The 72,089-nt window shown below is 33.2% G+C and overlaps 3 protein-coding genes across 3 annotated transcripts; 1 reads left to right on the plus strand and 2 right to left on the minus strand.

The window, feature by feature from the left end:
- Positions 1–213: 213 nt before the first annotated feature.
- LOC128220564 (uncharacterized) lies at positions 214–7,511 on the minus strand. The gene is made up of 4 exons (XM_052929005.1): positions 7,322–7,511; positions 1,973–2,211; positions 1,189–1,823; positions 214–634 (listed from the first exon to the last, which is right to left on the minus strand). The coding sequence occupies exons 1-4, from the start codon at positions 7,439–7,441 to the stop codon at positions 432–434; spliced, it is 1,197 nt and encodes a 398-aa protein (XP_052784965.1). The 5' UTR covers positions 7,442–7,511; the 3' UTR covers positions 214–431.
- A 14,462-nt stretch (positions 7,512–21,973) lies between these two features.
- On the minus strand, positions 21,974–25,878 carry LOC128220175 (uncharacterized). Its single transcript, XM_052928451.1, has 2 exons — positions 25,772–25,878; positions 21,974–23,240 (listed from the first exon to the last, which is right to left on the minus strand). The coding sequence occupies exons 1-2, from the start codon at positions 25,812–25,814 to the stop codon at positions 22,249–22,251; spliced, it is 1,035 nt and encodes a 344-aa protein (XP_052784411.1). The 5' UTR covers positions 25,815–25,878; the 3' UTR covers positions 21,974–22,248.
- Positions 25,879–34,347: 8,469 nt separating this feature from the next.
- LOC128220671 (leucine-rich repeat-containing G-protein coupled receptor 4-like) lies at positions 34,348–41,517 on the plus strand. The gene is made up of 2 exons (XM_052929161.1): positions 34,348–34,441; positions 39,582–41,517. Exon 2 carries the CDS (start codon positions 39,599–39,601, stop codon positions 41,210–41,212), a length of 1,614 nt encoding a protein of 537 aa, XP_052785121.1. The 5' UTR covers positions 34,348–34,441; positions 39,582–39,598; the 3' UTR covers positions 41,213–41,517.
- The last annotated feature ends 30,572 nt before the right edge of the window (positions 41,518–72,089 follow it).

Raw genomic sequence — 72,089 nt, forward strand, 5'->3', positions numbered from 1 at the left:
GGGAACATATTATAATAACGGGATTAAATGAATTACCTGCAGTAATCTAAATAAGTATCTGCATAAATGGGATTGATAAGCACATTATAAAAATGGCGTAGTGCGGGTAGATTTGTTGACTTAAAAGTGAAAGTAGATATTAGTTGATTGGTTAATATAAAACACTGACGTATTAGTTTCAGGTTAATATACACTATTACTCGATATCTAACAAACTACACTACACTATATGTACAAGTTACCAAATCTGATAATTTACGGGGCGGAGTAATAATTGAGAATGAGGGTATTTTAATAAAATGCGATAAAATATATTTCAACACTTTTATTAAATATAAAAGTTACACCTTATGACACAATACATTGGAAATTACAGCAATATAATGTGTATAGAGTGCATATTAAGTCCTAGCCAATTACTATTATTGTACTCAGAGATTGAGTTTAAACATAGTAATTGTTATTGTAACCCACCAAGCCAGGTTTCCGGACAGATGCTTTGGAGCCGCAGCAATCGGGGGACTTTTGACTTCTTCAGATGATCTGCAAGTCGTGTCCGACGAATACATGAGTACTGTATAAAGATGGTTGTTCTGGATGTCAATGATGACAATGGGAGGATTGGCAGGCGAGTCTGTATAACAACGAATAGATTGAATGCAATTATTACATATTTTGAATTTGCAATGTAGTCATATATTTGCAATCTCAGAAAGACTCAATGAATACACATAATACAAAGGTTGATATATGTTCCTTCAACACGACGGTTGTAACTGATATATTTGCGCTCTGACAGTGCTCTATTAGGGCTACATAAATGCGCGTATATAGTTAGGACTATTTTTTTCCAAAGTCCAACCACTATGAGCTTAAGACAGACCGTTAATTTGATGGAACCAGTATTTTTGGTTTATCAAACCATATTGAGCGCGTGAAGCCGGAGACCAAAATTTAATCAAAGCGCAACGAAACTGCATTCGGTAGTATCCTTCAGCGCAAAATCAGCCATTTCCGTAAAAACATAGTTACGTGAAATATGTGACCACAAGAGGCCGAACTTAGAACCACAGTAACTCTCAAAACATTTCAGTATTTTGAAACTTGTTTATCTTCATAAAATCAGTATGTTCATTAACGAAAGTTTTCAATGACTGACTGGGTTTTGCATGAATAATATTCATTTACCTGGGCTTATTGTTATGGAAGGATCATCAAGATCGGCATTTGACACCACAGTAATGCATTTAATGGAAGCATTGCTCCTCATCTTGTCAACGAAGAATACATATTTTCTCGTGCCTTGATTTTGCACATGCAAGAGGTTTTCGTCTGATCCTTCGGTGTAGAGTCTTTCATCGGCTCTTCGGAGGAAAAAGACATCGCTGTGAAACCATCTGTAACGTTCACTATTGCTGGTGAACAGTGTTTCCATATCATGTGAATCAGTCAAGTCCTCCAGTGCGAGTGTCTTGAACTGGCTTAAGCAACTTTCTTCTTGCTGACGGAAGCTACTGTGAACACGGACAAGTTGCGTGTCCCAGTATTCTGTCTCAAGCTCAAGCGAGACGTTGTATTTCAGTTTTTTGTATGTCATTTCTGCTAAGATTCCATTTTTAAGGAGTTCCCAAAAGAATTGCTCGAACGTATCAAGGGCAGTCATGTTACATCGTGTCTCAGTGCTTATCGCTCCCAAGATAGGATTGGTTGCTCCGGCCAGACTTTGATGAAGACGTTCGGGTAACGAACGAAGGTTGCTGATCATTTCCGGCGATTGTAGGAGGAATTCATCCAGATATTGGACCTTCTCGTTATCATTTGACCTGTAATATAGGTATGAAAACATGCTCATGAAATTAGTATTGGTCGTGTCTGAAACATACGTATATTTCCTTCAAATTTGAGGAAATCATCTCCTTGATGTAATTGAAATTTAAGAAAGGAAACAAGGAAATAAATTATGTTGATTTACCTGAAGTAAAATTCAAGGTCGGTCAGGACCGACCAAATGTCATATTTCACTTCATCAACCTCCGCGAGCTGATCACGAAGATGGAGCTTTGAGTAGAGGTTTTCTATGGCTACCCGCACCCTTTCATCCACTGCATCAACAAGTGCATCTTTGTCAAATTCTGGCCCGCTATCATCTCCGTTTATAAGACTGTAGAGTTTGTTGGCAAAACCCGCCGCACTTATGATCTTACCTCCAACCTAAAATGAACAAAATCACCATGGTAAAAATGGCTTAGTAAGAAAAGAGCAAAGAACCAAAATAAACCTTAAACAAGCGAAAAGTAAATTAGAATGTTGACATGGTAAGCAACAGTCCATTGAAAAAGATATTCAAAATCCATGTAGAGCAATGGTAATAAAACATCAGGAGTATACTGCCAATATGAAGTGGAATATATACATGCTTATAGGGTTAATGCACCTTTTTTAGGTCGTTAGCTTCTGCAAAGGACCGCAAAATGGTTTACAGCTAGAAGGTTGTTCATTGCATACGACGTAATGGAGCAATGTCCATATAAGTCGTTTGTTTTGAATAGAATCGGCAGAAATAACACAAGTTCGGAGGAGTTAAACGTTTTAGAAATAATTTAATGCTTTTAAAGCAAACAAATAGTCAAAACAACTGCAGAGAGTACTACCTAGTAAACACACATCAGCTTGCCAAGAACAGACACAGAAAATATGTAAGTTAAATGCGTTTTGTTTTCTTTTTCAATTGTTGATATTTATATATATATGATGAACTTTGTTTTTGTGCAAAAGTTGGCATCGTTGACCAGGTTGCTCAGCGGCCATTGTTATGATGCGGGCCCTGATAGTGCAAATGTAAAACAAAAAGCCGGTCGTTAACGGCACGTGGGTTTACTGAATACTGCACGTTTTCTACCGATTACGCCCGGTTTTTGCGTTTTAACGCACCGCGATAACGGACGTAAAAACACAAATTCTATGCAAAAATACCTCATTATGAATAAAAGCACATCATCATTTTGACCTACATCGAGTACGCATCCACAGGGTACACACATACTCTTGAAAGATTCAACTGACGTTGCCTTGAATCGGTCTATAACACCAAGAGTAGGTATAGATTACTGACACAACTGTGTTTAGTTGGATATTTGATGATTTCAGAATCCCCCTGCGAAAAGCAGTTCCTGTTTTCAAGAACAGTTCTTGACAGTTCTTGAACAGATGGGAACAGTTCTTGAACTGTGCTTGAACAGATCTTAATAGAAATTCAAGAACTTAAGTTCTTTAACAGTTCTTGAACTATTTTATGAACAATTTAAGAACAAGTCAAGAACATAATAAGTTCTTGAATTGTTCTTAAAATGTCCATGAACACATTAAGAACATATCAAGAACTTAAGTGTTCTTGAATTGTTCTTAAAATGTTCCGTGAACACATTAAGAACATGTCAAGAACTTGATATGTTCTTGAATTGTTCTTATAATGTTCTGTGAACACATTAGGAAAATTTCAAGAATTTGAAAGGTTCCTTTATTGTTTATTAAACAAACAATAAAGGAATGGATTAAGAACATTTCAAGAACTTGTTAGTGAATACTCACAGTACAAGAATTGATAGTGCCTTGAAAAGTTCTTAAATATTTATTGTTTTATATATGGAACATTTTAAGAACAGTTCACCCAGCCACAAAAGCAGTCTCGTGCTTCATAGGAGTCCCTTGACTTTTAAAATGCTTCCCGTCCTCATGTCTGTCGAGTGTGTCTGTCCGTGCGTGTGTTTGTGTTCAAGAACAATTCTGGAACAGTTCTTGAAATAATATTTCATTAGTTCAGGAACAGTTCTTGAACAATAAAAGACCAACAAGTTCTTGACATAATTATTTCAAGAACAGTTCTTGAACTACCATGGTCGATAACAGTTCAAGAATTGTTCTTGAACTAATGGAATATTATTTTAAGAAATGTTCCAGAATTGTTCTTAAACATGTCAAAAACTGTTCCAGAACAATTCTTGAACGTTAAATGGCCCATAAGTTCTTGACATTATGATTTCAAGAACTGTTCTTAAACAGCATAATTCAAGAACTGTTCTTGACAAACGTTAGTTTAAGAACTGACTGTGTTTAAGAACAGTTCTTGAAATAATCATGTTAAGAACTTATGGGCCATATAACGTTCAAGAACTGTTCTTGATATGTTCTTGAACTAATTAAGAACGTTCTTGAACTTAAATTCTAGAACAGTTCAAGAATTATTCTTGAACTGTTCTGGAAGTTTTCGCAGTGGTATAGTACGAGCGTGTAACATTTCACCACTGCTCACTCACAATCACATTTAATTGTATCAACAATAAGATAAAACATGTTAAAGTTCTACTGGAGTATGTGCAATGCATAAAATGAACCTAAGATAAAATATGCAGTGTTTTTAACATATCCAACCATGGGTTTGTTTTCATTTGATAATAGTATGATTTTCTTAAATAATAACTAGTTTTAAGTATAAAGGCAAATGTTGGAGTTAAACACTTTTCAATTGTAAACAATTAAAAATCGTAGGCCATCTCAGGAGCCACTTAAGAGGCGCGTTAATTCGAAATTAGTCTTCAACAATAAGCAATCACAAAAATGGTTATTTAAGTTGCATTTTATTTTAATCGTATTTTAAAAAAAAAAAACTAATTCAAAATTTAATCTGTGCCATTCGTGAAACAATTTTGTGAACAATAGTGAAATGAAATACGGTTTGCCACAGACTAGGTCGGTTGTATAGCATCCAATGTTTGGCAAATTCAGTCCATAAACACGTTTTTTAAACTAGATGAGTCAATAAGTTATTGACAATTACCCGGTTATTTATTTAATTAATAACAATAAATAACAAAATCACCAGAATTGCGAATGTTAAAGTATCTAATTATAAATGACTTGGAACAGAAAGAAAACCCATAACAAACACAACATAAATAGCATTATCAAAATAAACTCGGTCAACATAAAAATGTTTCTCCATGTCAATAAAATACGTTTATAGATTATTAGTGATAGTTATCCTCATGATCCCGGTAACCGGCTTTTACTATATGTTTATAACACTAAATGAATTAAGATCAGTTAACAAATTTGGATTAAAAAATGACGGGTGCGCACATATGTATGTAAGACTTATTTGCCGTGAATGTGCTGCTGCTTAAAAGTTGCTATTCACAGCCGATTAATAGCATTGACTTTGTAAAAATGTAATCATTAATAGATTTTGGTCAGATGAAGTGAGTGTGTTTATTATTATACAACAGCTTTCATTTCAGTATAATAAAAGTGATGTAGCAATAAAAGTTCAATTGTTCTACAAAAAAAAAATGTGCATAAATAGATCCACTCTAACATGTTTACGAAAAGGTCAGAGAGAAAATGTGAATTCTAAACTACCAAATGTTCTGTCTAGCATAAAAATATAAAAAATCAATTCAGTCCATGTGGGATTAAATGGGCACGATATTAAGTTTTAATATGCACATAAGATTAGAAGATGCACAGCTATGCATTGATTTTTAGATAACAGTTTTATTGTCTACTCCATAATGAACATTGATTGTAATACTCTTAAAATACTTCTTAAACAAGTGATGTCATTTAATCTTGAAAGTAATGTATTTTAAACCATAAATAATTTAAGTTTATTTTGTTCATTTGTCGGCTGAATGGGTTGTTGGATGGTTAGATATCTGCAAATTGTAGTAATTCAGTATGTTAATTAGTTGGTTTGGCATATTAATTTCACCAAACAAAATTAATACGAAAACACAAACAAAACTTAAGTGTGTAGGACTGTTGCATGGGTAATGTTACGGGCCCATACATTGTATACGATGTAATTTACATCTAACTTAATATCTTTGCTAAGTTTCATTATTTAAGGGACAATTTCAAATAGTAAACTGCAGTTTTTAAGAAATATGCCCGTTTTCCTATACCAAATAAGGCACATCGTTTTTAATGTTATTACTAAGTTATTGGCAGCTTGCAATTTTCGATATAATTTTATATATACATTTTTAAATCTTGCTTTTGATGTCGGCGATTTGAAAAGCGTAAGTAATGCGATTAGTACAAAAACGGAATTATTTTTATATATGCATACACTTAATCCTTCGGGAAAGCAGGTTGTAGAAAAATGTAGAAAATGCGCGAACACTTATTTTTAAATAGAGGTTAGCATGTCGCACAGAAATATTGTGTTTCCCTATATAACAATATTCTGACAATATATGTCATGTTTTTTTAAAGAAATAAACCGCATTAACCACATTTCCTCATCATGCTGTACCATCACGTACCCACATGCAGGTGCTCGTAAAATTCAAAAATTAAATGTTTCATTGTTCACTACTGAGTAAAATTCTTGAATATTGGCGTCCAACATCAAAAATCGTGTTTTTAGGTCGACCTCTTATCAGAGTTATGCGGTTACATTTGTAACAATGAGTTACAGCAAAGCTTTTAAAAAGTTTGTAAAAGTGTGGTTTTTTTCTATCTAAATAAATATCGGGTTACGCGGTTACATTGGTTACAACTGGTTACATCGGTTACTATTATAACTAATGTAACCGCATTACTCTGATCAGATGTCGACCTAAAAACTCGATTTTTGGGGTTGAACTTTGATTTTGTTTTCATTGTATAATATGCGCTGTTTATTTCCCTGTAACGCATGTAACTATTACGTGAGAAGGGTTACACAGTTCGAAGCTCTCATTTTATGGGCCTATTTCTGGCGCTAATTGTCAACTACTGTCTCATAAGGTTGAAATACCGTGTTTTCTGCACCTTTCTTTCAAATTAAACACTCTATCCTTCATAAGAACTATTGCTCTTTTGGAATAAGAGTACATCTTTGAGGTTAATAAGAAGAAATATCAATCATGTGTGAACGGTCTGGATTTCGGGCAGTCGAACAATCAAACCTCGGGCAAGATGCGTTGCCGGTTACTCGACCAGCCTAGTTACCGGGTTATAAACTTGCCTTCGGTTAGGATTTTCGATCCGGACCGGAAACGCATGATAGTCATACATTGACAGTACTGGATCAGCACAATAATTTCAACGTTAAAACGATATACCTCTTTCAAATATTATTCAGACATATTAAAAATCTTAAAAAAAAATGTATAACCTTACTGATATAAACATTGCGAAACAAACATATTAGATGTTCAAAATTGTGCTACCTTGGTTACTTTCTAATTGATATAATTAAACAGACACAATTTCACTGTAAACTCTTTTATTAAATAATTTCAATCAAGTGTTTTACTCATGAAAGCAGTATTCCTACCTGGAAAACAATGCCTGCTATGGCACCGATTCCCCTTTCCTGCCGTTGTTGGTCTTCCATGCTTACTGTCTGAATGACAATAACAGTAAGACACATAACAAACAATTGATTACAATGCATTTTATTTGTTTTGTTTTATGTATTAAATGTTGTTCTGCAATTTTTAATAAAGATCTGCCTGTTCCAAACGTTGGTCCCGCTATGAAATATATAACAAACAATATAACCCACTTTAATCCAATCAATAGACTTTCGTTATCTCTATGTGACGTGCATCATTACAGTATTTCTAAATTTGTATTCAAGTAATATTTGGGGTTACAGTACTGACATGGCTTGGGTTCCGTCAGATGACACAAGTAAACTAGGACAACTTGTCTATTAAAACAATACAAGGCTAGTTTCATGGGAGATATCATCAGACCCAATTAACACCAATAATTAAATTCTTTACTAAGGCTCATTTTCATCATTGGAGAATGGTGTTAAAGTTATCTTCTATATAAGCATTTTAGGTTTTAAACTTCATATTGAAAAGCAAAAAAAAAAAAAGCAAAAACATTTTTTTTTTAGTTTATCGTTTTTTTTCAAACTGACTATAAAAACGGTAGGGTCGGTGCCTATTCCGTAGGTAGGGTCGGGTAACCTGGACCAAATGTATTTTTTTAGGCATAATTAATTTTATATATCAATGCAAAGTTTTAGTCCTAATGTAATTTCAAACTTATTTTTAACTAACATTTGGAAAACACTTAATTCAAAAGTTGACTGTATGTCGTTTAATTTATGATTTAAATGGGTTTCCAATAAAACATAATACATATTAACTGCCTCATAGATGTTGGGCATATAAAAAGGCAGCATATATTGCGCCGTAATCTTCGAGCTCAATCATATATTTTTGGAGGTGCCCAATATGAACATATGACTACTGTAAATCCCTGTTAAAATGATCAAATGCAACAAATTTCGCATTTTCTCCATATCTGTTAATGCTTCCGATAGTATTACTTTCTATTTCAAACGTAAACCTTGTGAGGGGTAACAACACTTTGTCAAAACAAATGTGCATTCTAAAATGAGTATTTTTCGCTTGCTAGTGCACAACTTGCATTCTGTTATAAATGTTTGCTATTTATAGTCATTGGTATGTAGGACAAGTCTTCTACGTACGTTTAAGAACAAACAATTCAAGGCGGCACATGCCTACGGTCGCCCTAGCAAGACAGGCTTACACCTGTGTTTTGCGTAACAGATGGTACCTGTGTACAGTGTATACGAATCTTGGTCTCCTTTTGAAAACATTTGGACGAACGTCGCAATGACCTGATCTATTTGTTTTCAAATAAAGAAGCCATGTAATAATTCACATTGCCTTATATTGGACTAAGTGTAGCATGATAGACAATCGAGTTCTTTTGGGGTTTTCCTAAACACTCAGCAATGACGTAAGAAATCGGTTAGATAAAAAACCTTTTGAACATTTTAGTACCTGTCTATCATTCATTTTTATATCGCACTCCACCCTATAGTTTATGGCATTAACCGAAATATATCCGACCCACTGCTTCCCTGTTTGCCCCATAAAGCAAATTAATTATATAGTGCCATATCTCAAGTATGCTCTTATTGAAGTTACCAATTCATTAAAAACTTTAATTTTATTCTTACTGTTACATTTGCTTCAACCAATGGCTCAATATTTCAATGTCAATAAAAAAGAAAATTCTGGAAATCATACATGCTGCAGCATACTTTTAACATTTGAGGCTTAAGAGTTTAATTGCTAAATCTAGATTGTTCGCGTGAAATGAATAGTGACTAACATTATATCACTTCTTACGCCAGTTGGAACAACTCGGCCATAACCGTCAAGCTTCGGGATATACATCGCAAATAGTAGTAAATATACACGGAAATATGATGAGGCCGCTCGCGATAAACACACTTTTCATTCCGCGTCAAGAAGGCCCATTGTTCTGTAATAAACCACATGGAAAAAGATTGTGTAAGGGCTTGTTTCAGGGAAGATATTACTTGTAACATCAAAATATATTTGCAATTAAATATTTACTTGTTCTTCCATGTAAGGGTGATAGGCCGAACACTGGTCATTTTGTCAGAGAAAGAACAGTTCGGAGCACGCAATGCCGAGGCTGTTGTTCGCTGACATAACTGACAGTTTGAAGCATTTCACTTACTTAAAACATGTAGACAACGAGGTCCAAATCAATAATTTCATGGCGTTATTGTAATCATTTTGGACACTGTCATACCAGTTGAAAATAAACTTATCATCTTAATCTAAATAATTTTGCGCTAATTTACATGTACATATAAAAATGCTTTGGTTATTATTTAAAATAAGCACTTTTAGAATACAACCTATATTTACAGCCAATGAATTTACAAATAGGCAATTATTAAGTACTATGCTTTATCATCAAAACTTCAACTTTCCCAAGTAAAAATCCGCCCACTGCCACCCATCCGATGCACTCTCCCGTCGTCAGAATTTGCGTGGATAATGCGTCAGCCAATGAGGTTGTATTCTACGTCAGTTAGATGACCTGAATTGAAATATTATGACTAAGAATGGGTGGAGTGAGCGTAACGAAGATTTTAATTAATGTCATCCTACTATTACTTAAATTTCAACATCTGCGGATATATAAAAAGTTCAAACTGTGATTTCATTGTGTTTTTTCACTTTATACGGAAACTTTTTAAGTTTAAGATTTTTTTCTACTTTTTAAGGAACATACAACTAATAGTGTTTTTTTGCCCTAACGGCGGAGCACACCTCTGTCAGATCTTCATGGGCTCTGAGTTGTTACAACCTAAGAATTGGAATTTTATTGAAATAAACATTTTATAATTATTTATAAAACCTCAATAAAAGGGTTTTAAGTGTGTTTTTTCCATTAAATGAGTGTGTAGTTTTTACACAATACAAGAAAAACAAGTTTGTCAACACACATCTTGATTCAACAATACTTCTATTTCTTCCGACTGTCCATTATTAGAACAATAACTGTCCATTATTTGAACAATGTCTGTCCATTCGTATTATATTGGACAGTTAGTAGTAATAAAGTACAGAACGCAATCCAATAACCATTATAGAGTGGATGACGTCAGAAACATGTTTTAAACCTGAAGCACACTGTTTCCAATCAAAGCAAACGTGCGCACACAGACAATGTACATGCCAGTAGCCAAATTGATCATAGTCCATGACATACAAACACACATCGGAATTGTTGCGTCTATTGACAAAATATCAGCTTTTTTCTCAATCCTAACAGGATCACCATACAAAATATAAGTTTTAAGTTACAGTTTGCTTATTTTTTCAGCATTCCTTGCCATTAAAACAACAAAAAACATAGCTTAAATTGTGCAGTTGTGGATTTGAGATGGTGGGCTAGGATGAACTAGCCGTCCTCTTTCAGTATAGGGTTCGGTCTGCACATTTAACATTTTTGTTGTACCCACTCATGTGGAGTTCCAGCCGTCCAGTTAGTTCAATGGGTAGACTACCCATCAAAGTGCAAACCAAAAGCAAAAAAGCTAAACTTAACTAGTATTCCAATAGTACTTGTTCACGCTTAACATTAAGCACACTTTTTATCATACGCTGTGGATAAACCCACACATTGAAAATGTCCGTACGCAAAATATTTGTCTTAACCAATCGGCTTTATGTCAACGAATTACTTGTTTGTCTTTATAAACAAACACAAAAAGCAATTGATATATACTAAATAAAAGGGTCTTCAATAAGTGCGAAAGTGGGCATGGGAGGTAATTAATTAAAACGTTTCAAAGTTCATGTTTTACTTATTTCAGAAACGATACTTTTGGGAGTAAAACATACATTTTTGTGACATGTTTTGGAGTAGTTAGGAGGTGAACAAATTTACAAAATAAAATTTTATCAGATTTTGGATCAAAAAGCATTCACATTTTTTTCGGAAAAGTCTGTCAACATTATAACTTTGTTTTTGTGTCAAAATGCGCCAGACTACCTACTCAACAATGTCTTGAGAGTTCTTTACAACGCGTTGAATCTTAATTCTTGATATATGCCATCACTTACGATACATGCATCTTTCGCCGTTTCCACGCATTTTCGAATTATACATTTACAAGGGATGTCTGCCACGTAACTCCCAGGAGGTTAAAACATGCGTCGGTATATTTATCTGCACTTATGAACAGATACGATTTAAACTGGAAAACCATTATGCGCTATTTCAAATTTTAAATGGGGAAACATAGATTACACAGCAACGTGATTGTAGCGTTTATTATTTAAACCATGTAAAGTAATGTTTTTTAACCGGCCTCCTACTTGCTCGCATTGACAATTATAGGTTGTTTTTTTAGGAAATACTCCATTTGCCGATTATTGGACCATCTGGTGTCTAGTCCCTTTTTGCGCTTGGTCCATGGCATTTACCCCACGATAATAAATTAGGACCAAATGCATAAACAAGTAAAATAGAGAAATATATTAAAGATAGCAAACATGGGAAACACTTTAATCAGCCTAAAACAACTAACTTTCTCGATTTATAAGTACAATTAGTATTCTTGTTGGATATATATTAAGGAAAAAGTATTAACTTGAAAAACAAATGGTTTGTATATCTTTAATTTTCAAACGGTGCATCCTTTTCCAACACTATCTTCAACGTCATGGTCAAAAACCATACACACAATATTTCATTTTCTCACCACACCATCAATAGATGATGAAGGCGGCAAGCCCAGGGGACTCCTGAACGTGTGTGCTTCAGATGATGGTTTGACGACTCCCTCCCCTGGCGCCTGTAAATATTCTTCATCCCTATCAAAAATGACAGATACTATTATCGCTCTATTGTCTCCAAGCAAGATGATTTCTAGACATTGATATACAACATTTGTGTTGTATCTGCAGCTGGATTCTCAGTGGTATATACCATTTAGAACTTCTTGTTATTCATTTTCAACAAAGACTGTTATTGAGATAAACAAACATCAAACATTTAATATATTTAGCTGAACACAGACCAACTTGCAAAGCTATCTTTGTATATTTATATTACGATTTTGCATCGTGTGTTTATGCATACTATTATTGTATACGCTGTAAGAATAATAGGTGTTTTTTTGAGGTTGGCGACCACATTAAATACTGGTATGATTTGAAAGGAATCAATAGCGGATTTCTGTTAAATAAATGACCTAAATTATATTATACACAATGTTATTTCATTTTATATATTTGCTCTTTATTTCGATGTAAATCGGACTTCAGATGGCATATATTGCCATAATTGAAAACAAAAACAAAACAATTATTATTGTCTCTCTAAGCACAAAAATCATTTCAATGATACTAAATTGATATGGGGTTTCGAAGAATAAAAAATAATCGTATTTGTTGGTCACCTAAAAAGATCACTTTGCGTAGTTCTGCTTTAGGTAGATTTACACCACAAAGGCAAATAACACAAATTCGGAATTGGCTACTAAAGTTTACAGCATTTCTCTTGAACCTGAATGGTTTGTGATTTACAAATATTGCTGATAATTCACCGCATTGCTTGTGCTTAAACGCGAGAAAGCGTAAATTAATCGAATATATGAGTACGTTCAACCAATGTTATTTTCTGATAAGGAACGCAACTTTGTTATGTTGTTGAATGTTTAGTTCACGAGTGAAGCAGTAATCCCATATATGGTGTTAAATGTAGTGAAACAGTAGAAATCAGTTTAATTTCGCGTGCAAATCGGTCAAAAACAAAAAGCCCCAAACAATGTATTAATATTTGATATGGAATATGTTTCTGCTGTCGATTTTTGTTTTACCCAGGCTCATGTTAGACAATTAATCATGTCCTTGTAGACTATATATTTTCCATTGTAATAGAATTGTTCATACACTTCACAGACTGAAATGCCTTGGTTCGAAAATAAGTTTGATTATAATTATGAAGTTTGTGATGAATTTGTAAGTAAACGATAATTAAACGGGTTAAAAAGGTGCTCGGGGAACTTTTGATTTTTGTACAAAAACATTCTAATGGTTCGGCTTTCACTTTCAACCACATAAAACAACATATAATACCGCCATCATTTGTGCTTTGGGTATGCTACAATCAATCATTTGCCTTCCTGGAAAATCTATTGAATTGGTCTAAGTTACATAGCAACTGCTGGTTTCAATATACACTAAATGGATCTTTCGTTGATGGCAAACTTTAGGTTATTGAATTACATTAATATAGTTTTGATGGATGATGATAATTCCTACAAGATATTGATTCCCGAAAGATAATTAACGTTTTGGAAATGAATTTATTATTGCGTTTTGTAAAAGTAAATACTTCCAGATAGTTGCTTCATAACTTACCAATCTCAAGAATGCAATGGTAATAACTTGGAAAAAAGCCCCGTAGATATATTCGTCAGACTCTGCAGAATAATATGTCATGCAAACACTGAAAACTTAACACTTCCAGTTGCGTTTTGTTTTGGCAAATCGGTACCTTGCATTTGGCCATTTACAAATGGTATAACATGAAGTGTTATGGCCATGGTACAAACGTATAAACACAAAATTAATAGAGATGTAATACACAAAATATATTTCAAAAACATTGACGAGCATCATACATTTTAAAACATTTAAACAGATGATATAGTATAGCTAAACCGTGTTTATAAACAATTACAAAAAAATAAGAACAAAAAATAGGAATCAGCTAAAGTGAAACACACAACGGACTCTTCGGGAATTAATGTTTCCCAAGGCAACTACACGGGCAGTGCTAACATTAAGAATACCCCGATCAGTTTATCTTGGGGTAACCGCATAGGGATAGTCAGCGAAAAATGGAGTTCACTGGGACTAATATTTACAACCATCAACACAAAATAAATTGTAAAAGAACTCGAAAATATCTGCAAACAAAATCAAAAGACATGAAAATAAAAGTTTTTAACATACTATAAATAAAGGTTGGTCTGATGACTTTAAAACATTCTGCATTGAGGACGTCTGGATATAGCAATAAGAATTTCTACGAATACGGTAATGTAAATTTTACGAAATAATCCAAATTGTAAAGTGCCATGGGCATTTTAATCACTTCAATACACGTTTATTTATGCAAAAACGCAACATGCGTTTCGTGCATAAATCCCGAAATTGTGACACAGAATCGATAAGATAACATTAAGTACTTTATCAGGAGTGCAAGTCCCTCGACATTACCCTGCCGCTTCACATTAAATTTATTTACTATGTAGACTGTCGGTCTGATTGCGCAAGGTTCGGGTGATTTGTTGGCTCCCTTGCGCGTTCTTCTGGAAATAAGTGGTGTCAAATTTTGTGTCGGTCGACAGCTAAATTCCAATTCCTTCTTTATTTAGAACAGCTATGCTGAAATAATGTTCACAACTGGATTCCAGAGGTTTGCATGGTTTATTTTAAATACCTGTATGTTGCTTTTCATGGAAATATATGCCGAAAACATACTACCAAGATTGATTCAGGTGTCACTTTGGCCCAGTGTTTAATTTTCTTCATCAATTCAAAATACCTGTCAGTCTGGAGACATCTCTCTCCTATTAATCTTAATTTGCTGCAGCAATTATTTTCACTATAATACATTATTCGCGTTAAAATAATGGTTAACTTGAAAGATTTTTAACCATCCAAGTAAAGAGTTGTTGTTTTCAAAGGCATTTTAAACACTTCAATTTACGTTTATTTAAGCAAAGGCTTAGTGCATTTGTCACTAAAATCTCGAAAGAGTGACACTCAATCAATAATTTATAATTCCAGTACTTAACCAAGCCGTCTGTAAGTCACTTCATATTACCCTGTCGTTTTACATTGATGCTATTTACAATGTCGACTGTCGATATGATTGGGCTAAGTCTTGGAGGTTTGTTGACTCATATGCGCTTTGTCCTAAGTTATTTTGTAGAAAACACGGTGACGACCAATAAGGAAATTCCCTTGATTGCTGCTAAAATGGAAACAACCCTTGATACTAGACTGCATCAATTTTTACAATGAGATTTCAGCTATTTGCTTGGGGTTTATTTTGTACCTAAATACTCTGGTTACATTCAAATGCACACTATGGCAAAGTTTTAATTATTCCTCTACATTTGACATAATCAACGTCCAATATCTGCCAGTCTGAAGTGAATTATCTCTCCCCCATCCACCAAAAAAAATATCATATCTAAATCAAAAAGCCCCAAACAATGTATTAATATTTGATATGGAATATGTTTCTACTATCGTGTGTGCTTCGTTGAGTGTATGGTTGCTTTTGATTTTACCCAGGCTCATGTTAGACGATAAATTTTGTCGTTGTAGACTATGTATTTTCCATTGTAATAGAATTGATGATACACTTCACAGACTGAATTGCCTTGGTTCGTAAATAAATATGATTATAGTTATGTAGTGTAAGATGCATTTGTAAATAAACGAAAACCTGACGGGTTTAAGAGGTGCTCGGGGAACTTTTGATTTTCGTACAAAAACATTCTAATGGTTCGGCTTTCACTTTCAACCAAATGAAACAACATATAATACCGCCATCAAATGTGCTTTGGCTATGTTACAACAAGCAACCATTCGGTAGTTAACTTCCTGGAAATCCTATTAAATTGGTCTGAGTTACATAGCAACTGCTGGTTTCAATAAACACTCTATGGATCCTTTGTTGCTGGCAAACTTTACGTAATTGAATTACACCAATATAGTTTTGATGGATGATGATAATTCCTACAAGATATTGTTTCTGAAAAAAAAAAGTTTCGGGAATTACTTTATTATTGCGTTTTGTAAAAGTAAATACTTCCAGATAATTGCTTCATAACTTACCAATCTCACGAATACAATAGTTATGACTTGAAAAATACCCGTAGACATATTTGTTTACAAAGAATCTGTTTAAATACATAATTATATGACATACAAACACTGAAAACTGAATACTTCAATTTTATTTTTGTTTTGGCAAATCGGTATCTTGCGTTTGGTCATTTACAAATGGTAAAATATGCAAAAAGATGCACATGAAACAAACGTATAAACACAATATTAAAAAAAAATATACACAAAATATATTTCAAAAACATTTAACGAGCATCGTACTGTTTAATATAATAATAATTTAAACAGATGATATTGTATAGCTAAATATTTTGTACATAAACAATTACAAAAAGGAAGCAGGTAAAAAAAGACACATAACGTATAAACAACACGGGCAATGCTAACATTAAGAATACCCCGATTAGTTCATCTTGGGGTTACCGCATTGGAATAGTCAGGGAACCTGGAGTTCACTGGGACAAATATTAATAACTATCAACCCAAAATTAATAAATCGAAAATATCTGCAAACAAAATCAGAACAGCTAAGTAGCCAAAAGTTTAACATAAACCCCGTTTAATGGCACAGGGTAAAAGCCAAAGACATTGAACAAAAAAACAAAAAATCACAAACAAGAGACATGGAACGACAACACAAAACGCCACATATAGCACAGTGCATATATACTATATAAAAAACTAGGTATGTCTACCAAGGATTGAGACATTAATATCAAAGTTTTTAACAACCTATAAATATAGTGCTTTGAAGACGGCTGGATATAGCAACAAAAATTCTACGAACACGGTGACATAAATTGTACAAATTAATTCAAATTGTAAATTGCAAGGGTATTTTTATCACTTCAATACACGTTTTATTTATGCAAAACGTAATATGCATGTTGAGCTTAATTGCCGAAAACACAGAATCGATAAGTTACCATTTACCTAGTACTTGATCAAGAGCTGCATTTCACATCTAAGTTATTCACTATGTGAACTGTCGATATGATTGTGCAAGGTCTGTTTGATTTGTTGGCTCCTTTGTGCTTTCTTCGTGAAATATTTGGTGTTAAATAAAGTGTCCGCCGACATCAAAATTCCTTCATTATTTAGAAACCAAATAACATAGAAATTGTTTCTCATGTGTTTTTTTAAGAACTTGTCAGCAGTTTGGTAATTATCATAACCCGGAAGCAATTCCGTTGTTCGCCGGCACCATGAATTACCCGGAATATTATTTACAGTGAACCGATATGCCATTTTTGCCAGGGGAGGTTTTTCCTATCTTGGAAAATAGTGTTTGCTTTGTCCATCCACTTACTAGTCTTATTTGCATGTCGTTTGTTAATGATTTGTGTTTCACATACAATACTGTAGAAAAATATTTTGTTTTGAAATACATTTTCGTTTTCAATAAAAAAAAACAACGAACTTAATTTAAGAGTTGAATATGACTTTTTAATTGGACTGTAAAAATAACTGACCAATCGACAGAATGAAATATGTGAGGCATATCTAAGGAAAAGGATAATAATCATAATGGTTACTGCTGGAGGTTCGTTTGATAAGGGTTAATCAATGTTGGGTGAAACATGTCTTGTCAAGGTTTATATTTGAATTATTTACCTACTTCATCCGTGTGGTTATAGTGAAACTACGAAATCAAATTGAAATTCACGTACAGGCCAAACAAATATTCTGTAATAACTTTTAATGACAATGCTACGAGTGCTAGTGTTTAAGTATGATCCTTTCTTAATCAATTCAGTGAAAGTGAAAGAGGCGTGTGCAAAACTTAGAGGAGTATTCGATAGTACCAGCAGTATGAAATGGCAGGGTGTAATTCACACTTTTGTGAAGATTTACTCCTTATCGAGATTTTGCTCTTTTTGCGTGATGTTGTCTTTGAGAGGGGCAACTCATTTTGTTTGATTTTTTGATCTCATTGCGAAATATAAGGAAAATAAACACTACGAATCATACCCCCGGTATTTGCAAAGTTTATTTGGTTCCTTGCCAGGTTTTTGAAGAAAAGCGCGGAAAACCAGAAAGTTGATAGTTGGGATTCCATTCACTCACTAATTTTGAATATATGATGACTTAAGAAATATTAATATGTAAAATGTATGTTAAAACAAATATAACATGCATTTCTTGTTTGGTTCTCAAAGGTTATAAATGTATTTCCACTTCAAATAATATCGCAATACTGTTGTCATTCAAGTAAGATGCAGTCATTTTAGTTTTATTAATTTAATAAGCAATCAATATCAATATAAACTATGCCAAAATTATTTAGTATTAGCAGCCATCAATGTGTAATATTGATGTCTAACAAAATGATAAGAGAGCTAGTTTATTTATGGATCCAAGAATGAGAACTGGGGACGTTTATCCACCCGTTGTGAACTTTCATAACAGGAGAGTCAACTGTTAAAAATATTGTAGTTAATCACGCTCTTATACCCTCTCCTTCATCTGGAGTATGTTCACGGTTTGCAAACACAATTAAAACATACAACTAATTTACATAGCCGTAGTATTAATGATTACGTTAAGTAACCCTTCAGTGGCGTAGCCTTGTAGGCCTGGGCCTATAACTTTTCTGAAAAATGACAAAATTTAAATAACCCGAAAATGCATTAAAAACTAATAACAACTCAAAAGTTGTTTATTTCGTTGTAATAACAAACGCAAGTCTGGTGTTTACCTAAACTATGTGTTGTGTGTATTGTTCGATTTTATTGTAATCATTGCATATATATTCAAGTTTGTGTAATGTGCATATCAAATGGATGTAATTTTGCCTTTTGTTTTTCTCCTGGAATGGTCCCAAATTGCATTATTTTGCTTTTAATTTAGAAAGAAATCTTTGGGTGGGGTATCACCGAACTTACCCAGAACCATCGGGCCTACAAGTTGTTTTAGGCCTAGCTACGCCCCTGTCCTTGATTCGTATATTCCAATGGCAAATGTATTATGCGGTACAGATTATGTTGTAATGGGTGAGAAAACTGCTTGTTATGAATTAATCATCTCCAATCCATTTAAAGTATAATTTACGGTCATATCAGTTTACACTGAAACATTTTACCATTGCGTAAGACCGTTGAATAGACTGCGTCCCATTATGATATCTGCTTCTATTTAGCTTTGAGATTGCATAAAAATGTTAAATTATATGCACCAAAGTTACCATACCCAATTATATCGTTGCATAAACTCGCAAATTATGTATATAGTGAACGCTTCTGTGTCTACCCGAAGGCTTTTATACATAAATGTACAAGTTGAATACATGAACTTTGCATTGCTTGTTGGAAATGAAGCCTGTATACCTTAACCCTACTAGATGTTCAAGAACACTATGTGTTTTGAGTACTTGTTATTTTATTACAAATGCTTCAGTAGAGATGCAGAAGTGCATTATTTATTAATGAATATGGATGTAGCCACTATCAACCCCAATCGTATACGAAATTCTTTAAAAAGACGGTCATTTGAAATTGAATAAAGGTTCGTACTTTAATTAGTTAAATACATACTGTTTTTTTTAAATGCTAATAATGATTGAATTAAGTATTTAAATCTAACTTGACAGAAGTTTTATTTCTTAAATTATCTAAATGTTTTATTACAACGTAAACAACGTCTGATTTTAAAGAAAACAAATCGAACATAAAATCCGGGAATATTCGTAATTTGAACAATTATATCAAATAACGAGGATAGACATGTCACCAGTGGACTCGTGTTTTGACTTCCTATCAGACGAGCTTCGTTGCTGAAGGCCTAAGGGTGAGAAAACGAAACAATACATGTATGTCTGGTACAAGCTTCACCTTTAATATAGCTCATTATAGGTAGTTCATTTAAGTCCGGTGTGTCTAGATACAGGAGAAATGCACTCGGTTGACCCCATCCTATATTTTTGTAAATCCGCGATCATGGAGATAACTATTTTATTTGTAGAGCAGCTAGAGCTTGTCAATTTTAAAACGTTGTGCAATAGTTTGGAATCCCATTGCTTGATATAACACATATCTAAAAAAAACCGGGATCTGTTATACTTCCTGTTAAGGTAAGTATATAAATTGACTTAAAACTTGAATGTTTATACTAGTGAATTGACTAAATAATACTTAAATATTATATCAAACAGTTGTTTAGTAAAGAGGATGCCTCTTCACTACAAAAACCCTGATGAACCAGAATATAAAGATGATAGCTTGATCTCGCTGTGTACTAAGCGTTTTAATGTTATAATGTGGAATTTGTGATCCTCACAAAAAACAATGAAGCTTAAGGAGGGAATCAGGAGGACTTCGGAGTGATTAAGGAGAAGGTTCGACGAGGGGGGGGGGGGGGGGTGCTCTCGGGATGATTGAGGAGGTTAGATGAGGACTTCATTTTTGATTTGCTCCAAAACGTCCTCCATTCATTGAATACAGTTGCAACCTATAATTGATTGTTGAGAAAGTTTTTATGAAAAATATGCAGTTTCCAAACAAATGTTTGGCCAAAACATGTTCAATCATAGACTTCCAATATATATGCTATTTGATAATCAACAGCTGGTTTGATACAAGAAAGGAGAAAACAATATTTATCTATCAAGTTATTGTAAAAGTATAGTGTGTTCATGGTCATCTTGGCCGCCTAATTAAATTTGATAAGGTTCAAAAGATTTCAGAGAAATTGCCAATTTCGATACACTTTGGCGGCTTTCTTGGAAGCCATTTCGAAGTTATTCTTGAAATGATGTTTGAATGGTAAAAAGAATACATGTTTATGCAAATCAAAACCATTTAGCTAATTACTGAGAAACACAATAAGCAAATTGGGACTTCATACGAAATCAAATTGTTTGTTCAATTGGTTGCCATCTTGGAAGCTTTTTTAATATAAATCATCTGTAAAAATCTTAATTGATATAAAATTACAATCAGTTCTCTAATTTGATTTACGAACATACGTGAAATTTCAAGCACGTATTTGAGTTGTGTACGTTTGAACTTGAGGCCATCATGGACGCCATCTTGATTAGACAATATCCCCAAATGTGGCGGGACGCCACTAAACGGGTTATTTTATTAAATAACTAACTATGAGACATTTAACACTAATATTTGCTTATTGTATTTGTATTTACTTATTCATAAACACATTTCGAAGATTTAATGCATACGAAGAAATATAAACAATCGTTGTGGTAAATAAAGCCACAGTTTTATATATAATTAACTCTCAAAATATATTTAGAATCTCCCACGAGTCCTCATATAATACTGTATTGTATTAAACGAGCTAGCGTTTGATGAAAAATGCTGTGTATCATATGATAACGAGTGTCGTGTTCATTTTATCACAGGATTGTTTCCGGTAAAAAGATCAAAAGGCAACTTCCTGCTACGCTGATGATAAGCAGAATACCACCGACTGACAAGCAAAGCCATTTTTCACACAATTTTGCAGAAATAAAGTATTAGGATAAATGGAAAACAAAATATATAACAGATATTTTCGATTCCGTTTATAAACAAAATAAATACTGAGATGAATTCCACTATGAATCACATCACAAGCACTATACCGTACTTTTAACGACATGTGCTTTCTTTTAAATGCTGACGTGTTACTTTATCATATGTTAATGACATCATTAAATACAGAAATTGTTGAATGTTTTAAAAATGTGTTTCATGAAATCAATAGTTTTGGTCTGATGATTTATATAAAAAACACTTGACTGTATTTTTATATATATTTTTATCATCGAATAGAAACTAGAAATTAATGTACAATTTGTTGGAATATTTTCAAATAAGCAATCATTGTTTCCATTTAAATGTTTACACACATGCGGAATGATATTGTTATAAAACATATGAGTAAAACAAACAAGTGATGGTTATATTAACCGGAAACAGAGAATAACATGTGATAAATAGTTGATTAATTCATAAAGATAAGAGTCGTTGTTTCATACTGGCCCAACTGCTAGCATTTGTGTATTTAAACACCATTAAACACCATTTTCTTTGTCCGAAAAAAAGACAGTTATAAACTGGTAGTGAGCTGATTTATAAAGAACTTCAATCATTTTATCCTTATCTATTCGTAGTGTCGAAAGAAACATTAGGAAAAATCTGTTTTCGTCCGTTTTGCTTTTACTTTCGTGTATTTTGTTGAAAATGCGGTTGTACTCTTCAAGGGAAATTATGCGGCCTTCATACAGATGGTCGGACAATTCTCTTGCATCAAGCACTGGGTTGTGCACTAGGCTGGTATAATTGTCTTGAATAACAGCTTGCAATGTGTTTTGTTCTTCATTGTTTTTATTGATTGGATTCTTGTCAGACAAAGTTGCGCCGGTTTGAGGACCATTCTTTTTTGGACTAAAGGAGATGGAACAGTTTTGTTCTTGTATTAACAAATTGGGTTTTTCTTTTGCCGAAGCTAGTTTTCCACTATTTGTTTGTTGATTTGGAATTGCTGGTAAGCCGTCTTTTCTTTTGATATCAATAGATGCGGTAATTAAAGTCAACTCGTTACATAAACATTTTTCACCGCGTTTATTGTTTTTTGAGCTCTGTTCCGTTAATTGCAGGACAGAACAATTGACACATGAGTCGCCGATAGGCTCTCTACTTTTAGTAGCACCTTCCTCTCTGTCTGTCGTGCCTGATTCAGAATATGATACACACACATATCCTTCGCTGCGACTGTTCTGGAGCTTCTGATGTCCGGTTGCAGTGTTAGTAGACTTTGAACTTTTGTGTTCATTTGGGTGTAAATCCTTTTTAATACCTTTGCTTTCGGTGTACAGCCCTGACACCTGAAGATATGAATCGCTACCAGTTCGTGCATGCATGGAATTGTGTTTGATGGTATGTTGATTTGTTTTCTTTTGTTCATTTGAAAAGCGAACATTGTCATCATCATCATCATGAACGCCTTTTACCTTATCCGTTGTTTGGTGTTTACTTCCGGTTTGAGACAAAACTTGGCACTTTCCTGTTAAAGAAAAGGTATCAGAAAAGTTATTTGCACAGTTAAATCGTCGTTTGGTGTATTTCGTTCATCAATATGTGTTGGCAAGTGTGAGGTTAAGCACTCGTAAACAATAAACTTGAACCCCACTAATAAATTATAAACTTTAACCCCACTCCTAAACTATAAAATATAACCAACTCGTAAACAACAAACTTTAACCCCCCTCATAAACTATAAAATATAACCCAACTCGTAAACTATAAACTTTAAGCCCACTTATAAACTATAAACTTTAACCCCACTCATAAACTATAAAAGTTCACCCCACTCATAAACCGTAAACTTTAACCCCACTCAAAAACTATAAGCATTTAACTAACTCATAAACTATAAACTTTAACCCCATACATAAACTATAAACATTCAACCCACTTATAAATTATAACCATGAACCCCACTCAGTGTATTAATTAATTTAATTTTAAATTATTTTTTTATTGTTCTTCTATTTCCATGGGATCAACAATGCTTTTCTAAGCAGAAGATAATGAAGATAACATATGGAAATAAGAAATTGTCCTTGGAATTATGGCCAATTTAGCCATTTTGAAAAAATATCATCCTGATTTCCAGAACTAAAATATAGTACATTGTGTGCAGATTTTCGTCCTTGTATATAGAACATAATGTGGTTAATGGTAGAAATAATATGTATGTATTTGGTCCTAAATATGTTAACCCGATAAGAAAAAGGGTTAATCAGTTTACCATAATTATATATGTTCTTGATTATTGTTCAAGGCAATTCAAATCACCACACATTCGAAGTTTAGCTTGATTCTAATATGTTGTCTATAATGATGCATATTCAGAAGAACGGATTGTTTGCATTTCCTAAACGCATATTTTTATGAGACGAATTATCTGATAGCTGCACTCTCACAGATTGACCATTTAGACATTTTTTACCAGGTTTCTAAAAAAAACAGGTTATGAGAATGGGGATACCGTTGGGCGGGCGGATGTGCAGGCGGGCGGACGGGCATCAAACATTTGGACTCCGCCCAATAGTAAGTTGATGTGTAGATAGCTTATGTGAAGAGCTAGCTTTAAAGATTGCATTTAAAAGGGATGGGACCAAGATAAAGGTCACTTAAAAAGAGAAAAATTGTTTCCGCACATTAACCTAAGTAAGAATTGATGCATAGTGAAACACGTTGTTGTGTAGATAGCTTGGGATTGCTTTATAGGGTGGGTGGGGTTGAGGTCAAAGTCACTGTAACTTAAAATATGTATATATTTTCCTTGAACAGCTTCAGTTAGAATCAATGGATAGTGATGAAAGTTGGCGGGTAGGTATCTTAATATGTAAAGAGCTAGCCTAGGATTGTTTAGAAGGGATGATATCAAGGTCAAGATCACTGTTTTCACCCAATTACTTTAAGCGGTTCCTTTTTCCGAACTCATATAAGAAATTAATTGGTTATGATTGGCCCATATTTAAACTTGGTTTTGTCGCATTGCGACGTTTCTAGTTTATGTTTTTGTCTCAGAATCAGTTGAATATGGTACCTTTGCCTTCAATTCAGTCATATAAGATAACTCACAATATAGCATATCTCAATTGTTTGGAAAACAGCTGGGGGGTTTTCTTAAAGCGTTAACAATACTTTTAGCCATAAAATGTAAATATTTGAACGTTGATGTAAAAAACTGCGATCTGATCTTTTGTCATCAGTATTGAATAACTGGTTACAAAACATTCACACATACATTGGCTCAAGCGAAGACAAAAATTAAAACAAGTTGTCAAAACGGTCATTATTTGAGAGTGCAGCTTTAATCAGATCTGACGGAAAGACGATACAGTTTAAAGTATAGTATAATAAACACATTTATTTGGAGGGTTATCTGATATCATTCTAATTTTAACACTTGTATTGAAATTCTTAAAACTGGTTGCCTTTTGTATTACTCATCGTTTCGCCGTAAAGATTTGTTCAAGCTGATTTTGGCTTCCTCGTTTTGGCCTCAAGTTTATCATGATATTTGATCATATCAGTTTCTGATTTATGAAAATTTAATAAAACTGTTTTCCTAAGTTTGTGTTTATATGAGTTTATAATATCTATATACATGATATTTTTACACATGACTTTCAAAGAAACAAATGCATTAATACATATAAAACGAAAGATTCAGAATAATTTTAACCTTTTATGCAACTGCATAACCATCAGTTGAAATTACGAAATCAATTTAAACAATGTTAAACAATTACTAACAGCAGGTCAAACATTGATCGACCTTCACAGCCTTAATATACGGTTTTAACATTCACTGACTTAAGGTATAAGCATCTAAAGTGTACATCTATTCCATGCATATATCAATTTTGGACTTTTTTACATCATGTACCCTATCAAGTATGTTAATAGTACATAAAACTTTATATTTATCAATACATACAAACACGTCTTTATTTTATTATATTTGGAAAAAGAAATAAGTCAGTTTGTAAGTGAAGCGTTTAATTCCTACTAAAAGCTTACCTGTGAAAGTAGCCATGATTGTAGTTTCACCCGTACTATACATTACGGAATGATTGTAGTTTCACTCGTACTATACATTACGTAATGGAAATGCCCAGACGACAAGGAAGTTTAAATGAATATGATATTTGCGACCAAAATAGATTATTTCTTTAAGTTTGTTATCCAACTTAACGCGTATTTATAAATTATTTGCGGACCATGTAAGGAAAATAATATATCTCAATTTGTATAATATTATGAAAGTCATTCGTTACATTTAAGTTCATTTTGCACATTCATTTAACTTCATAGCAGTTGCAAACGATTTAAATACCAGAAATCCATATTCAACCTATCTGCCAGCAATATTAAGAGAATCATTGAAAGTGAATAATTCCATCAAAGTCAGTAGGGTTGAAGTCAATCTTTATCTTGAAGCATAGTTTTGAAACCCTTTAAACATGGTATTTACCTGTTAATATGTCTCGAGTAACAATATGCATATATCACTCAAAACAAAGGTTGAAGACACACGTTTAACTGTCTACAAGGGGAAATGGCATCCAATCCACTAGACCCTTCCCCAATTTTCCTGATCTTTGTTAGCCAACAAAACAAAATGAAAGCCGATGCAACTTGTAAATGGAAAAAGAAGGTTTTTGCGGACTTCATTATAGCAACTCAGCCCAGTCGTAGCTCGCCTCAAAGTGTTCTATAAAACCATTCTTTCTTATTTCATCAATAGATACCTCATTCGGACCACAAAGGGAGTCATACTTTATTTTTTATTTATTTGTTGCTAAACCAGCCAGCTCCTTTTAAAGGGTGCACTATGTTAAAGGGACACAATATATGTTAATGCAAAATCTTGTTCTTCTCATATTTCGTATGCATTATTATGTTACACTTATTTGATTTTATAGACCAAACAAAACAAAAACAATTTATATTTTACGCATAAAAATGTAAGCCTGTATAAATGTGTATTTTTGTTCACTCAATTTCCAATCATTTCATTTTGTTGGGTTCCGGCACGTTTTGCTCACATACGCTAACAGTGCATTGAACTCACTTAAGCGTATGCGTCACGGCGGGGACAAGTAAGTGTACAGGCTCCAATGGCAATCTTCAACTTTTGTAAAACTACACCACCAACCACGCGTTTTCTGCACATTTCGCACACGGCCGCGGTTTTTCCTTACCGCGGACGTTATCTTTTTGATCTAATTTTCACTATACGCAGCGATTGAAGCATAATGCCCCGTCCACCGCGTTCATTCGCGCCAAGCCACCGCGATACGCGGCGATGCGAATAAACGGTAATTACGTACTGAGGTAGCTGTCAATTTTCTGAAGGCATTTTCTTTGTTCCAGTCCTATATACATAATTCTAGTCAGTTTTTATTAAACTCATACAAACTCGATCCGTGGGTTCGTGCTTTAAACGCAGTTTGATCAGTAAACCCCAATCCCTATTGTGCTTTGCAACTGCGAAGGTATTAAGGCTACTGTCACCTTGTTCGAAAAATCGTTGCAATTCGCATCGCCGCGTGCATATTTTCGGAAGGCGTACGCGGTAGCAAAAAAGAACGCGGCGATGACGCGCACCACGGTGTTCGCTATCGCGGAACATATCGCCGCGATTACCCGCGATATCAAATCCCGATATTATTTGCAAAAAAACGCGTTGTTGTTAGTGTATGTATTGTTTAGTCTTATATTATTGTCTTAGCTCCATTGTGGCAAATGCTAAGTTTATAGAATCACAGACGACTTCGTTCCCTGAGTAGAAACCAGTGCTGATGTTCATTTTGAAAGGCAATGTGAAAATACCCATAAAGGTATCAAGCCCACAACCTTTTGGTGATACACAATTTTAGAAAAGCCTTCATATTGACAGGTTAGTGTATTGTATGATTATTAAAAATAAAATAAAAGGCGCCAATGTTATTGAAAACACTTTTCGTGAAAGCCTCAGTGAAAGTCATGTTAGTATACGTAGGTACCCGAACTATACAGTAATATCTTTTATTAATGCGTTTGACACTTAAACATCAAAATCTATGAAAATATAACTACAAAAAGCCAGCTCGGAGGTTTTTTTTTGCTTTTACACATGATTCGTGTTTCAACGTACCAATACTAAAGCATACAATTGTTTTTTAAATGAAAAACAAATATAATAAGGATGATCACCGGTTAGAGAAAACTATCGGATACCATATAGTGTTGGTATTTTAAAATGTAAAAAGTATGGAAATAATATCCAATCCCAATTCAAACTTCACCAAGGTCTTATAATATCATTAAGACTAAATGTATAGCCAAGAAACATAAAGCATAACTTAAAAATAACACACATGGGACATTATTTAATCAGACTAAAACATCTTACCAAACAGTCTCATAGTATGGCGACAATTAGTTATCTTGTTGAAAATGTTTCCAGAAAAATGTACAAGCATTAACCAAAAAGTGTTCATAGATCTTTAATAATCAAATATTAAACCGTTTTCCAGCACAAACTCCACGTCATGGCCAATACACCGTGCACATAATACATCATTTTCACACAACACCACCCATGAATGCCGAGAACGGCAATCCCAGAGGAATCCCTAAAGTGGCTGCTACAGATGATGGTTTGACGTTGTCCTCCCCTGGCGCCCGTTAACATTCTTTATTCCGATCAAAAATGACAAATACTATTATCGCTCTATTGTCTTCAAGCAAGATGATTTCTAGACAATGATATACAACATTTATCTTGGTACTTGAATATTATCAACTTGCAGCTGTGCTTTCAAATGCTATATGTTTGGAGATACCATTTCCATGAGTACTTCATGTAATTCATTGTTAAAAAGAATGATGCTTATATTACGAACAATAATCTATTGCTGAACAAACGTCAACTTCAATGCAATCTTTAAAGATATATATATTCACATCTTCCACTTGCATCATTTGTTCATGAATAATATTACTAAGCTATAACGATGAAAACTCCTGTAACCTTAATGTTAAGTATTGAAACTTGGATTCTGTTATTACCTGAAAGGTATAGAAAGAGGGTTGATTACAATAATGTAAATAAATTACCGATATATTTAGTTATTTGAGATTTTTATATTTTCTTTTTATTTTAACGCATGTCAGATGAAAAATGCATTTTGCGCTCATTGAATGAGAAAATAAATTTTTGATATTTTAGACTTATTACGACGTTTTGTTCCTTCACACAAATAAAACGATACCAAAAAACATGAGGAAACCAAGATTACCATATTTGTAGGTCAGATGCCTTCAATAAAATTTGTCACTTGGCTTAGTTCTGTGAACGTCCAAAAGACGCAACTTTTAAATGATAAGGACACCTCAATAATTATTATGAAGACCCTGTGTGTTGTCTTGTTTGTCTGGTTGAGTGTATGTTGGACACATCAAAGACCGAGTTATGTTCTCAAACTATTCTGTATTCTGTTTAGTTGTGCAATAAGTATTTGTTATTGCAAAACAATAACGGAATACGTTTAAGAGGCACTGAGCAGCAGTGTTGTGTATTCTCTTTATTTTCTCTTTCAATTCCAGCAACATGAAACATAAAACAATACCTTATCAACCGTGCCTTGGCTATACTACAATCACGCAATCATTTGGAAGTTTCCACGCTGAAAACCTATTGGATTGATCTGAGTTACAAAGCAACTGCTGGTTTCAATAAACACCTCTATGGGTGTTTTGTTGAAGGCAAGATACGGATTATTCATTTACACAAATTAGATTTTTATGGATGATTATAATTAACTACTCGATATCGGTTCATGAAAGAAAATATCGAACACAAATTTTGGAATTAATTCATTTTTGCTTTTTGTATAAAAACTCATTTCAGAAAAATGCTTCATGAGTTGCCAATCTCAATCTCATTTTTACAATGGCAATAACAGGAACAGACCCAGTAGCTATTTCCTTTTGCCAATGGCACTGAAAAAGCGAGACTAAACGTACAGACTACACAGACAGTGAATACTTTGAAACTATCCTCATTATTAATATTTTGGGTAACCGCCTTGGAACAGTCAGTTCACTGGGGTGTAAATGTACAAGAACTTAAAACAATGACATGTATTAATGTGTAACAGCTTATAATTTATATTTCAGTGGGCACTAAAATCCCGAAAGAGTTGCATGCCCTCAAACATATATATTTCAAGTATTTTGCCAAGCCCTCCCTAAGTCACTTGATATTACCCTGCCGTTTCCCATCGACGCTATTTACCATGTCGACTGTCGACATGATTGGATCAAGTCTGCGAGATTTGTTGACTTATATGAAAATATTTTGTAGTAAAAACGGTGACGGGCAAAAAGGAAATTCCTTTGTTTGCTGTTGTAATAGAAATAGTCATGATATAAAAGCAAAAGTATTTATATATCATACTACAGAAACAAATCCAGTAGTCGAAAGTTTAAATATAAACCCCGTTTAATGACACAGGGCCAACACCAATGAACACAAGAACACACACTCACAAACCAGAAACATGGAACAACAACACAAAACTCCACACTGCATATATAATATACTCGTATATATAACTACGGCTGTTTATCAAGGATTGTTAGGTACCTCCTTGGAACGGTCAGTAAATTGCGAATTTACTGGGGGTTTAAACTATTTTGTGTGAACAACCTCACTCTTATCCCAACAATTACGAATAAAATAAAACGTGAATGGTAAATCTTATCAAAATATGCATTAACTTGAGGAAACTAAAGAATAAAATATAATAATAAACGAATATGTAAACACCAACTATTTCTATAATGATATATATCAGCTCTATCTGCAGATGAATTAATACAACTCAGAGTACCTAAAGCAAAACAACGCTAGTTTGCATTAACTTTTACAACTATATTTCGGTAATTCAAACGTTTTTTTTCGATTCACCAATACGCCGCCCAGATGTATTCAGATGTTCAGTATTGTATAGTGATAAGGGTTCCTCGTACATGTGACATCCCAAATTTGCAATATCTATCGATCTGAAGTCAATTCACTCTCTATCCATCCGTCCCGAAACATATCTTATTTAAAAACAAGTATTCCCGAACTTTACTGAAAGCGTTCTTTTTACTTTGAATATGAAATCAGTTTCTGTTGAAGTGTGTGTTTCGTTAAGTGTACATTGGACTATGATCATTTTGCCCCTAACCTGGCTTATGTTAGATAATTAATCATGTCCTTGAAGACTATGTAGTTTCCGTTCTAAAAAAGGATTGTTCATACGCTTTACCGGCTGAATTGGCTCGGTTCGAAAATGAATTTGGTTATTGTTCTGTGGTGTAATATGCATTTGTAGTTAACCGGCAAATACGCGGGTTAAAGAGCCGCTGGGGAGAACTGTTGTGTTTTGTACAAAACAATATTCTCTGGCTTGTCTTTAAATTTCAACCACAGGAAACAGAAAATAGTGCCGTCATCGTCTGTGCCTTGGCTGTGTTACGATCACGCAAACATTTGCCACTTACCCGTCCGGAAAACCTATTGAATTTGTCTGAGTTACATAGCAGCTGCTTGTTTCAATTAACACATTATGAATCTTGCGTTGGCAAATTTTGGGTTATTGAATTACACCATGGATAATGTAGTTTTGATGGATGATGATAATTCTGACAAGATATCGATTCTCGAAAGAAAATGTACGTTCTGGGAATTCGTTTAGTTTTGGGTGTTATATAAAAGAACTTCACTCCAGAAAATTGCTTCATAGGATGCCAACCTCAATAACACAATGGCACTAACAGAGACAAGCATACTAGCCATTTTCATTTGCAAAATGCATTTTTATATTACCTAGCAGACTATGACTGAGTGACACACAACGTACATACTGCATCAAGAGACCACACATACACACACTTTTATCTATCAATTAATACTTGGGTACCCGCCTTACAGGCACGTTCAGCAAAGAAGTTCACTTTGATAAGAAATTTAAACACACTAAAAACAAAGGGATTGAAATGTAAATATGTAAAATCTTATAATTCGTCTATTTTAGTCTTATTCAGAGCTCGAAAATATCCGGAAATAAATTCAAAAGATATTGTATTCAATGTTTTATATAAATTTTAAGAATTGTTAACAAGATGGTCTGCCTAAAAGAAGAAAAAGAAGAAGAAGGGATATTGCAATACGATAATCTACGAACGCTGTGACAAAAGTTGCCGATGACATTCTAATAATGAATTGCCAAAGGCATTTTAAACTCTTCAATACACGTTTATTTAAGCAAAATGCTTTGTGGATTCAGTTCTTAAATTCAGAAAACGTGACACCATATCAATAATGCATAGTTCTTGTTCTTTATCAAGAGAGCAAGTCCCTCGACATTAACCTGCCGTTTCACATTAACGTTATTAACTATGTCGACTGTCGTTAATATTGCGCAACGTATGTGTGACTTTTTGGCTAATCTGCGCCTTGTTCTGAAAATATGTGGTGTAAAATAAAAAGTCGACCAACAACGAAATTGCTTCATAAAATAGTTATAATTACTGCTTTGCTCTAAATTTCCCAACTAGATTTCATCAGTTCTCATGGTTTATTTGATAAGCCAGTATGTTGCATGCCATTAAATTCAGTGCATGAAACGTACTGCCAAGATTGGAACTCCTCGGCCATTTTCCATTGAAAACAACACCGAATGTATGTCGGTACGTTAGAAGAAGAAGGTTGTAAAATTTATAACATTATAAATTAATTGTTGTGTTTTAAAGTATATTTTTAATATTACTAAGTTCAAATAGATATCTATCAAAGTGCATTATTGCATAAATAAATAATATTTGTACGACGTTTAACTTAATTTAAATTACTTCTTGACCTTAAGTCATGAAATATATCATAAAAGCGTATAGAAATTAGATAGAATTAATAACACGATAAAAAAACAGTGATAGTTTCAAAAACTTAATTTTTTCTTTAAACCAAATAACATAGAAAAAGCTACTCAGCAGATTTTAAGAACTATACTCTAAGATTACTATAACCCGAAAGCCATTCCGTTGTTGTCCGGCACCATGAATTACCCTGATATTATATTACAGTGAATCGATATGCCGTATTGGCTAGAGAAGTTTTCCTTTCTTGGAAATAGTGTTTGCTTTTAACATGCGTTTTTTTGTAAGGATAAACTCTATAATTCTTTCGTGAGTGTGCGCGCGTGTGAGTGTGCGCGTGTGCGTGTGCGTACGTGTGTGTGCTCGCGAGTGCGTGTTTGTGTTTCCATAAAGTGACGAAAATAGTTTTGTTGATATTTGTCTGCGTTTTTTAAACCAACATATGCTCATGTCTCGTTTGAGTTCAATTTTTGCTTTAAATAAATATGCAATAATTTTACCTACAGTCTTTACTCTAAACTTTAGATAGTAGTCTTACTAGACAGTCACCTTTAAAACCCCGCTGTTAATCTCTATCAAAAGTACATAGGACAAAACAAGAAAATAAGGCTGCATGTAAAACTATTGCACATTTATTTCAAAGCAAAAATAAAACTCAAACGAGACCTGAGCATATGTTGGTTTATCGACTATAAATATATACATTGTATAAATCATGTTCGTTGAAGCGATCTTAAGCGAGAGTGCTGGCTTGTGACCTCTGTTGATTGAAGTTAAACGTTCAATATTGCTTCAGCACGTGCACTATTTTCTAAATGTGTTCGCATACACATCAGTGGACAAATGAAAACATCCGTTTAGTTATTCCAGACATGCAGAACTGAACTAAACTAAATATTACCGTTAATCATTGAAGAAAGCATAATGTTTCTTTTCTATTTGCGGGAAACTGCATATTTCTATTGCCAAATCATAAACCCCATCGGCAATCGCCTGACTTTTGGCCGTAAATATCAATTTTAATTTGCGTAACGTCATCTGTGTTTCCCATCTTAATACATTACTGAGTAAGCTTATGTTTACTGTAGTTTATACTGAGATGTTGGCCCTACGGGATATAATTGATTACGCTAAAAAGGGATTTTCAAACCGTTTAAATTGTGCTCGATAATTTTGTTAAATCAAATAAAACACATTTGAAAAAACACAGAACCAAAACAATATTAAAGTGTTTTGCTTTGAAGCACAGAAACTATTATGACAAAAGTAAGTGATAGAAAAATAGACCATTTAAGACATCAATTAGAAAAAAACCCACACTACTTGGTGGTCCATATTTGATTTAGAATTATTTCAAATTTGAAGATACGTGTATACATTATTATTATTATTATTATTATTTTTAATTATAATTTTTATCATTATTATTATTATTATTATTATTATTATTATTATTATTATTATTATTATTATTATTATATTATTATTATTATTATCATTATATTATTATTTATTTCTAATGATATTCTTTATTCCGCTCCAAAACAAATCCAGTAAAACACCATCAGAAATTCCATTAGCTTCATAATATAGGACATCGGATTTCAGCAGAGCTGTTTTGCAGATCTTCATATAATCGGCGGCAGAATTTCGGCGTAATTGATATTTCCCATTCGCCAGCACTGGTCATGTTTCTGGAGAATATAACGGGAAGCACGCAAATAGCTGTTGCCTGGAATGGAAACAGTGCATTTGGATAGTTTATATATTCGTTTTGTAAGTATATCTACACTTATATTAGTTTATGTTTTATTCCTCTTTACCTGGTATTTTTATAGTATGTATTTTGTGTCATGAAAACTCGTAAATTACTACTTACTGAGAATTAAAATAAAATTATATTTGTTTGGATTTAGAGTGAACATATGAAACCAATACCAATAGTATTTGCATAACTAACCCAACGTTAATTGTATCCGATGCACACACTCCGGACATATACTAAATATATTTGATTTAAATAAAATATCGAAACTTAAGATAAAGACAAAAGCAAATATAACACAGATTTAAAATTAACTATATTTCTAGAAAATGCAAATATTGTTAAAGGGACAGATATTATAATGGCAACATTTTTATGAAATTTGTTCAAATTCGCAAATACGATTTAGTCCGTAAACATATTTTGCTATTTGAATATCGTCTTTCGGCGAAAAACACCATTTGCTGAGAAATTTGGGATTAATTGATAACAACTGAGCTAAAATTTACAAATTTACACAAACAATATTTTTCGACGTCAACACTAAAGTCAATAAATGAGTTCCTTTTAAGGACATCATGTTCATATTGGACGTGATCGATACTTACATAACTGTACCAATAAATCATGCAATTAGCGAACGTGAATACGACTTTTTAGTGAGATGCATAAACCTTTAAGACTTTAAAGCGAAAATATACAATGTATTATAACAAGAGACCAACAAAGCATTTTTTTTAAATATAAACACACGTCACATCTCTGATTGGCTTGTCAAAGTTAAATGACTATGCAAGTATCTTAAAAAATTAGATATTATTTTGACTTGTATAAAAAAATTGTTTTGACTTTTCCTATAAAACATTTATTTTTGATATTGATGTCATTCATGCTTTTGCATTGATTAAGATACATGTTGTATTTGCGATGATATACTGTGATAATGTTACATTATGTGAATGTGATACAATAATGCAATACACTCTGTTATGTTGAGCACCTTTTTTTTTATCGTACATCGTTATAAATGCAAACCTTTTTTAGCCGCCAATCACTATTTAAGATAATATAATTGGTATAATAAAGACTAGTGGCGATATAAAAAGCGGCGATTGGATGGCTTTCATAAATTTGTATTATTGAAATAATAATACTGAAATGTAAGTCAGGTAAAAATGCTTTCATTTTCGAACAAACAGAAAAAATGAAACTTGCAAAACGTAATGCTTGAACAACCCTAACACATAGTAAGTCGAGACAACACTCCCATTTGAGTAAGTTGGTAGTTGGTCTGTAAAGCTTTTCCAGAAAAAACACTTCAATAACATGTTTCGTTGATATATATATATTTTATGTCAAAACATTAAAGATACACTCTTACTCCCAGATTAGGTTTACCACAATTAATAATATTGTTTTTATATTCGAAAAAGGATGAATAAATGTAAAAAAACAACAATGGTTCTTATGAAGGATACCGAGTTTAATTTGAAAGAGATTTGCATGAAACACGGTATTTCTACGTCATGAGACTATAGTACACCGCAGGAAATCTTTAAGCATTCACCAATCATTTTATATTTTTGCGCATTCTGCAATTAAAAACACGGTAACAATCTCGTTATCAGTCATTAATATTTTCCATAAATTCATTATTTAGTTAAGTAGTTTAAGGTTTGTAAATCAAAATTGATGATTGTTATACATGTGTATGTATTGAATTTAAATAAGAGTGTCACTTTAAGACATTCACCTACGCAAACGTCTTTACTATGTATACACATATAGTTTCCACACCCACTTCACATATACATCTTCTACACCGAGCTTAAATGTCATCTACGTCATGCACACAAATACATCTTGTATACATTCCTATAATCTACACCGAGTACATACATATTGTATACAGCATCGCACACACTATTTCACCTCCTCACTACGCCATGTATGATCTTTGAAGGCGGCGCTTGGTCTCCGGAGATTACCGGACGTGGTGTGGTGGCTATAGTTGATGGATTGACGTCCCCATTCCCTGGCGCCTGTTAACATTTTTCATCCCTTTTATCGCTCGTTTGTCTCCCAGCCAGATGGTTCCCAGACAATGATGTATACCAGTGTTTTTATAAGAATGTTCTCTGCTCTTTTGAGTCTGCTTTGTAAGAAACTTCTTACTGTCATTTGTAAAATGTTTGTCTATCAGCTCCGCCTACCGCATTGGTATTAGACTTATTTCTTATCTTTATTGTCAAAGTGTTCGAAATCAACGCGAAGTCTTCAAAGGCATACCTATGCTATTTATTTCTATTAACATAGATGGCGCCTGACAAATACCACTATCGACGTATGTATTGGTTATACCTGCCTCAAAGATATAGGCCATGTTAGTAAAACCACCAATCGAAACACCTAGGTCACCTTCAAGCAGTTATAACCTTATATATATATTGGCGGCACCAATAATGAAGACGTGTTGTTTGTGTTTTTAAAGCTGTACTGTCACAGATATACAATTTTTACAACTTATTTTTCTTTGCCTTGGAAAGAGCAAATGTTTGGGTAAACATCGTCACACCAATAATATAAGATTGCTGACAAAAATCAGATCGTAGTTTTTTCATATGTCCGTTAGAAAATTAATGTTTTATGGCTTAAACCATTACTAACGGTTTATGAAAAATGCATAAAACATCAATTTTTGAACTTAAATATAAAAAATGCGATCTAATTTTTGTCAGCAGTCTTATTTAACTGGCATGCATGCATTTCCGCAAAAATTAGCTTGTTCTAAGACAAAAAATAAAAAAAGTTGTCAAAACGTTCAATCTGTGAGAGTGCAGCTTTAACAGTAAAGTGGACACATTTATTGGGAGGAGAAAAAGTGACATTATACCGGATCTGAAAGTTTATTTTCCAATTTCGTTTACACGCAGTGAAAGATTATAAACAGTGTTTACGTTATCTGATGTGTTTACATATTGAGTGTAATAATTATTAAATTAATCGCCGGCGGTCTCATCACATTTTCGTCAATCTAAAAACCTTTTGGCGAGGTCTACCTGAAAGCTTGCCGGAGATGGCCAAGTTGTTACGACTGTAAAACCGACTGTGTTCGGCTTTGTCTGACTAACAAGAACTCAAACATTTGCCAGTTACTATTCTGTAAACATTTATATTTGTCTGAGTAACATAGCAACTGCCGGCTTAAAAAAAACACCTTGGATATTTTGTTGTTAGTAATCTTTCGGTTAATTGAATTACTTCTTCGCTGATAGAGACTAAATGAAGGATGAGAAATGTTATAATTCATATTGATTCTAGACAGAAAGTCTACGTTCGGGAAATTAATATAACCATTTCGTGTTATAATAATGCTTTCTGGTGGTTTACAGACATCTATCAGGGAAATAAGAATGATAGTTGACTGTTGAAAGAGTGAAACTATCAAAGCAAGATATAATCACATCTAAAAGAAAACCTCAGCGTTCACAGAGGTTGAACGTTCAAACAACGTTACGTTCAAGCAACGTTACGTTCATGGCAGTGTTACATACGAATTGATACTCGTGGATAGGCCTTTTCGCATTCTATTGATAGTCATGGACAGTCCATTTTGTATTATGTTGATTGTATTGAGCAGTCCTTTTTGCAACTATTGTGTGTCGGGGAAAGGCCTTTTCGCTTTCTAGTGATATTCCTGGACGGTCCATTTTATAATATATTGATTGTATTGAGCAGTCTTTTTCGCATTTATTGATAGTACTGGACAGTTTGTTTCGCATTCTTTTCATAGTCGTGGACAGTCCATTTTGCATTATATTTATACGACTTGACAGTCCAATTGCCATTATTCGTTGATACTCCTTTTGCAATCTATAGATAGTCGTGGACAGTCCATTTTATAATATTTTGATTGTATTGAGCAGTCTTTTTCGCATTTATTGATAGTACTGGACAGTTCGTTTTGCATTCTTTTCATAGTCGTGGACAGTCCATTTTGCATTATATTTATACGACTTGACAGTACAATTGCCATTATTCGTTGACACTCCTTTTGCAATCTAAAGATAATCATGGAAAGTCTTTTTTTTTGCTTTTTGTTGATATTTTTTCATATTTGTTTAACATTATAGTGATATCCTTGGGCAGCCCTTTTGCATCGTATCATCGTTGTGAGGTATTGGGTTTGTTTGCCAGTGTGAAGTTTTGTTCTATTATGCAAAACCTTGACATTACTTCAGAAGTATGACTGTGTTATGCGTTTTTAGCTGTCAAGTAAATGCACAATTTTAAAAGAATTGTTTTGCTGATGAAAGTGACTACGATAAAATTATTCCTATTGAGCATTTTAAATCGGACGCTTTTCAATTCATATCAATTCAAGTTACAGACTTGTGGCATTTTATCAATAATGCTTAATATCAGTACTTTACCAAGCCCATTTTGGTCCCTAGATATTACACTGCTTTTAACATAGATGATCATAACTTTGATCAATCGGACTGCCAACATAATCGAGCAAAGTCTGGGAGATAAATTGGCTCATCTGAGCATTTCTGAACATAGCGAACTCCGAGAATATTTGGCTGTTTATTACGAACAACAAACATATCGTGCCAGTGGAAGATATAAGTGTGTTGCTGTATGGAGGGCGTCTTGTCTATCTTAAAAATCGCTTTAAATTAGGCTTTTTTAATATAATGCATGCAACATATGGACCGTTTTACATATATAACATATTGATATGGATATAAATATATAAATATATATATATATATATATACTTAAAAGGGCGAAGATAAAATGTGTAAATTCATCAAACGTGATGTTATCTTTAAAATATCATAAATGCACAATCACTTGCCTCGTTTAAACATACCTTTTATCGTTTTTTATTTGATGCAAAAGTTTAACAATTCAAATGAATATAGCACTGTGAACATATATGAACAAATTTGTACATCACTATACTATAATACAATGTCTTGTCACTGAAAATTCATTCCTTGACACCTTGACTAAAGTATCAATATTTAAAATTAAGTAACTTCACAATAAATAAATATGTTTATTTCACGCATATTCAATCCTGTACTTCATGTTTTATCAAGTATTTGAAAATGCTTAAAACTGTTTTTTACTTCTTTTTAGGACCTGGTGATTCAATAATGGCACATGTATTGTACTATGCAGTGATTGCACTAACAGTATCAACAGTGATGTCGTCAATGTGCCCAAAGTCAATGATGTCATGTGACTGCAGAAATGATAATAAGTGGTCAGAAACAAATGAAGATGGATTGCTATTGGTTGACTGCTTTGGTGACGTCGATAATCTACAAGATGAATTAAATGTCTATGCAAATAAATCCATTCGAAAACTTTTGATAGAAAACACAACGGCAACACATATGACTGCCGAAATTTTCAGCGATTTAAAGATTGGAATTTTGACAATCAAGAATCAAGTTACTAAAATTGAAAGCGATACATTTAAACCGATTTCAGACACACTGACAAGTTTACGACTCTTAGGCGTCAACATTTCAAAAAGTTGGAAATTAGATTTTCTTCAAGATCTTAACATAGAATCATTGTACCTAGACAGAAATGGATTATATCCAGAACATTTCCCTGATTTCGTGTTCGCAAATTTCAGTTTAAATTCTTTAAAACTATTATCATTAAGACACTGCAAAATCGTTGAAATAATGGAGGATGCTTTTCTTGGACTAGATGGATTGGAAACACTGGATCTGACACATAATAACATACCAAAAGTGGCAAAGTGGTTATTACGACTGACAAATTTGAAGAAGATTAATCTATCATACAACCACCGGCTTATTTACATCGGTGACTACGCATTTAAAACTCTCTCCAAACTTGAGGAGATTGATTTAAGCCACACGGGAATTAATGCGATCCTTGAGTTTGCCTTTGTTGGTCTTGAAAATAGCTTGCAGAGTTTACAATTACACCATGCCGAATTGCAGCATGGACATTTTAGCACCATGAAAAAATTGCGAAAACTGAAACGTCTTGATATTTCATATAATCAGATTGTTGAAATGCACAATACATCGTTTATAGGTTTTGCTTCTCTCGAAGAACTGGACATAAGTGGTCAAAGGGAGATTCATTTAAGGACAGTGGAAACTGTGAATTTTGTCGACTCAGTCTTTCGGGGATTGGAGCGGAAATTAAAAGTCCTCAAAATACGTGATCTTATGATGACTTCACTTCCCCTCGCAGCTCTGTCGTCTTTGCATTCACTGCAAGAAATCGATGCATCGGAGAATGAGTTTACTGAAATATATGAAGACTTCTTTTACGGAGTGAAAGCTAGAGTTATTCACCTAACAAATATGCAAATTAACGAAATTTCACCCGACGCGTTTATTGGATTTAAACTCGGAGCAGAGGTAAATTTTGACAACAATGAAATAAGCAATATTTCTTTTGTATTGAACACTCAGAGATGTCAGTTTCGTAAACTATCATTTATCAATAATCCTATTTCTTGTGATTGCGACGTGGTTAAAATCGCGTCAACCAATCGTGTGTCAGATTTGAGTGGCACATGTGCAGATGGATACTTCAAGAGAGAAAATTTGGCACATGTTCATGAACTTCCGTTGGCTTTTAACATTTGTGATACGACCGACTATAGAAACATAAGTAATTGCAAATACATGGTATCAAATAGCTCGCAGAAATCAATAATTGATTCTAGGCTTTATTGCGCATTGTTGCTGTTGTTATTAATCAATTTTAAATGAATGAGTTCAAATGTCATAAAGTTGTCGACTTGACAATTATCAATGCAGCAAACGTGGAAATGATGCGATGAAATGCATATAATATATTTAACAATGATACCATGAAATATTTGTTTTGTTATATGGTATGTGTGATTGATTCTGATATCGTAGAAGTTTATACATAATAATTGCTCATTGTGGTCGTATGACATTGTACATATGTATAAACATGTTTTAAAATTTATGTTTCAAATAATTGAACGTTTAAATTATTAAAAATGTCAGTCAATAGTGTTTGAAATAATTTTGTTACACATATTTCGTCCTTCCTGGTGAAAAAACAAAAGCATGGTCAATATATATGGAAATGCAGATCTACTAATTTTCAACGGTATTTGTCTTTGTTACGTTGGTTTATAACTAAAGCTGTGACATGGATAACAACAACCACGCACTCCACCTGGACACAGGAATGGTTAACTATTCACTTCAAAGGGAGCCCTTACTCCGTCAAACATTAGGTGATTCTGCAAATAGTCGAACTTTAACTTTAATTGTATTGTATACTGTTAAAACGTATTTTTTATTGAATACATGTTAACCAGTTAGTAAAGTGAGCCTTTATCTGTTTTCACGGTGGTGAAAATTGAACCAGAATAAGTAAACAAATAAAAAATAATATATTGACCTTTACCTGTAGTTTATAGTGTCAAATATTTGCAGCAAAAATTATTCGAATCAGTAAATCATTTCATGAGTTATAGTCAAGATAGAGTATATTTGAGCGATGCTACGTTGAAGATCATAACTTTGTCAAAATGAATGCTCGAATGTTATTGATAACTTAGTTCACTAATGCACAATGTAAAGAAGGAATCATACACCATTTTGAAGTAAATCACCTGCCTCTTTGTGACTTAGTTTTTTACTTTAATGATTATTACAAATTTCTGTAAAGGTAGGTAGCACACATTCAAGGTGCTTCAAAAATAGTATTTTAAAACTTATAGGGAATTTAAATCATGAAACAAAATTAATCAGAATCGGTTTCGTGCCGGCCATCGTGCCAAGTGCGCAAATAATTGTGTATGATGTAAATCGCATAGTTATTCATACAATACATCCAATATACATAAATGTTTACCAATAAATGTTCTACGTTCTGAACTAAAACGTATTTACATCTCTCTTTGCGACATCATTATACAAGGTCCCGTTTTTGTTTTGTTTGTTTTAAACAATTAACCACTTTATCACATGAGAGTCATGTGATCATTCTGAATATTGATTTGTATCCAGTGATCATCAAAAAACAAATTTGAACTTTTGCAATTAGTTCTACGCTTTTACATAAGATTATAATTTACTTTTAACATTTGTTAAGATACTAGCCACCTATTTTGAGCATGACATAACTTATATGTACTTTACTTTAAGTTTTTCATGTTTCTTTTATCTCTGGGGCGTCATATGTCTTTACTTAATACCAACTTTGGTAAAATTAAGTACTGAAGGCTGAAACCAGTCCGTCCACTGACGCTTAATAACAAAAAATGAACTAGGCTTCTCCAAGGGTCTGGAAGTAAAACAAAGCTGCTGAATTTCAGCTTGATGCTGTGTATTTTATATCTCGTGTTAGCTGTCTGAGTGCTTGTATTCAATTATTTATGTGAAGACCAGATGGCTTTTAAACAAAAGGTCTCCATTATGGACAAGTTTCCCTTTCGAGTAAATGCCCGTAGAAATGTAACAAATATTGGCACTAACATGACATCTTAGTGTGTGATCTTTCCGTACTTTACTTCAGTTTTGTGTCAAGACCGACTGTATTTAAGCAGTACATTTAATGTAAATTCTTATCATTGTTGTTCTTGTTTTATACTAACAAAGTTCAGAACATTGTTAAGTAAAAACGTTCTAACCTGCATCGTTGTTTACATTAAATTATAAGGTTACCAATTATGTGTCCTTCTGATATATCTAAAATTAAACGCACAACTGAAACAGCTTTTAACTGTGTTAGAAACACTGCTGATCTCAAACATGTCCATGGTAGATCAAAAGCAATTAAGAGTTGAAAGTTAACGACGATGACATGGTGTGTATATGTTTAGATGAACTTGCTATATTATAATTAAACAGGACCATTAATATATTTTTAATTCATCGATATATATATATATATATATATATATATATATATATATATATATATATATATATATATATATATGTTAACTTAATTATCACGAATGCAAGTAAATTGAGGTTAACCAAATAATTTGTTTCATTATTACTGAGCTCATACACTCGAAATGAATGATATGGATGTTATGAATTGTATTGATTCTTGATTGAAAATCCACATTTTTTCTTTTATAATATTTATTCTTTACGCTGTTGATAGAGGTTCATCATAGAAATTGACTATTTCAAATTAACATCATATGAATGTATACTAATATCTTGTTAATCTTCAATTACGAGCAGCAGTTTACCTTTATTACATACTTGAGAATGATAATGTTAGCTGTTGAGTGAGGTACGAGTGGATAATCGTAGACTGTCCTTGTTGCATTTTTCCATATTTTATTTCATGTTTGTTAAATACTGTTGTCGACAACATGGCCTGTCCTTGTTTTTTTCTATCATTTACACAGTAATGACGTGTGTAAGTAGTGAAGTTGAGCCCTCGAAAAAAGCAACTTATTATGCCGAAATAACTTTGCCCGATTTATAAACAGACTGGTTACATCACTGTAATGAATCTTAGGAAATATAAAAATTTGAATCATTAAAGTCCTTAGTTATCAATGTTAAAGTAAAGATGTGTTAACGCATTCGCGTTAGTGCATTTGAACCTCGAATCTATAAAGGTTAACGCATAATCAACAATATAATTCCAGTTTTTATCAAGAGCCTACATATTACTCTGCCGATTAACATTGACGCTATCAGCTTTTGTCAATCGGACTTTCGTTCAAAGTCATAGTGATTTGTTAGTTTATTTGAGATTTTAATTCAATTCAATTCAATTCAGTTCAATAGCGTATTTATTTATGAGTTGTTTGCCAATTTAAAAAATAGTTTGTAATTCGCACGAACTGACCATGTTCTTACTATCGTAAACTCATATCACCCAATTTTCATCACATCTCACTGTTATAGTTTTAATTCGTCAATATTAAGATATGTTAAATAACTGAGGAATGGTGTGTCAATAAATGTAATAGTTGTAATATATGAAAACATTTTTTTTTTAAATTCATCACACGTTGAACACATATACCCAAACTTCCCCCAAAACACATCTTTCCCTTGCCAGTGCACCGGGGATGAGCAAAAAAGTCACGTGACCACAAATGCAAACGCCAGTAGTATTTTGGCTCGATTGATCGTCAATCAAGGTAAGTTTCTTATCGATATTTTTGTTATACGCGAGAGTTCGTTCAAATGACATGACGCAAAAAAGAATGCATTGTTTTGTCTTCCGATCGGTGTATTGGTCACCTTATATGTCTGCATAGTTTCTAAGAACACTTTGATACAAATTGTGTCCATGAATGCAAACGCACGTAGGTAGTGTTAAAATGTCACATATTAAGATAAATTGCCACATTTTTTCAATTGTTTTGACTTTCAGTTGTTCAATAATTGCTTTTATTTGTTTTATGAATATTTTGTGGGATGCAATTTGTACAAACAAATGCATTTTCTGAAGTATTTAAATTTGGCAAACGCACGTTGGCATTTTCATAAGGCAAACGTACGTAGTCTACCTAAAATGACAAACGCACGTAGGCATCTTATATAATAATAATAATAATAATAATGAGTTATCGTATATGTCGAAAGCTTTTAAAACATTTTATTCTTTCTATATCCATAACTATTGCTGTAAGATTTTTGAATTTATATTTAATTATTATTATAATCATAATGCTTACGGTCATATGCATAAGGGAAAGTGAAACGCTTTATGTCGTTTTACTTAGCTAGATAAGCCATTTTTTAAGATTTTAATAAGCGTTTGTTTGCACGAGACGTATTTTTTATGAAAATGTCTTTACATGTGATATTCTTTTATCAAACAATTTGTGAAATATATTTTGCGAAGTATATGGCGCTTAATTAATGAATGACAGTGTCTGTTTCAGTGATGTCATTTGTTTGCCACGTTTGTGGGAATGCGTTGAAAACGATATGGGGGCTGAAATTGCATGAGCGCCGCCATGACGGTGTAAAAGCATTTACATGCTGTTAGAAACAGTTATACACCACGGAGAGCTTGACGCGCCATATGAAAGTGTATTATAGTATTAAAAATGCTTATATTATTCTTGTTTTATTCTATATTATTCTATAATTAAGCAATTATCTACCAGTTACAAGCTCCGGCGTTTTTATTGAAGGTTACAAAAATATTGCAATTTCAAGTATTTGAATTGCATACTTTTAAAGGCATACATGTTTTTTTACAGGTGCACCACACATGGATCCAATAAGCAGTTTCTGTGCCCGAAATGCATGCAGGAGCTCACCACACATACGTACCTGAACAGGCATTGGCAAGGAGAAGATGGCACGACACGTTATACGTGCGACATGTGTGGGATTTCAATGGAGGAGAAATAGACCTGAAGGCTCATATGGACGGCCATACTGGCGAGAAATCATACCAGTGCGCTGAATGTCGGAAATGTTATCGGCATAGATGTAGATTGTGCAAGCAAAAGTTATTAAACACACCAAATAAAACATTAAATTTTAGATAATAAGTATCTTTCATGGCCGAGAGTGCAAGGTTCATCCCAACCCGAACATAGAGTGTATTGCGGAAGCGGGGTTTACCGTGTTTCTGCAAAACACCCTGCGAGAGGGGTGTGATGAACCTATCTTACACGAGCGGCGATGATCCTGGAAAAACCTGGAAATCTTTTGTGCGTAGTGAATATAATGCGCGTATAGATTTGTATCAATTCGTGGTTGTTATGGATATGCGTGCAGTGATTCAGATTATGTTTATGTTATGATTAAATATTTATAGTTCTTTCTTGAATGGAGCGCGAAAACTTTTCTATTGCTCTATTTGAAGCGAGAAATAATCAATTTTGATTTATAAAATTGCCATGAGACAATGTTTCCATGATGCTACAGACGACAGTCGTCTACAAGGGAGGTAATTGTGTGATGACGATTGAAAAAAAATGAATTCCATACGGGTACTTGTTTTATCTTGGCCCTTGCCAATTTTTTAGGTCAACTTATCTGATGTGGAAGAAAGTAGAATCTCAGGCAGATCATAACAAAAGTATTGTTTATTAATGAATCGTTATGTTATTTGATTACTTATCTTTGATTTTATCTGATTATCTGTGATCGCTTTTATTGTCAATCATTTTATTCAATGTATAAAACTAATCTAAGATATACAGTTATAGAATAAATGAAGAACATTTCCATTATAATGTCTTTATTTCTGTAAAACAGCACTTATATATACAGTTCAAAGAGTATTTTCAGTGATATAAACATTGTTCCGGGTAGAGCATACATTGTCATTGTATCATCGCAATATCATTTTATGGTTATCATTATCACAATATCTGTCATTAACAATTATCATGACAGTATTATCACAACATGAAGAATGGTTAAAGATGTTTAAATTATGTTCAAATGAAACGTTTATCCCCATGCGATCTGTTACAAGCATCTTAGAATTGTTGCGTCTGGCCCGCACCCAGCACACACCAATGGTTCCCTTCTGTAATGCATTTCTGTTTATCAAAACAGTCCCGTACTGCACTGAACTCCGACTCTTTGTATCAAACGTGTGGTTCCTGAAATGTGACATTACAACAGCTGTTCTAAATGTTCGAGATAAACATTTTACAAGCAAGTTAGTTAAGTCTGTATACCACCGGTATGGCCGGATGAGAGTTTGTTCGAGAACTCATATTTCCCGCAACACTCCCGCATAATATCGTGTCAATGTTTGTTACGTATCATAAATTTATATAACTTTCATTATGATTGATATTTAATAATAAAGCGGATAAATATCTTCAATATCTTGAACACATTTTCAGTTTTTAAAGGCTAACGAAATATTCGTTTGCTCCTTATTATAAGACGCCTACGTGCGTTTGCCATTTTAGGAAGACTACGCACGTTTGCCAATTTTGAAATACTTCAGAAAATGCATTTTTGTACATATTGCATCGCTCAAATTATTCATAAAACAATTAAAAACAATTATTGAACAACTGAAAAACAAACATTTGAATAAAATGTGGCAATTTATCAAAATATGTGACATTAAAACACTACCTACGTGCGTTTGCATTCATGGACACAATTTGTATCGGAGTGTTCTCAGAAACTATGCAGACATGAATGGTGACCAATACATCGATCGAAAGACAAAACAATGCATTCTTTTTTGCGCTATGTCATTTGAACGAACTCTCGCGTATAACAAAATTATCGATAAGAAACCTTGATTGACGATCCAACGAGCCAAAATACTACTGGCGTTTGCATTTGTGGTCACGTGACTTTTTTTGCTCATCCCCCGTGCAGTGGTCAACACAAGTACATTTTTACTACAACTTTATCGTCTTGTTTGTTTGTCCGTCTGTTAGTTGGCGATTGGTGTGAGTGGGGAAATGTATTTTTTAAGTGTGTGTGTCCCTGTTTCGTTGAATTTGAGAAACTAATTAAAAAAATAATTTTGCAATGAATATTTTACAATACAGCTTCGTAGTTTGTACATTGGAGAGAGATAAAAAGCTGTTATTGATTTGGGGATGTCTAGGGTGAATAACTTTTATAGTCAATCTTTCCTCATGTTTTGCACTACTTCAATAAGCCAGTATTGTTACAAAAGACGTCTTGAAATTTAAACGTATTTTAAAAAACAATTGTGAAACAAGTAATTATAACAAATAATCACTCCTAGAGGATGCTGCATTGTGACGTATGTCGATCTTAAACTGGACTGCTTAACATTTCATGAGATCGTGGACTAGTTACTGAATGTGTTCGCATGCACATTTGCTCAAAAAAGAAAACATCCGTTGAGTCGTTCCAGAACTAAACTAAACTAAATATCACAGTCATATTTATGATAGAGCTTCATGGGTATTTATTATGTTTGCGGTGAACTGCATCTTTCAATCGCAAACATAATAAATATTCGTCGGCAATCGCGTGACTTTTGGCCATACATATCAATTCTAATTTTCTTAACGTCATCTGGATCGTCCAACATCCTAATTATATTCATGAGTAAGCTTATGTATGCAATGTTGTTAGATGATGGCACTACGTATGTTCTTATTATTTTCTTTACTGAGTTTAATTAAATAAAACAACAGAGATGCACAGTACTGTTTCGAACATCGATACAATATAAACACAAATAAGGGCTAGAAATTGAGAACCAATACAGGACTTCAACTAAAACACAATTATGTTTAACTTTTTGAATTTAGAAGTATGTTAAATGTGGATATTGGTGTTATATTGGCAATACTATGTTACATTAGCAATATCAACTATAAACCACTACCGAATATTACAGCCACTAAGTACTTCTACGATAGTTTCAGCACTAACACGTGTGCACTGTTCTTTTTTACCAAACCCACAATTATTACTAATTAAAATAGCATGTATTTGACATTTTTATTTAACTTCTGTTTTATTAAAAACAATCCGATTCTTTTTCCCTATTATGTACATCACTTTCAGTACAGTTTAACAATATATATGTTCAGTATATTCAGTATATTTAAACCATCAGCCTCATTGTTTTGGCTATCTTCCAACAACTCAAACATTTGCCAGTTACTCTTCTGGAAAACCATTTGTATAGGTGTGAGATGCATAGCAACTGCCGGCTTCAAATAACACCCAGTGGATCTTTTGTTCTTAGTATTTGTTCGGATTATTGAATTACTCCTGAGCTGAAAGAGTCAAAAAGAATGATGAGAATGTTCATGAATCATATTCATTTGATTCTTGATGGAAAATCCACATTTTGAGACTTCATACATTATTTTTTTTAAGTATATGATTTTGACATTTTAATGTTTCAAAATGCGAAAACAGCACATTGGTCTTTTTCACTGCATCAAAAATTAGCCAGGTAAACTCAAAAATCTAAATCAAACACCAGAAAGCACATTGCTTCAACATAATTTAAGACCGTCATGAAAAAAATCACCTCGTCACCGAAGGAAATACTTTACTTGGATCTTCAACAATCGTGATGGATGACTCTGAATGCTCGCTCGATGAAATATATTGCTAACTAACAAGCAACTATCCTCTAAATCTTTAAAATGACCTTCGTTTTAAGTTCGATATAAGATATGAACTTTAACTGTGTTGAATACGAATTAATCGACCTGAACAGTCCATTTCGCATTCGTTTGATACTCCAGGCTCCAATTTCTCGAAACTTCTTTAGTCCCTTATAGAAGGATTAAGCTAAGCTCACTATTTTTGTTTGACAATATTTAACGTAATATTTACTTATTTAAGAGTTTTCAAAGTTTATAAAGAATTTATCTTCCTGATAATAACAATAAACTTTTTTATCATTATCAAAATTCAATGTAAGAATGCATTTAGGGTGATTGAAATAAGCTATTTAAGCCTATTTAGGTTAAAAAGTTTCGAGAAACTAGAGCCAGAACAGTTTTGTATTCTACTGCCCGGCTTGTGTTCTTTTGATATTCCTGGACAGCCTTTTTTGTATTCGATTGATAGTCATGAACAGTCCTTTTTGTATTCCATAGATAGTCCGGGACAGTTCATTTTTTCCATGGAAAGTCCTGGACAGACCTCATCGAATTCCATTGATGACCGTGAAGAGTCCATATATAGTAATGATCCTGGACAGTTCATTTTGCATTCCAATGATAGTCATTATTACGCCTTAATCATTTTATAGACAGTCATGGACAGTCCAATTTGCATTATTTTTTATTATATTCTATTGATAGCCCTGGCTTTGCCTTGTCGCATTCTATATATATTCCTGGACATTTTATTTTGCATTATACTGATGTTCCTTGACAATCCTTTTTTGTGCTCTGTTGATATGCCTAGACAGCCTTTTTTGCATTCTATATTATTGTTTATATCATGGTGGTAAAATCAATTTGTTGAAGTCTTTGCTGTCCGTATACATCCTAGACATTCAGTGTAACGTTATGTTATATTTGAGTAATGCATAACCTTGTAATTGCTTAAGTAGCGTGTAAGGAGTAAGCCATTAAACTGAAACTGAAACACAAATTCAAATACCAACAAATACTCTTAAAACTGAACAAGCTCTAGATATCAATCCAATGAACCAATATTTCAAATGCATTGTTTTTCTGACAAAAGTGATTAGGACAACACAATTCCTGTCAAACATTTTAAATTGTTGATTTCAAGTTTAAATTTTGCCAACAAATAAATTTGCGATGTGAGTTATAGAATACCGGAAAGGTGGCACTGTAACGATAAATTATACTGCCAGTACAAAGCGCTCTCTTGGTCTCTAAATATTACCAAAGCGTTTAATGTAGAAGCTATTTACTATGCTAAATCGGAATGTCGACATAATCGGTCAAAGTCCATGAGACTCATCTGAACATTGCTGAATATTTGGCTGCTAATGAAAGTTTCACTGACAGTGATACAATACGATTCCTCGTGTTTGTCCGGCGATGTTAGTTGATTTAACAAGCGGATAATTGAATAAACCTAGATACTGCTGTATTGCTGAGTTGAGCGTCTTGTTCGGTTTGCGCATAAAAGCAGTTGTATATGGAATTGGATATACATCATCTTTAGTAAAACATTTTTGCAATATTCGTCAAGGAAAATGCTGTTTTTAATATCATAAGCGCAAAAATAAAATTTACTTTTATCATCATATTTCTTCCCTCACAATATATTTTTAAAACATTGCCAGCAGTTGTATTCATATTTTATCAAGCATTATTAGGTTTGTAATTCTAAAACAGTTCAAACTATTTTCCAGGTGTATGCGTTTATGATTCAAAGATAGGACATGTTTTGTTCTATACAGGGATACAGTTTCAATAGTGTCGTCATCAAGGTTCCCAAAGCCTTTTGTGTCATGTGACTGCTGGAATGATAATAATTGGTCAGAAACTAATGCAGTTGGACTTCTATTTGTTGGCTGTTATGGTGTTGTTGACAATCTACAAGATGGATTAAAGGTATATGCGAATTAATCTATCGACAAAATGTTGATAAAAACACTACTGTAACACATGTGACTGCCGAACTGTTCGATTTAAGAATGGAATTTTGAACAAGTAGCAAGCTAATAAAATTAAGAGCGATGCATTTAAACCGATTTCAGACACATTGACAATTTTAACGACGCTTAATAGTCATTATTTCAAACATTTGGAAACTTTCTTCAAAATCTTAACATAGAATCATTGTACCTAGACAAAAAAGGATTATACTCAAGACATTTCTATGATTTCGTGTTGGCAAATTTCAGTTTAAATTCTTATTCTTAAATTCATAAAGACACTGCATAATCGTTGAAATAATGGATGTTGCTTTTCTTGGACTAGATGGATTAGCAATAATTGATCTTGAACATAATAAAATATCGAAAGTGGCAAAGTGGTAATTACGACTGACAAATTTGAAGATTAATTTATCCCACAACCACCGGCTGATTTATATCGTTGACTACGTATTAGAAACTCCCTCCAAACTTGAGGAGATTGATTTAAGCCACACGGGAATCAATGCGATCCTGAAGATTGCCTTTGCTGGTCATAACAATAGCTTGCAGATTGTACTGCTACACCATGCCAAATGCAACATGGACACTTAAGCACCATGAAAAAATTGCGAAAACTGAAACATCTTGCTTTTTCATATATTCAAATTGTTGAAATATCGTTTATAGGCATCCCTTAAGAAACTGAACATAATTAGTCGGATATAGATTCATTTTAAGACAGTGGTAACGGTAAATTTGGTCGACTAGGTTTTTATGGTATTGGAGCGGAAATTAAAAGTCCTCAAAATACATGACCATATGATGACATAACATCCCCTCGTATCTCTGTCGTCTTTTCATTTAAAACAAGATATCGATGCACCGGAAAACGAGTTTACTGATTTATATGAAGACTTCTTTTGAGGCGTGAAGGCTAGAGTTATGTACCCAACAAATATGCAAATTAATGAAAATTCACCCGATGCGTTTATTGGATTTAAACTTGGAGTAGAAGTAATATTTGACAACAACGAAATAACCAATCTTTAATATTAAAGACTCGGAGATGTCAGTTTCAAAAGTTATCATTCATCAACAAGCCTATTTCTTGTGACTGCGACATAGTTAAAATCGCCTCAACCAATCGAGTGTTAGACTTGGACGGCACATGCGCAGGTGGATATTTCAAGAGAGAGCATTTGGCGCAAGTTTATGACTTCCGTTGGCTTTTAACATTTGTGAAACGACCGACTATAGAAACATTACTAACTGCCAATACATCCTATAAAATAGCTCATAATTGACTCAAAGGTTTATTGCACATTGTTGCTGTTGATATTTATCTATTTTAAGTGAATGAGATTAAGAGGTCATACGGCTGTCAACTTGACCATTATCAGTACAACATACTGTAAGACTAAAAATGATGCGATGTTATTTTAAAATAGATTCAACAGTCCAATTTTAATACTACCATGAAATATTTATTTTGTTAAATGGAATACTAAATTGTTTCTTTCATCGAATAATTGTACTTACTGGTTAATGCGCATAGTTGACGTATAATGTACGTATGCATACACATGTTTTAAATTTTATATTTCAAATACTTGAATTTGAATGTGTTAAAAAGTTAGACAGTAGAGTATACTTTATTTTTACACAGTTTTCGTCATTGTTTGTGAAACCACAGATGTATTTAAACGATTTATAAAAATGCTGATATATTTATGTTCAGCGGTATTGTCTTTATAACTAGAAATGTCCCTTGATTGGCGAAATAGACACGTAATTGGTTAACTATGTATTGGCCGGAGGCCTTTACTCCGTCAAACATTAGTCGAATGTGTTCAAAGGCGAACTTTGGTTGTATTTTATAGTGTTAAAACGTATATTTAGTCATCAGTTCATAAAGTAAAACTTTATCTGCATTTCATGGTGATGAATATGGTAGAACAATTAGTATAAAGTAAATATGTTCACAAGTCAATATCTAAAACGGTCGACTGTCCAATTATTGTCCGGACACCTTTTTATGCACATTTTGAGATAAAATGGGATTATAACTTTGTAAACAGATACTTGTTTGGAAGCCGAACTTGACTTGTGTTTAATGATGTTTGCAGTCATTCTTAAGGTCATATCAAACTGATTCTAAGGTAAGCGTCATGTTCATAATCAAAGACCCATCAGGTAGGTAGTATTCTCTAATCAACAAATTCTCTTGATAACAGATTTAACGGCACAAATGGGCATTATACACATTCATAAAGTTAAACATCACTTTCTATGTTACTTGTTTCATGACTCAGCTCATTAATACGTATTTGTTTATGGTGGGGAAACACACTTTTAATGTGTTTCAAAAATATAATTTACAACTATAGGAAATTCAAGATCATGAAATTATCAGAATCATGTTCGTGCTATCGTGTTAAGTTTGCAAATTATTGTGTATGATGTGGAACCCTTAATTATTCAACCACCACATTCGATATATGTATGTCTACCAATCAATGTGTGTTTGTAATGAACATTTAATTGCTTTATCCCATGATTGCCATGAGCTCCCTCTTAATATTGATTGTATCTAGTGAAAGTAAAAAGAACTCATTTGAGCTTTCACAATTAGTTCAATCTTTTAATTTGATATTACAATTTACTTTAGAAATAAGTATTGTTTTACGTATATGCCATTAAGTGGATTTGGAATCGATTGAACTGATCATTTGTTTTACACTCTAGGATGGCATATGTCTTTACTTAGTGTTTGTCTTATATTGTCAAGCAATCTGTGTCGCTAGATTTTTAAATGTTAAGTTTCCTATTTGTGAACAATCGTTACTGACTGCTAAAGACGACTCAATATGATGGAGTAAGTTGCTATTACTGTGCATGCGCATAAATCCACACCTAGTTTGCATATACAAAGGCGCCATTTTAATGTCAACGCTGATTCAAATGACACCACAATATCTCGCAGTAATTGCCATGTCTACAGGCGCATGGCTTATTCGTAATGCTGATGCAATTTGGGAGGGGCTTACACTAAGTTGGTGAGAAGTTATCCAGAAATTTCTGTGTGAATATGTATCCTAAGGAAGCGGAGCACAGCGAAGCGATCGTGCCGCTTTGAAAAGTCCAATGTAAATAAAGTCCATTCTGAGGGATGAAAACCAAACCGCTTGATGAAGCTCATCAATATATAATTCACCCAGGCATACCGTTGAGTCTTGCAATAAAACAAAGCTGCCGAATATCAGCTCGATGTGAAGTGTATATCTCGTGTGTGCTGTCTGAATATGTATATTCAATCATTCACGTGAAGACCAGATAGCTTTTCAACAAAAAAATGGAAATGTTTCCATTTCTTTTAAAATCCCGTAGAAATGTTCCAAGTAGTGGGACGGAAATGTCACCTCATTATGTGACCTTTCCGTACTTTACTTCAGTTTTTTGTCAAGACCGACTTTATTTTGCAGTACATTTTAGTACAGATGTGATGTTAATGCTAGCTTTTGTTGTTGTTTCACACATACAGAAGTCGGATTGTTGAGAACATCGTTAAAGTAAGAACGTTCCAACCAGCATCGTTGTTAACGTTATGAGGCAATGTATTTTTTGGCATTCTAATATATCTAAAAAGAACACGTACATCTTAAACAGGTTCAATTAGAATTAGAAACACTGCAGATCGCAAATATTTCCGTTTAAAGAAGGTAGAATTGAAAGTGATAAAATTAAACAATTCAATTTTAATTACATGAAATATTGTTTATGTTGTTTTGATAAACGTGCTAAATTAAATTAAATAGGACTATTCATACTCTTTAAATTCATCGATATATGTTTATATTGTTTATGTCGAATGCTAGTTAAATAACAAATACCAAATAACCGAAAATAAAATTGCACGCTCCATTAACAGGAACAAGGTTATATTAACGAACAGAAGTTGTTTTCGGCTATACTATCCATATATAAAACATAACAACAACATTTTCAAAGTTTCAAAAGTAAGTTAACTCTATTAGCATAAGGAAATTAAGAAGGGAGAGAATACGCGTCGATTCTATTTGCTGATAGCGCCCGAATTAGCGATATGTCACTTTAATATTTCTCATAGCGTTGGGATCAATACAATATTAAGAGTAAATGGTGATCGAAAACACGAAATGAACAATGGTTACAGTAAACATAGTGACAGGACTGATACTATTAATTTACTTCGGCCCAAACGATAATTATACGTCGGTATCTTGTGACGGTGGTATTGTGCTGGTAATTAAGGCATTTATGTCTGTGAGTTAGTAAACTCGCTCTCCATTTTTTGCTCGTTTGATTAAACTCTTATTTATTCAACTGCTCGTAGTTGATGTATTTATATTATGGCCTATGGTTATATTTCTGCCAAGATAATGTTATAATTCAACCCGTAGTAATGTTGTATATATCATTATGACGGTACTACTTTCTGCCCGAAATAGGCTTATGAGTTTGTTGAAAAAATTAAAGCGCTTTCATAGAAAACTGATGCTTTAGATAGAACCATATACTCATAAACATTTTTCTTGATTGAGTCCCGAAGTGGTTATTTTGAATAAAATATTTGAAATATCTCTATACAAACTAAAAAAACTCTATATAATTTGCAATAACTCTAGTTTAAGTTATTAAGATTGTAAAATTAAAACAAATTTGAAGCATTTCAGTTCACTTTTGTTCGTTTTAAAGAAAAAAAGTATTAACTAAGTGCTTTCAAAAATCGATTCTTTAATCATTGGCGATTCATCAACAATAAAACGCCAGTATTTTATCAAGATTCTAGTTATTGCTTAGCCATTTCACATCGACTCTACCAACTTTGATAAATCGGACTGTCAACATAATTGTTAAACGTCAGGAAAATCTGTTATTTTTTTAGTAAATACTATAGTAAACTGTCGTTTATGAATGACCATGATCATTTATTACTGGAGCATTACAATGCGATAAGGCGTATTTACCATAATTGTGATGTTTGTCAAATTTGGCAAGATTATGTGATTTGTATGAATATAACAATGTTCTTACTTTGGAAACACGTACAACAAGATATATTTCATTAAAATGATATTTCTATGTCCACATGTCTAATATATCATTGTTTTTGTTTTAAATCGTAAGCTTAAACTTTTCATTAGCGTATGTAAATGAAGGCTGATATTTCAGTGAAATATTTTCACAATTTGAAAGTATTTTATAAATTATTAACACATTTGATTGAATTATTCTGCCTTGTGAACGATGAATATGTTTAAGTTCCTAGATAAACGATTTATATGTGGTTAATCTGTAATTGATAAAATGAACAGGACCAATTGCCGCGGGGCGAACTTAAATTGTTTCAAAAACAAACTAACTCTAGTTTGGCTTTCACTTTCAACCACAAGAAACAGAATAGAAAAGCTTATCATCATCTGTAATTTGGCTATGTAACAATCATGAAAACCTTTGCCAGTTACACCTTTGGAATACATTAAATTGATCTAAGTTACATATCAACGGACAGATTCAATAAACTCTCATTGGAAATTTCGTTAATATAAAAGTTTGGCTAAACAATACCAATTTCCGAAAGAAAATTTACGTTAAGGGAAGTAGTCAGCTTACACTTATTTATTTTTACAACGATTGTGAAACAACCTATTGCAACTGATATAAATCACTCTCGTTGGCACGATGTTGCGCGAGGGTGTTGTCTTGTGTTGTGGGGGATATGTGAACGGGAAATGTTGTTGTGAACCCGGGAAAAACTCAATTGTCCGACTGGGTAACCACAAACCAAACTCACATGAGCGCAGACCGATGACAGGGAATAAGTTAACTTTTGCGTTTTGAGTTATGTAAAAATAAATCACTCCAGACTAAATTTTTGCCTAGTAATTCTAACAAGATATCGATTCTCGAAAGAAGATGTACATTTTGAGAATTATTTTAGGTTTGGTTTAGATATAAAAGACCCTCATTACAGAAAAATTGTTTCATAAGATGCCAATCTCAATGATACAATGGCAATAGCAAGGACAATCCTAGTGGCCATTTCACTGCGCAAAGACCTTGTTTACATACAACGACCGAAAGACACACACCGTTAATATTTAAAAGATAGCATAATTGTTGAACGTCAGGAAAATGTGTTATTTGTTTTGAAAATTATATAGTTAACTGTCGTTTATAAATTAACGCGATCATTTACTGAAACAGTAAAAGTGATGCAGCGTATTCACTATTGTGATGTTTGCCAAATTTGACAAGAGTATGTGATTTGTATGAATATAACAATGGAACTTAATATGAAAACACATATAACAAAATATATTTCATTAAAATGATATTTCTTTCTTCACATGTCTCATTGTTTTAGTTTTAAATTGTAAGCTTAAACTTTTCATTAGGGTATGTAAATAAAGGATGAAATTTTATTGAAATATTTTTACAATTATTTTATGAATTCATCACACATTCAATTGTGTATTTGACTTAAATTCATGTTGCCTTGTGTATTGAATATGTGTATAGTTCCTAGATGTAAGGTTTATTTGTGGTTCATCTATTACTGATAATTGAACAGGACCAATTGCCGTTAGAAGAACTTGATTTATTTCTAGAAAAAAACACCTCCAGTTGGTTTTCACTTTCAACCACAAGAAACAGAATACAATACCGTCATCATCTGTAATTTGGCCATGTTACAACCCTGCAAAACTTTGCCAGTTACCTCTTTGGAAAACATTGAATACGTCTGAGTTGAATATCAACGGATGTTTTTTAATAAACACTCAAATGAATTTTCGTTAATAGAAAAGAATAGCAAATTAAATTATACCTTGGATAATGTAGTTTTGATTAATTATGATAATTTTAAACAATATCAATTCTCGAAAAATAATGTACGTTTAGGGAATAAGTTCAACTTTTGCGTTATGAAAATTATAACTCCAGAATATTGCTTCGTAATTCTAACAAGATATCGATTCTCGAAAGGGAATTCGTTTAGGTTTGGTGATATATATAAGAACTTCATTCTAGAAAGTAGTTTCATAGCATGCCAATTCTCAATGATACCATGGCAATATCAAGGATAAGCCAAATAGCCATTTCCCTTTGCAAAGACCCTGTTTACATACTCTGACCGAAAGACACACACCGTTTATACTTAAAAGACCGACTACAAATACATATAAACTATATTTATCAATACATGGAAAACGGAGTGCAATGTGATGAAAAATAGCAACAAGTAAACACAAAATGGTAGTTAATGTGCTTCATTTTACATTTGAATTTCTGAGTCTTCACTGGAAAATCTCTATAAGCCAAATTAATAGACATTAAAATCAAAATTTTAACAAGCTATAAAATAAAGGTCTGATGATTTTAAAACATAAAGCTTCTTTCAAGAAGGAAAAATATGGCAATACGAATTTCTGTGAACGCAGTGACATAAATTTTACGAAACAATTGAAATTAAATTTTAAATTACCAAAGGTATTGTAAACAAGTCCAATTCATGTTTATTTACGCAAAACGCTTAATGCATTCAGCGATAAAATTCCGAAAAAAAAATAAATGTGACGCTACATTAAAAATTGAACGTTTTAATACTTTAACGAGAGTGCAAGTCCCTCGACATTACCCTGCCGTTTCACATTAACGTTATTTACTATGTCGACTGTCGGCATGATTGCGCAAGGACCGGGTGATTTGTTGGCTCATTTGCGTCTTGTTCTTGACCTATTTGGTGTTAAATAAGGTATCGGCCAACAACGAAGTTCTGTCTTTGTTACTCATATAGAAACAGGTTTAAAGACCGGCGTTCATTTATTTGAAAAAGACAACAACAACAACTAATATGTTGCCAATATGGCATGTACGCCAGCTTTATTTGATGCAGATTGGCAAGGTTAGACTCGAACATATACATACATATTGACAAGACATACTTAACTCGTTACATTATTTTATCTTCATCAATGTTTATTGTTTTTTCATTTATCTGTGATACCTGCCAGTGTGGAGCCAAGGAAAACAAGTCCTGAAACATTGCATGGAAGATAAAAGAATGAATAAAGAACAGCATTAAAAGAAAACAGTCATAGTTAACACAAAAATAGTTTTTTTTTCTAAACCAAACAGAATAGAAAGAACTACTTATCAGTTATAAGAATTACAAAGAGGTAAACGTATTAAAACTCCCCGGCAACAGTTCCTATGTAGCTGGCACCCTTATTTCCCTAATTATTTAACACCGTAAATCGATATCCATTATTGGCCAGGGGGGAGGGGGGGAGTCCGATCTTTGAAATAGTGTTTGCTTTGTCATGCGTCCTGTTTGTTTTGTAAGACAATAGTATTTTGGTTAAAATTGGTATAAGGAACTTAAACGATTTTCTTTTGGTTTAAATTGATATATTTTAAGTTATTAATCATTTTTTTTAATCACTCTCGTCTGCACGATGTTACGCAGAAGTGCGCTTTGTGGTGGCTATTTTAGTTAAAAACCGATGGGTTGTTAAATATTGCTTGAGCACAGAACCATTTTTTAATGTTTTTGCTTATATATTAAATCAGAAACGAGAGCTTTCGATCAGTCGTTCCAGTCAGGCAGAACTGACTTAAGTTAATTTTACCGTTATTTCCTATTTGCAGATTATTACTGCATCTTTCTATCGCCAAATCATAAAAATCCTCTACATTCGCGTGACTCTTGGCCATCAACATCAATTGTAATTTTCCTAACGTCATCTGGATCGTCAAACATCCTTATTATATATTTATGATTAGGCTGAAGATTATCGTAAAATAGTGGCGCTACGGTATTTAATTGATAAAGGTTAAAAGAGATTTCCATACAGTATAAAACGTATTAAATAAAATGAATGAAACATCCAAAACACTGTTTCAAGTATTGCTATAAAGCACATATACTAAAAAAAGTAAGTGACCAACATTACAGTTTTCCAAATAAAAAACACTACTAGGTGGTCCATATTAAAAATAGAAGTATTCCAGATATGAATAAAATATTGTCCCAAACTATGTTGTTGCCTTTTCATTCCTTCTTAGATACCACTACGCAATATTACAATATGTGATACTATCTTATAACAAATACATTTACGATGACCAAAACCTTTTCCTTTTGTCGTTCTCATATGTATTCCTTAAACATATCTGCCATTTTTATTTAACATCCGTTTAATTAGAAATAGTTCTATTATTTTCTCAGTATAAACAGCAGCATCAGTTCGCAAACAACATGAACTATTGATATAGTCTCGTCTATGTTCACCTTGTTTAGACATTCATTACCAAAACTACAACAACATTTTGACATTGTATAAATAATGCATAGTACCAGTACATTACCAAGCCCTTCTTTTGGTCCCTAGATATTATCTTTCCGTTTAACATGGACGCTATTAACTATGATTAATCGCAATGTCGACATGGTCGGGCAAAGTCTGGGAGATGAGTTGCCTCATCCGAGAATTTCTGTACGATTCCAAGAATATTTATTTGCTAATATTTGCTTCACTGACGGAATTCAATACGATTTGTCGCGTTGGCCTGGCGATGTTATTTGATTTAACAGACGGATAATTGGAACACATATATCGTGTAAATTGAAGACTCAGCTTTATTGTAGTATGGGAGGCGTCTGGTCTATTTTACGTTTAAAAGCAGGTATAAATATTTATAATGCCTATAATAATTGGAATAGTTTCATATAATTATATATTGATATGGACATATATTTTATATAATAGTACATAACTAAAAATTCTAAATCAGGCACGATGTTAATCTTTTTTCACGTTCATTTGCTTTGTTTTACCTTATTTTTCTTTTTTAATCGATGTAAAAGTTGAATGATTCAAATTACAATAGCACTGTAACCATGTATGAACCAACTACCTAAAAATAAATAACGTCGCAATGAATATCTATGTTCATACCATGCAATATTTATGCAAAAAGCTACAGAAACAAGCTCAGTAGCAAAGTTTTAAACATAGACCCGGTTTAGTGGCATTGGGTAAACGCCAAAGACATAGAACATAAAATCACAAACAAGAAACATAGAAGAACAGCACAAGGCTCGAAAATACAGCACAGTGCATACATACTATATATAGAAAATAGGTATGTTTATCAGGAATTGTACCGCCTTGGAACGGTCAGTTAATCCAGTCATATACTTTACACTTTATCAAGCATTTGAAAATGTATGTAACTGTTTTAGACTTCTATTTTAGGGGTTCGAGTTGATGCTTCAACGATCGCACATGTAATTAACTATGCATTGATAATACGTACAGTTTTAACAGGGATGTCATCAATGCACCCAAAGTCAATGTCATGTGACTGCATGAATGATTATAACTGGTCATAAACAAGAGAAGATTCCTATTGGTTGACTGCTTTGGTGACAATCTGCGCTATTGATTTAATGTCAATACAAATGAATCAATTCAATAAACATGCACAGATGGATATTTCTAGAGATAACATTTGGAGCAAGTTGATGAACTTCCATTGGCGTTTAACATTTGTGATATGACCGACTATAGAAGCATTACTTATTGCCAACACATGCTATCAAATAGCTCGCAGAAATTATTAATTGGCTCTAGGGTGTTGTTGATGTTGATATTTATCCATTTTATGTGAATAAATTTGGGAGGTCATACGGCTGTCAACTTGACCATTATCAGTACTATATACTGCAAATGTAAAAAACGATGCAATGTAGTGTGAATAATTCAATTTAAATACTACCATGAAATAGTTCTTTTGTTAAATGGAATGCCAAATGGTTTCTGTTATCGAAGGTGATTATTGATTAATGCTCATTGTTGATGTATGGCATTGTACATCTGTATATACATGTTTGAAGTTTCCTTTTTTAAATATTTGAGCTTTGAAGTTGTTAAAAAGTCAGAAAGTAGAGTATACAATAATTTTGTTACACAGTTTTCGACATTGCTGGTGAAACCACAGGTTAACTATATCTTTGACAGGAGGCCTTTACTCCGGCAAAATTTTGTGGAATGTGTTCAAAGGCGAACTTTGATTGTATTTTATAGTGTTAAAACGTACATTTAGTCAACAAAATGGTTATTAGTTCATGAAGTAAAACTTTATCTGCATTTAATGGTGATGAATATAGTACATATATTCACAAGTCAATATCTAAAGCCGTCTACTCTCCAATTATCGACCGGACATTTTTTTAGGCACGTTCTGAGATTAAAAGGGATTATAACTTCGTAAACCGATACTTGTTTGGAAGCCGAAATTGACTTATGTTTAATGATGTTATACATTTATACAAACAATGTTTGAAATCCGTCAACCATTTCATGAGTTTTTGTCCAAGTTTAAAAACGGCCTCGATCTTGACCTGTATTTGTTTGTGTTAAATATGTGTACAATTTTTAAAAACCCATCGGCCCTCACATGACCCTACCGACTGACCAAACGACCAACTTAGCTAAATATATAGGTATATGTATATACCTCTAAAAACGTTGTTGGTTTATTTGATTTAATTGATTACTAATTTGTAAATTGATGAAAAGACATTGAACGACGTTTTGGGTATATCAATGTTAAGCTGTCATTCTAAAGGTCATATCAAACTGAGTCTAAGGTAAGCGTCATGTTCCCAATCAAAGAGCCATCAAAATGTAAGTATTATTCTCTAGTCAACAAATGCACTTGATAACAGAATTAACCAGTGCAAAAAAGGGCATCATACGCATTTACCAAGTTAAACACCACTCTCTATGTAACTAATTTCATGACTCAGTTCATTAATAATTATTTGTTTGAGGCAGGGAAGTACACTTTAAATGCGTTTCAAAAATAAAAATATACAAACTACAGAAAATCCAAAATCATAAAACAAAATTGATCAGAATCGATTTCGTTTTATCGTGTTAAGAGCGCAAATCATTGTGTATGATGTGGATCCCATCATTATTCATACACTACATCCGATATATGTATGTCTACCAATCAATGTCAAAATCTACAGAATGAAGTAAAACTTGTTTCTCTTTGCGACATCATTATACAAGGTCCCTTTATACTTGTGTCTGTATTGAACATTTAATCTCTATATCACATGATTGCCATGAGCTCCCTCTAAATATTGATTTGTATCTAGTGAAAGTCAAAAACCACATTTGAACTTATGCAATTACTTAAATCCTTTCATTTTATACAATAATTTACTTTAAATAAGCTAAGTTGAAGATACTAGCCACTTACTCTTAGTATTGTTTTACGTATATGCTATTGAATGGATTTTGAATCGTTTGAACATTTTAAATTGATCGATATAAATGTATGTGGTTTATCTCGAATGCTAGTTACCAAATAACCGAACATTACACGCCCCATATACAGGAATAAGATTCTATTAGCAAACAGAAGTAGGTTTCGGCCATACTATCCATATATAACTAGTCCTTATTAAATAGAAAAAAAAACTACTTTCAATGTGTTAACTCTAATAACACAAGCAGATTAAGAAGAGCGCAAATAGGCCTGGATTCTAGTTGTTGATTTCGCCCGAATTAACGATATGTCCTTTTTTATTAAGTTAATCTTTTGGATCAATACAACATTAACAGTAAATGGTCATCGAGAGCAGGGAATAAATTATTGTCAGAGTAAACATAGTGACAGGACCGCTGCTATTCATTTACTTCGTCCTAAAAGTTAATTAGACGTCGGGATCTTGTGACGGTGATATTCTGCTGGTAATTTTGGCCTTTATGTCCGTGATTAAGTAACCTCGCACTCCTTTTCTTATGCTTAAGCTAATATTTATTTGACTGCTCTTAGTTGATGCATTTATATAATGGCCTAATTTGTTACATTTTTGCTAAGATATTGTTATACTCGCAGTTGTGTTGTATAAATCATTATGACGGTACTACTCTGCCCGAATCAGCCTTGAGGGTTTTTTGAAAATTAATGCGCTTTCACAGAAAACTGATGCTTAAGACAGAACCATATATTCATAAACATTATTCATGATTGAGTCCTGAAGTGGTTATTTAAAAAAAAAAATATTGAAATATCTCTTTACAAACTAAAAAAACCTCTATATATCAATACAATAACTCTAGATTAAGTCTATTGTACTAATAAAATTTGAAGCATTTCAGTTCACAATCGTTAGTTTTAAAGAAAAAAGGTATTAACTAAGTGCTTTCAAAAATTGAATCTTTAATAATTGGCGATGCATCAATAATATACTTCCAGTATTTTATCAAGAGCCTAGTTATTGCTCTGCCATTTCACATTGATTCTACCATCTATGATAAATCTGACTGTCAACATAATTGTTAAACGTTAGGAAAATGCGTTAATTATTTGAGAAAATTATAAAGTAAACTCTTGTTAATGAATTACCCTGATCATTCACTGTAACAGTAAAAGTGATACAATGCGATAAGGCGTATTCACTACTGTGATTTTTGCACATTTTAGCAAGAATATGTGATTCGTATGAATATAATACTGTTCTTAATATGGAAACACGTATAAAAGATATGCTTCATTGAAATAATATTTCAATGTCCATATGTCTCATATATCATTGTTTTCGTTTTAAATCGTAAGCTGAAACTTTTCATAAGGGAATGTAAATGGAGGCTGATATTTCAGTAAACTATTTTTACATTTTGAAAGTATTTTATAATTTCATCACACATTCATTTGTGTATTTGACTGAAATTCCTGTTGCCTTGTGAACGATGAATATGTGTATAGTTCATAGATGTAAGAATTATTTGTGGTTAATCTATACTTGATAATTGAACAGGACGAATTGCCGCTGGACGAACATGATTCTTTTCTAGGAAAAACCCTCTAGTTTGGCGTTTACCTTCAACCACAAGAAACAGAATACAATACAGTTATCATCTGTAATTTGGCTATGTTGCAATCATGCATACCATTGCCAGTTACCTCTTTGGAAAACATTGAATTAGTATGAGTTACATATCAATGGCTGGTTTTCAATAAACGCTCAATGGAATAGAAAAGGTTGGCAAATTAAATTACACCTTGGATAATATAGTTTTGATAAAATATGGTTATTCCTATACAATATCGATTCAATAAATTATCATTGGAATTTTCGTTAATATAAAAGTTTGGCTAAACAATATCAATTCCCGAAAGAAAATGCACGTTTAGAGAATGAGTTGTTCATTTTTGCCTTATGTAAAACAATAACGCCAGAATATTGCTTCGTAATTTTAACAAGATATCGATTCTTGAAAGGAGATGTACATTTTGGGAATTCGTTTAGGTTCGGTGATATATAAAAGAACGTCATTCCAGAAAAAAAATGTTTCATAAGATGCCAATCTCAATGATATAATGGCAATATCAAGGACAATCCTAGTGGCCATTTTACTGTGCAAAGACCCTGTTTACATACACTGACCGAAAGACACACACCGTTCATACTTAAAAGACAGACCACACATACATATAAACTATATCTATTAATATATATTTTGGTCAGTGAAAACGGAGTGCAACGCGGTGGAAGTTGGCAACAAATAAAAACAAATTGGTATGTAAACGTGTTTCATTTTCCATTTGATTTTCTGATTAAGTCTGAGTCTAAACTCGAAAATATCTGCAAACAAAATCAGAAGACATTAAAATCAAAGTTTTAACAAGCGATAAAATATCGGTCCGATGATTTTAAAACATAAAGCTGCTTCAAGAAGGAAGAATATGGCAATTGGAATTTCTGCAAACGCAGTGACATAAATTGTACGAAAAGATTGAAATTAAATTGTAAATTACCAAAGGTATTGTAAACACTTCAAAACACGTTTATTTAGGCAAAACGCTAAGTGCATTCAGCGCTAAAATTCCAAAAATGTGACAATAATTTAACGTTTTAGTTCTTTAACAAGAGTGCAAGTCCCTCGACATTACCCTGTCGTTTTACATTAACGTTATTTACTATGTCGACTGTCGGTATGATTGCGCAAAGACCGGGTGATTTGTTGGCTCATCTACGTCTTGTTCTTGAAATATTTGGTTTTAAATGAGGTGTCGGCTCAAAACAAAATTCTTTCCTTGGTTTTCATAAAGAAACAGCTAAAATTACCGGCTTTCAACAAATTTCACAACTAGATTGCAGCAGTTTACATGGTTTATTTGAACAACTTTAATGTTGCCTGTCATTAAATAAAGTGCACTAAACGTAATTCCAAGATATGGCCTGTACGCCCGCTGTATTTTATGCAGATTGCCAAGATTAAACTCTTACATATACATAAATCCTGACAAGATATACTTAACTCTTGATAAGATTTTAGCCTTATCAATGTTTATTGCTCTTCATTAATCTATACTACCTGCCAGTCTGGTGTCATCTTGTATCAATCCGCCAAGGAAAACGTGTCCTGAAACATATCATGGAAGCATAGAGGAATGAATAAACAACAACATCAAAAAGAAAGCAGTCACAGTTGAATCAAATAACATTATATTTTTTTCTAATCCAAACAGAAAAGAAAGAGCCACTCATCAGTTATAAGAAAAACAAAGAGGCAAACATATAAAAACTTCCGGGTAACAGTCCCTATGTAGGCTGGCACCATAAATTACCCTGAATATTTAACACTGTAAATCGATATGCCGTATTGCTTGAGCACATGAACCAATTTTTAATGTTTTTGCATCTATATTAAATCAGAAACGAGAGCTTCCGTTCAGTCGTTCTAGTCATGCAGAACTGAGTTAAAGTTAATTTTACCGTTATTTTCTACTTAGTTTACACCAATCATTTTTAAAGCAGTTTGTTTGAACTTAGGAAACGAGACAATGTATAGGCTTTTAGCTTTCTACTCAACATTATGCATTCTCTATGTACTTTAGCTTCCGTTTTCATGTGTACTAGTTTGATTATGCTTAATGTTTGTATTCTTAATATTTAATTGCTTATCTTATCTTAAATACTTTTTAAACTAACAATACAAAAATTATAGAACACACATGTCAAGACAACACTCATGACAACAGTCATATTTGAGTAACTTGGTATTGAGGTATTTGTTGATCGTGAAACATTCTAAAGAAAAACAAAAACCGTTTCGTTGATAAATATTTTATTTTGTTTTTATTTTAAAATATTAAGACATTTACTTAAGCTTAAGCATTTCCACTATCTACACGCATATATTTCCGACATCCACCACACACACACACACACATATATATATATATATATATATATATATATATATATATATATATATCTTTTTCACCACGCATACATTTCTATCTTTTACAGCGCGCACACACATTTTCGTTGAAGGCGGCGCCGGGTCTTCGGGGACTACCTGACGCGGCGGCTATAAATTGGCTTGACAACCCCTCCCCTAGCGCCTGTTAACACTCTTCATCTCTATTAGCACTCTTTTGCCAGATGATTCCTATTTTTCTTTCCAAGAAACTTATAAATGTCATTTGTAAAAGGCTAGTATATCTGCTCCGCCTACTCAATTAATATTAAACTACTGACTTTCATTGTCACTGTGATATTTGCCAATCTACGTGTAGGTTTTGACACGCAAAACTCTTTTTTCTATGTTATTAACACAGATGATGCCTGACAATTACTGTTGCTGTCGGCTGATCAAATAAGGTATGAATTGTTGATACCCTCCGTTAAGATGTACAACATAAGCAATATCAGAAGTTGAAATAATCTTCAAACAAACGAAAAGTATTGTGACATACTGATACTCTATGTTAGTCTATAGGTCGCGACCTATATAGCAAACCTTTTTTTTCAAACTATAGTATATAAAACATACAACCATCTGTCTTTGGCTATCTTACATTAAGAAACCATTTGCAAGTTACCCTGCTGGAAAACCTATTGTATTTGTTAGAGTTACAAAGCAACTGCTGGCTTCAAATAACTCCCTGTGGATCCTGTGTTAATTTTTTGGGGTATTGAATTACTTCTTAGCTGATAGAGTCGAAATGAATGATGAGATATGATGAGATATGATATGATTCATATTGATTCTAAGCATAAAAAGTTACGTTTGGGGAATTTATACAAATACGATGTAATCGTAAATCGTATGTCGTGTTATTATATGCTTTCCATAGGGTTACAGATAAATCAGGGAAATAAGAATGCCATTTGATTATTTCAAGCAGTGAAAGTATCAATTTGTTATTACTATGGTTTTGAAATTTAGTCAAGTCAATTCACATCAGAATCAAACGTCAGCGTACATAGTGCTTGAACACGGTGCTTGAACACGGTGCTTGAGCACCGTGCTTGAACACAGTGCTTGAACACAGTGCTTGAGCACAGTGCTTGAACACAGTGCTTGGACACAGTGCTTGAGCACAGTGCTTAACCACAGTGCTTGAGCACAATGCTTGAGCACAGTGCTTGTATTATATAGGTTAAACTGGACAGTCCTTCCACATATTAATAGTTATGGACAGTCTCTTTTGCATTTGTCGAAAGTCGCGGACAATTCGTTTTGCATTTAATTTGTAATCTTTGACATTCCTTTTTCCATAGATAGTCGTTGGTAATCTTTTTCTCATTTTGATTATCGTGAACAGTCCTTATCGCATTGTGTTGATTGTCCTGGGTAGGCCTTTTCGCGTTTTATTGGCATTCAAGGACAATCCATTTTGTATTCAGATTTATTGATAGCTTTGGACGGTCCTTCTCCCATCTATTGATAGTCACGGACGACCCCTTTAGCACTGTATTTGTAATCATTGACAAACTTTTTTTTCTCTGACAATCGTGAGATATAAATTTGCACTCTATTCAGCCTCCTGGAGGATAGTACATTTTGCATTATATTGCTATTTTTGAATATTCTTTTTTCATCATATTGATATTCCTAGACAGCCCTTTATGCATTCATAGTGTTATTTATTCCATATTTTTAAAATAAAATATCTAACGACTTTGGATGCCCTGTTTTATACATTATAAGATTGACAATTTACATCGTAGGTATTGGGTTTGTTTTGAAGAGAAACATTGTTTTATATGGGTTATACATAACCTTGACATTGCTTTGGTTGCTTGTAAGTGAGGCGTTACAGAAACAGCCAAAGCACAAATTTAAACCACAAAAAGTTACACTTAACACTTAAAAAACTCTAGCTATCAACTCAATGCAACAATATTTCCAAAGCTTTTTTTGCTGACAAAAGTGACTAGTATGATAAAACAATTCCTTCTAAACATTTAAATCGGACGCTTTCCTGTTCATATTTATTCAAATTAAACGGTTTGACATTCAGCACTTCAACTACAACAAAATGGTGGCATTGTATCAATAATGCATAATGCCAGTACATTACGACGCCCTTCCTTTCGTCCCTAGATAGTACCCTTCAGTTCAATTTGGACGCTATTAACTAGTCGATATCAAGAATATGTTATTATTTATGAATGCAACACTGACAATGCGATTGGTCGTGTTGGCCCGGCGATGTTTGTTGATTTAACAGGCGGATGAATGAACACATATATCGTAACAGTAAAAGATACAGCTGTATTGCGGTATGAGAGGCGTCTGGTCTACCTTTTCGTATTAAAAAAGTGGTACATACAGTACTTATAATGCATACAAAACATTTACTATATAAAAATAAATAACGTCACAATATCTGTATTTATACGAAGCAAAGTCCTTCATGTACTTTAAACTTCATCGAACATTTAAAATGTAGGATACTGTTTTATACATCTTTCTTATGAGTTTGCGTTGATGATTTTAAGATGGAACCCGTACTATACAGTGGTAACATTTACAGTTCAACAGTGATGTCATCAATTTGCACAAATTCAATGATGTCATGTTACTGCTGAAACAAATGAGATAGCTGGCTTTCTGTTGGTTGGCTGCTTTGGTGATGTTGACAATCTTCAAGATTGGTTAAATGTCTATGCAAATACATTCATTCAAAGACTGTTGATAGAAAACACAACTGCAACACATATGACTGCTTACATTTTCAGCGATTTAAAGATTGAAATTTTGACAATTAATAAGAATTAAGTGTCTAAAATTGAGAGCGATGCATTTAACCCGCTTTCAGACACACTGACAAGTTTACGACTCTTAAGCGTCAACATTTTAACAGGTTTGAAATTAGATTTTATTCTCATCTTAACATAGACACATTGTTCCTAGACAAAAATGGATTATACACAGAATATTTCCTTGATTTCGTATTCCCAAATCTCAGTTTAAATTCTTTAAAACTGTTATATAAAGACATTGCAAAATAGTTGACGAAATGGATGATGCTTTTCTTGGACTAGATGGATTAGAAACACTTAATCTGGCACATAATAACATACCGGAAGCGACGAAATGGTTATTACAACTGACAAATTTGAGGGAGATTAATCTATTACAAAACCATCGGCTGATTTATATTGGTGATTACGCATTTGAGACTCTCCAAACTTGAGGAGATTGATTTAAGCCAAAGGAGAATCGATGCGATATTGGAGTTTGCCTTTGCTGGTCTTGACAATAGCTTGCATATTGTACTACTACACCATGCCGAATTGCATCATGGACACTTCAGCACCATAACAAACGCGAATACTTAAATTCCTTGATAGTTCATACAATCTTATTGTTGAAATGCACAATACACCATTTATTGGTTTCGCATCTCTCGATGAACTGGACATAAGTGGTCAAGGAAACATTCAAGATACGACAGTAGAAACTCTTAAATTTGTCGACTCGGTCTATAGGGGATTGGAGCGGAAATTAAAAATCTTGAAGAATCGATGCATCGGAGAATGGGTTAATTAAATTATATTTCCGGTATGAAGGCCAGAGTTATTAACCTAACAGATATGCAAATTAACGATATTTCAACCGACGCCTTTATTGGTTTAAAAATCTTTAAACTTTGAAAACACTGACATATCTAATATTTCATTTATATAGAACACGAGGAGATGTCAGTTTCGAAAACTGTCATTTATCAAAAATCCAATTTCTTGTGACTGCGACGTGGTTAAAACGGCGTCAACCAATCGTGTGTTAGACTTGAACACCACATGCGACCATGGACATATCTTAAGAGAGAAATACTGGCTTATTTTAATGAACTTCCATTGGCTTTAAACAAGTGTGATGCGACCGAAAATAGAACCATAACTAATTGCCAATTCATGCTATCAAATACCTCGCAGAAATGAATAATCCACTTTTGAGTTTATTGCATTTTGTTGCTGTTGATATTTATCCATTTTAAGTGAATGTGTCCAACAGGCTGTCAACTTGACCATTATCTTTACTACATTCTGTAAAAGCTAAAATGATGTGATGAAATGTTTATTAAATATTAAACAATCCAATTGCAATCATGTTTCTATTTTTACATGATGAAAGAATAATGCTGAATTGTTCATATATTAAAGATTTATACTTGTTGGTTGATGGTCATTGTAGTCACATGAAATTGTTCATATGTATATGCAAGTTGATCGTTTTACAATGTGAACGT

Source organism: Mya arenaria, chromosome 15, assembly GCF_026914265.1.
Source record: "Mya arenaria isolate MELC-2E11 chromosome 15, ASM2691426v1".
NCBI classification, from domain to species: domain Eukaryota; kingdom Metazoa; phylum Mollusca; class Bivalvia; order Myida; family Myidae; genus Mya; species Mya arenaria.

What these genes read in the sequence shown, in the direction of transcription:
- LOC128220671 (XM_052929161.1), top strand. Translation starts at nt 39,599, where the DNA reads ATGGCACATGTATTGTACTATGCAGTGATTGCACTAACAGTATCAACA.
- LOC128220564 (XM_052929005.1), bottom strand. Translation starts at nt 7,441, where the DNA reads ATGCATTGTAATCAATTGTTTGTTATGTGTCTTACTGTTATTGTCATT. An exon ending in GACCTTGAATTTTACTTCAG is followed by an intron (nt 1,824 to 1,972) that starts GTAAATCAACAT and finishes CCTATATTACAG; the next exon opens with GTCAAATGATAACGAGAAGG. An exon ending in TTCCATAACAATAAGCCCAG is followed by an intron (nt 635 to 1,188) that starts GTAAATGAATAT and finishes GTTGTTATACAG; the next exon opens with ACTCGCCTGCCAATCCTCCC.
- LOC128220175 (XM_052928451.1), bottom strand. Translation starts at nt 25,814, where the DNA reads ATGTATAGTACGGGTGAAACTACAATCATGGCTACTTTCACAG. An exon ending in AATCATGGCTACTTTCACAG is followed by an intron (nt 23,241 to 25,771) that starts GTAAGCTTTTAG and finishes TTTCTTTAACAG; the next exon opens with GAAAGTGCCAAGTTTTGTCT.